Here is a 72,089-nt window from a genome sequence, read left to right as displayed (position 1 = left end):
CTCCGGGCCTTTAGTTATAAAGCTTTTACTATAACCAGAGTAGGTCTAATAAGGTCTAGAAAGCTTTAAAAGCGACTCGCGCCGCGGGCCTATATCGACTACCTTATAGGATACGGCTTAACTAATATCTACTATATCTGGGTTCCTGGCCTTAGGAGGAACGGGATTGTTCGTATATATAACTTTCTTTTTTATAACTAAGAGTATTTTAACGGTAGTCTCGAAGCCCTTAAGGACATCTTACGCTAATTAACGGAAGAAGAGCTTATAGATAATATTAACTAGATCCGGCTACGAGAGATATATTTAATTAAATAAGGCAAACCATAAGATAAAGCGGCCGATACGTTTATAATAGGATACTTCGAGCCTATTCTCTGGTTGGGCAGTAAGGTTAATAAACTTCTCCTAAGGGCTACGCCCACCGGCCTTAAGGCTCGGGGGGTAGAACCGTTTATAGCGCCTAAGAGGCCGGAACGGTAGGAGGAGCTTATAGAGCCTACGAGGCCGGAGCTGGAAAAAGACTCTTCTATGGCCGTGATTAATTACCAACGCCTTGATAGTCACTTTCTAACTCCACTAGAAACCCCTCCTTAGGCAGGGCTTATAGCGGCTGCTTTCACGGGCTATATGTCTATAGAGCAGGGGGGAGCCAAATTTCAAAGCTATAGTAGTAACCGCGTCTAGATCTCTGCGTTTAACGCAGGAAGATATGCCCTATTAGTCCGTAATTTAAATAGTAAGCCGCTAATAAAGTTAAAAATCAAAAAGGCACTTAAAAGACCCCGTAAGATATACCGTAAATAACTACTAGCCCCTCCGAGAAATTAATAAGACCTTAAAAACCACCTATACGAAATCCTATTCCTATAAGCTTAAAGGGATTACCTTAAGAGTTCCAAAGAGATAGGCTTGCGGATCACGGTGCCGAAGGATAGGGCGAAGGGGTATTAAATACGTAGCTATATATAGGTAATAACCTATAAGTTTAATAAACACGGCTTTCTCTTAAAAGAATAAGGCTAGATTAGTAGTCCATAGAGATTAATATTATTAATACTCGTTAAAAGACATATATATAGCCACGCTCGCTAACCGTTCTTTTAGATCGTTAATAGCGATCGCCGCCCGCTTTAATTTATCCTTAATATAGTACGACGTTATTAACGCGTTTATACACGCCCCTCTACTCCACAATATATATATACAATTCCTATCCGGGACCGCAGTACCGGGTTAATTATTACAACTAAAGAAAGCGTTATACAGGCTACAGGAGTCTCTATTACTATAGCAAAAATATATTATAGAAGTGCTAAAAGGAGACGGGTTTAAAATAGTGCCGTAAAAGCCCTGCTGCTTTATACGCCGCGGGCTAATCTTGTTTTTTTAAAGAGGCCCGGTATTCCGACTATACCACTTAGTTATTCCGACTATAGTTCCAATCAGACTCAATCTTCCTACTACCTTATCGAGTTATATCTTTAATCTACGTCGTTAATCTGCGTCGTTAATCTACGTCGTTAATCTATATCGTTAATCTAGAGTACCGGTATTTGTACGCCCCCTGTTCGGTATTTGCTGTCCACTTAACCCTAAATAAGAAGGTAACACGAGCGCGTGTATAAGTAAGATCTTGGCTGTAAATGTTACGTACCTATACACGTTAGAGTAGGTAGGTAATCAGAATTACGTAGTGTATAGTAAGGTTATATAACCAGGGTATTAGGATTATATAGTGTGTGATAAGGTCACGTGACTAGGGTATTAGGATTACTTAGTATATAGTAAGGTTATATAACCAGGGTATTAGGACTATATAGTGTATAATAAGGTTACGTGACCAGGGCATTAGGATTACGTGATATAATAAGGTACCTAGCGTAAGGATATTATATATTCTTAATGCCTTAGGGTTAATAAATACAGAGGCAGAAACAGTAGTGATTTAGTGGCTTAAGATATCTGGTTTTGATTATAGAGATTGAGGCTTGTCGTGAGGTACAGGTACGCAGCATATGCGGCCAAGATCTTGCTTATGCACGCGGTCGCGTAACCTTCCAAAAATGGATTGAGTGGATAATAAATAGTGAACCGGGGGCGTACAAATACCGGTACTCGTTAATCTACCTTATTAATCTACCTCGTCAATCTACGTCGTTAATTTATATAATAGGAGGCGGTGAGTTTGTTATCTTATTATAGGAATAAGATAGCCGTGGGCGTGGGCGTGGGCGTGGGCGTGGGCGTGGGCGGCGTGGGCGTAGAAGGGGAAGAGGCGTTACTATTACTGCTGCTATTAGCTTAAATCGAACTAATAAGCTTGTCTATGAATACAACGCAATTAATCCGAGCGATTAGATGAATTAACTTATTAAAGGACGTTAGAGACCGTAGCTACGAAGTACTATATTGGTATTCCGAAGTGTCTATCTATATTATATATATAAACTATACTCGGAATGACTAAGTGGTATAGTCGGAATAACGGGTCTCTTTTTAAATAGACGATATCGTGATCGGCTTTAAAGAAGACTTTAAGGAAAAGATAGAATAGGCTATCGCGAGCCTCTAAAAGCACTACGCACTATAAGGCGGGCAGCTATTATAGTGGTTCCTTAGGATTACGGTTATTCCGGACCGTCCCTTAAGGAAGCTATAGCTATTATAACGCGATTATATCGTGAAGGTAGGATATCTATTATTAACTGTATCCAACTATAAACTTATAAGTCCTAGAAAACCGGTAGAGCTACTACTATACGTAGGGAAGTCTATTACCGTTAAGAGCTATTAACGAAAGATAGGATCTGTTTTATACGCTATAGTATTTTCACGCCCCGATATCGCCTTTATAGTATCTCGACTCTATATATTTAATATAAATCCGAGGCATTAGTATTATAAAGCAGCCGACTATTTAATCTAATATCGACTAGCTATATAGATATACGCCTTAGAATTAGGTAGAGGCGACTCTATTAAGGTATTTACCGACGCGTCTTTTACGGATAACTTAATTAATCGAAAAAGTAGTTAGGTATTTATAATACGCTTATTTAGAGGCATAGTAACTTAGAGAGCTAATAAATAAGTAATGGTATAACGTTAATAATAGGGGGATAGCGTAGTAGTGGTGCGCCTAGTAACTTATCGTAAAGTCGTAGGTTCGTATCCTACGAGTACTACTATTTATAGCCGCCCTGCCTGGTATTTATAGCCCTCTCTATCCTATTTCGGAAGGTTACGCGAGCCCGCGTAGTCGTCTATATACGCTACTATCTTGGCTATAGATATCGCGTACCGGTACGTATATATTAGGAGAAGACTTTCTCTCCTAATCTTATCTCTAATATCTATAACTATAAATTCACTCCTAATAATAACCTTCTATATATAAACCTATAGCCGATACGAATATATCACGTGTACCTAGAGGTAGAAGAGAGTAGTAGAAAAGGGTAGTGGAAAAGGGTGGTAGAAAAGGGTGGTAGAAAAGGGTGGTGGAAAAGGGTAGTGGAAAAGAGTAGAAAAGAGTAGTGGAAAAGAGGGCGGAAATTTTTTTCTTATAAGGTCACGTAATTAGTCACGTAATTAATTATATAATTAGTTACGTGACTAGTTATATAACTAGTTATATAACTAGTTACGTAACTAAAAGCGAATAATATATATATCTTAATATAATATAATATAGTATATAGGTAGTTATATAACTAATTATATAACTAATTATATAACTAATTACGTGACTAATTACGTGACAAAAAAAGAAAAAAATTTCCGCCCTCTTTTCTACTACTCTTTTCTACCCTTTTCCACTACCCTTTTCTACTACCCTTTTCTACTACTCTCTAAAGGATATCGGGTATTCTAAGATACTTAGAGATAATAAAAATAATCGAAAAACAGCAGTGATTTTATAGTATAGAGTAATCGAGATAAGTTCTAGTAAATACCGGTAGTCTTAACACTATAAAAACTTTATTATAATCCGGGGTACCTACCGGTACGCGATATCTATAGCTAAGATAGTGGCGTATATAGACTATTACGCGGGCTTACGAAACCTTCCGAAATAGGATAGAGAGGGCTATAAATACTAGACAGGGCGGCTATAAATAGTGAGTACCGGTATCCCGGAGAACCCTGTCTGGTATCTGGTATAGGCCTTACTCGTTTTGGATAGGTTGCTAAGGCATATTTTCGGACACGATATTAGACTCTGGGCGTAAGGTCCCGGTATATCGTAGAGTCGCGCGAAACAGGGACGGAAGGGGTTATTCTATACCGAGATTAGATATAGTTAAGAGTAGAGTTTTTCCCGACCTTCTAGCAGATCAGATCCTTCTTCTATAGAGTTAATTAAATTAATAGAGTTAATTAAATTAATAGAGTTAATTAAATTAATAGAGTTAATTTAATTAATAGAGTTAATTAAATTAATAGATCTCCTACTAATTTTATATACGCTATTAATATAATAGGTACTTATTACCCGGTGCCTGCTACGTCCCTGGAGGTATATACTAGGTAGCCGACCACTATATTTAGCTAGGAGGATACCCGAGAGATATATACTTAAAAATGTCTATACTATATTATGACTCTATGATATACCAGGACCTTACGCCTAGAGTCTAATTTCGTGTCCGAAAATATGCCTTAGTAACCTATCCAAAACGGGTAAGGCCTATGCCAGATACCAGACCGGGTTCTCCGGGATACCGGTACTTATAAATAGTGGTACTTGTATCCTACTCTCCCTACTTCGCGCGCGATTTTTTTTTATGCACGAACTACCCGGAGCCCTTAAACCGAAACAGGGGACCCGAATAGGGGAGTACCGGTATTTATACGCCCCCTGTTCGGTATTTACTATCCACTTAACCCTAAATAAGAAGGTAACGCGAGCGCGTGTATAAGTAAGATCTTAACTATAAATATTATATACTTATACACGTTAGAGTAGGTTATTAGGATTACGTGGTGTATATAATAGTCACGTGATTAGGGTATTAGGATTATATAGTGTCTAATAAGGTTATATAACTAGGGTATCAGGATTACGTGGTATATAATAAGGTCACGTAACTAGGGTATCAGGATTATATAGTGTGTATAATAACATTATATAACTAGGGTATCAGGATTAATAATAAGGTTACGTGACTAGGGTATTAGCGTTATATACTGTATAATAAAGTCACGTGACTAGAGTATTAGGATTATATAGTGTGTATAATAAGGTACCTAGTATAAGGATATTATATATTCTTAATGTCTTAGGGTTAATAAATATAAAGGCAGAAACAGCAGTGATTTAGTGGCTTAAGATATCTGGTTTTGATTATAGAGATTAAGGCTTATCGTGAGGTACAGGTACGCAGCCTATACGGCCAAGATCTTACTTATACACGCGGTCGCGTAACCTTCTAAAAATAGATTAAGTGGATAACAAATAGTGAACCGGGGGCGTATAAATACCGGTACTCCGAATAGGGATATATTAGTTAGACTGCGACCTGACTAATAGAAGATACACGCCCTATATAATCCTTGCCTTAGGGGAGGTAGGGCTTTTACGTAATATATACGCACTAAGCGCACACACACACGCCTTTATAACCATGACCTAGAGTCTAGGGAACTCTAAGGCGCGCGCAACACACTTAACAATTCCCGGACTAATATAAACGGGCTCGCCACTTCTTCACTTTATATAGTTTATATAAATAGATTATATACTCGTTATAGGAATAGTCTCTTAAATAGACTCGTACTATAGCTTTAGGGCTATATATATATATTAAAAAAAATCGTTAATAATAGAGGCGGAGCTACTCTTACTTATATAAGGTGCGAAGGAAGGGATATTTATAAAGAGGTTACTAGAGGCGATAGGTGTGATATTCGATAATCCACGACTAAAGATACGATACGATAATAGCTAAACGATACGCCTACTAAGAGTGGAGATCGCTTAATTAAATACACGATTATAGTATATAGATATATATAATAGTTAGTTATAAGAGGCGTAATAGTATAGAAGGATTAAAGTTAGCTACGTTATAAGCGCTAATATAATCACTAATAGGCTAATAAAGGTGCTATCTAGGGAAAAGTTTATAAGCTTTAGGAAATAGGTGGGGGTGATGGATATATAGGGACGTCTCTGTATAAATAAGCTAAAGGAGATCTTACCGGAGTATTTAGAAGAGCTGGAAAAGAAGTTTAATAGAAGCTACGTGGACGTTATAGAAGGGGATATATCAATAGAAGAAGCCTATAAATAACTTTAACTAAGTAACTACCGAATAGTTATTTAGTTAGGGGGGTGTGTTATATTGGCTGGCATAAGGTAGGTTCGGAACGGGTTATTCCTGGCCCGAAAGTAGGAGTGGATCTGCCGCAGGAATAAGGGCAGGATTTTAGTACTATAATCAGAGATTTCTATAAAGTTAATTAAATTAATAGATCGATCGCTTATTTTAACGTAATTAAGTCTTACTATAAGCGGCTGGTTATAAGTTAATCGCACTAAGTAAGGCCGAATAATAATATTAGCTAGAATTAAGGAAAGGAAAGGAAAAGGTCTATAGAAAGGTATAGGATTTACTAGGTTTATACGAATCCGCGGTAAGGGTAGCGCGAGGTCTAAGCGTCGGATCTATATACTAATTAGCGGTTCCGGCCTTATACCGGAACTACACTTTTAAGGGGTTAACCCGTGATATTACCCCCCCCCCCCCCCCCGGGGATATAATAACTAAGCGCCGAATCCGTTTTTACCTGGACGCGTCGCGAGGGAGGCGTATATCCTCCTTTATATCGGGAATATTCGAGTCGCGCGGCGTTCGCGGCGACTTCGCTCCTAAGTCGCTAGCGTTCCGCGTCGCGCCGAGCGCTTACTCTTTATATTAAAAACGCCCGGTTACTCCTTCTTCTTTATTTATAAACTATTATAATAAATAGCTTTATAGGCTTTTATCGTATTCCGTAGTTTAATATTATAGTATAAGCGTAGCTTCGCTTGGTTTTTTATTTATAGTTAATTCTTCTTTTTAAGCCTATAATATCATTTTAGTAGTAAGCTCCGTCGCCTATTCTATACTAAGAGCCGTGTTATTCTTTGCTAACTCGCCCCGTAGTTACTCTATACTTATAGCCTTTTAATTAATTCTATAAATCTCGTTCTTTATAACGAAAGGAAAGTGCGTAGACTTTAGTTAAGGAAAAGATATTATAGGAAAGGCTCGATAGCTTAGTATCGTAGAGTAATCGTAGTGTATTCGTTAACTAAGCGCTGACTTTAAACCAAGACTTTAACTTAAGGGATTTAACTGACCCCTCTATGCTTGTATAGAGGAGTACCGGTATTTGTACGCCCCCTGTTCGGTATTTGCTGTCCACTTAACCCTAAATAAGAAGGTGACGCGAGCGCGTGCATAAATAAGATCTTGGCTGTAAATATTACGTACCTGTACATGTTAGAGTAGGTAATCAGGATTACGTGATATATAATAAGGTCACGTGACCACGGTATCAGGATTACGTGATGTGTATAATAAGGTCACGTGACCAGGGTATCAGGATTACGTGGTGTGTGATAAGGTCACGTGACTAGGGTATTAGGATTATATAGTATGTATAATAAGGTTACGTGACTAGGGTATTAGGATTACGTGTATAATAAGGTACCTAGCATAAGGACATTATATATTCTTAATACCTTAGGGTTAATAAATATAGAGGCAGAAATAATAGTGATTTAGTGGCTTAAGATATCTGGTTTTAATTATAGAGATTAAGGCTTATCGTGAGGTACAGGTACGTAGTATATACGGCCAAGATCTTACTTATGCACGCGGTCGCGTAACCTTCCAAAAATGGATTGAGTGGACAATGCTCGTATAGAGGAGTACCGGTATTTGTACGCCCCCTGTTCGGTATTTGCTGTCCACTTAACCCTAAATAAGAAGGTGACGCGAGCGCGTGCATAAATAAGATCTTGGCTGTAAATATTACGTACCTGTACACGTTAGAGTAGGTAATCAGGATTACGTGATATATAATAAGGTCACGTGACCACGGTATCAAGATTACGTGATATGTATAATAAGGTCACGTGACCAGGGTATCAGGATTACGTGGTGTGTGATAAGGTCACGTGACTAGGGTATTAGGATTACGTGGTGTGTGATAAAGTCACGTAACCAGGGTATTAGGATTACGTGGTGTGTAATAAGGTTATATAACCAGGGCATTAGGATTATATAGTGTATATAATAAGGTTACGTGACTAGGGTATTAGGATTATATAGTGTGTATAATAAGGTTACGTGACTAGGGTATTAGGATTACGTGTATAATAAGGTACCTAGTATAAGGATATTATATATTCTTAATACCTTAGGGTTAATGAATATAGAGGCAGAAATAGTAGTGATTTGGTGGCTTAAGATATCTGGTTTTGATTACAGAGATTAAGGCTTGTCGTGAGGTACAGGTACGTAGTATATACGGCCAAGATCTTACTTATGCACGCGGTCGCGTAACCTTCCAAAAATGGATTGAGTGGACAACAAATAGTAAACCGGGGGCGTATAAATACCGGTACTCCGTATAGAGAGATAGGTTCGGATCGGTGGTCTATGCGTGGCTATTAGTCCGACTATATACTAATAGGTCTACGATTATCTTATTACACTGCCCCCCCTCCTAATAAGTCTAGTCCTATAGACTCGTATTATCGTGATACCTTTAATTACGCGTTTATCGCGATTAATTATCTCTCTCTATTTAGTTCTATACGAGCCCTTGTTAAAAACCCGTAGGAAAAAGGAGTGGCCGCTCCTTTATTTACCTATTCGCCGGCGTTCTATCGCCGGCTATATACCTTATAATTTATCCGAATATTACTATAGAAACTCCGCGATGCTTATTATTATTGCCTATAGTTATCTGACTTTTCGCTGATATTATGCCTAGCCTTAGGTAACCGTTCGGCGATAGTATATAGCTCCGTTACGTAATTTTCCTTATAGTACTTAGTTTCCCTCCTGCAACCATTTTTTTATCGTCCACGCCGATCGTTCAGCGATAATTTTACTATCTGCCATCCATTAATCGTTATCATTCTTACGCCGTCTATTCGCTATCTTATCGTTATATCCGACATTTCTTTACAGGTAGTCATCGCTATAAGCGAGAGACCCTTTAACAAGGCTTAAGGATGGTTTGGTGCTATCGCTGGCGAGGCGCCGTGCTAGCGTTACGTTGCCCGCTTAGGCAGCTATATCGAAGTCGACTGCTTCGATACATCTAATAGCCGAGTAGGCGCTAGTTGTTATGTTACTTACGCTTATGACTAATAATAATGCACCGCCGTATATTCGACGATCTTATGGCGTTTTTTTTTTTTTTTTTTTTTATACTAAAAAAAATTATTAAATTCCGGAGTTTTTAATAGGCGTAGCTTAGCTGCTTTAGAATTATAGTAAGCGTATACTCGATAAGAATAATAATTTAACGCCGATTTACTATTAGCGTGCCTATATATATATCTCTAATACCTATAAATAGCTCCGGGTAGTTATCCTATAAGGAGATTATAAGCTTCTTATCGAGGCCATAAGTCTTTTATTAATTAGTCGGCGACTATATACTAATTATTAGCAGAATTAGTAGCTTCTTTTAGATAAGGTTACCTCCCTTTATTCGGTTATAACGCTTTAGTTCATATACTAACTCGGTCGCGTTACTGATAACGACGCTACGGTCCTCCTAGACCAGATCCGCCCCCCCCGCGAGGATAATATACGGGACGTTACTTCTTTCCGGCGCTATCTCGCCGACTTATATACTATACACCGCCGCCTATACCCCGATAAGGATAATTAAGAGAGTATTAAGGCCTTCCCGGCGCTACCTGGTCTCGCCGCTTTATTAGCGGCTATTAACGAGCCTTACCGCCTACTCCTTAGCCGTTATTTTGCTGGCCGTATAGTAACTCCTCGCTATAGTTATATACCCCGGGCTAGTCCCTCTATTAGCTAGCTTCCTGCCATTAAGCCGGCGCCTAAGTCTCCTCGCCCCCCTTATCGATATACTCCTATCTCCTCGCCCGCCATTAATAATAACGATAATAAGGAAGTGGTCCCCGGACCCTTCCGTCTTAACCGTCGTCGCCGTTTATCCGGCGCCACCTTAGGCGTAGAGACTGACTTTTATGGTTTTAACGATTAATTCCGCCTTTATCCGCTAAGCCTTTGCCGGTATTAACCGCCTATAATAGCGTTAAACTTCCTACTGCTAGTTTAGGATTTTAGGGCTAGTCGGGGCATTAACCCTGTTTATTAATTTATTATAGGTAAAGGTTATTATAGTCTATAATCGAGTTTTTATTTTATATCCAACGACCCTTCGGCGCCTTATACTATCTTATAGTCGTCCTACTTTTTATATATATATGTTTTTTATACTTCTAGTACCTCTTCCGGATCCCTAGAGCGTTCTCTAGGTGGTCCTCTTATTTCTAGGTATTATACTCTACCGGCTAACCTACCTACTTTATAAGGTAGAACGTTTTTCCTTATTCTTCTTTATAACCAATAATATCTTCTACCTCCTATTTATTTTACTCCTCGTCTAGGAGCGGGAGATCCTTCGCTGATAACTTAGCGGCTACTCGGTCTTTCTATAGTTCTAATAGAGATACCAGGAATACGTTATATATCCTCGTATACTATATAAGGAGGCGAACCCTATACGCCTACTCGCCGATCCTCTTAGTCACCTATACCCGAATATATCGTGGTGCTAGCTTCGACCCTTACCGGAATCGGAAGTTCCTTATAGACAGTCTTACGATATCGCTAACCTTATATTACTACGGCTAGTAGCGTTTATTATAGTGCTAAGCCTAGTACTCTATGGCACGCGCCTAGTATTCGCGGACCTTTCGCCGAACTTCCGCTAGCTTCTTAATACGTTCTTAAACGCCCTGTACCCGGGTATCGTCCCTGGGTCGAATACACTCTATTATACGTGGATAGTACCCGTATAACGCTTTATACGGCGAGATACTAAGTAAGGAATGCTTACTATTATTATAGGCGAACCCCGCCTTTAATAACTAAATAGGCTATTACGTTATCGCGTTACCGGCGATCGTTTATAGGTACTTAATCAGGAACTAATACGTTCCTTCCGTCTAACTATCCGTTTACGGGTAGTATATAGTGGATAGTCGCTAAGCGTTTACCCGCTTATAGCAGAACTCTATCTAAAACTAACTAATAAATAGCTTATCCCGGTCTATCACTATGCCCTTTAGGCTACCGAATCGATACTTAATTTCCCTATATAATAGCGCCGCTAGCTAGGGTGCTATTAAGTCCTTCCTTATAGGAATAAACAGGGCATACTTCGTATACCGGTTAACGACTACTAAAAAAGCGTTATACGCTTACCCGTCGGCCCCTTATTACTATAGCAGTCCTTAAAACGGTGACCCTTTTTGCCGTAGTTATAGCACTCGCCCGTAAAGGCACGCGTGCTAGGCTACGCTTATAAAGGCTCTAGGCCCGAGCCTAATGCCTTTTAACCCGTTAGGGGCGCCCCCTTCGAGTCTTTACCTGGCTCGGCGGGCGTACGCCGACTAGTCGCCGGGGTGCTTGCCTAGCTTAAGCGACTATCTAAACGCTAGAAGTTTAATAAGGTCCTCTTACGGCCGGCGTCTGACCGCTTACTGCTCGCCTTCTCGATAAGGCTTATATCCTAGAATAGCTACGCCTCTTAAGCTAGCGTCACGGCCTTATCTAGTTTAGTTCTCCGCTCTCGTATCTTACCCTTAATACGTAGGGGCAGCCGATTAAAGTAGTTATAGGTATATTCTTTATTTCCGCTCGTCTCCTGGCCTAGTAGCCTATATAGGTTGTCCTACTATTTGAATAGCTTTATCGGCATTATATCGCTAGTTATTCGTAGCTTACGAAGTTCCTTACGGTAATAATCCCGTTATATATCACGGGATAGATACTCTCGCCGAATAAACGCCGTAAAGTCGTCCTAATTCGGGTTAGCGATCTTCCTAGCGTAGTGCCTCCAGGACGTCTAGAAGGCATACTCGAGCTTTATTAAAGCCTATTCGATCTATTATAGCACTAGGGTACTAGGCCTAAACTAATTCCTAGCCTTAATCGCTACTAACTAATCGTCGATGTTTATAACCATAGATAACTCTTTAATTAGTTTATAGTTATATACCGGCGGTTTCCGTAATCGCGCCGGGGTACCGGTTATTTAGCGAGCTTCTTTATAATTACTCGGTTAATCTCGCTTTATTATTAGAGATACTACGAAAATATCGTAATTAACGCCTTTTACGTTAACGTTAAGAGGCCGGCGATGGATCGCTAATCGACCTACGAACCACTATCTTTAGGACCGAGCGTAACCGGCGTATCCGTTAACCCCTTGTTTTTATCCGACGGTCCCTATTTAGCTATTATCGTTATTAACTTTAGTACGGCGGGCGGCTGCCCGGCGTCCGCTTCGCTAGCTCCCCCCGGGGGGACGCTTATTCCTTAAGTCCTTCTTAGTGGTATCTTCGGCCTAACTACCTTAAAGGTATAGAAGTTAAAGAATTATAACGAAAGGAAAGTCCATAGACTTTAGTTAAGGAAAAGATATCATAGGAAAGGCTCGATAGCTTAGTATCGCAGAGTAATCGTAGTGTATTTATTAACTAAGCGCTGACTTTAAACTAAGACTTTAACTTAAGGGATTTAACTGATCCCTCTATGCTCGTACAGAGAGATAGGTTGGGATCGGTGGTCCGTGCGTGGCCATCGGTCCGACTGCATGCCGATGGGTCTGCGATTATCTCGTTATATTCTTTAACTATTTAATTAACTATTATAAGTTTCCTAATAAGTCCTCGCGCCGATACAGTTAGGTTATAGCTAATAGAGTGCGTCTAGATATGTATACCCCGCTATAACGCCTGCTATACCCGCGAGGGCACTATTAAAAAGCAGCCGGCTATTAGCGATATCGCCTCCCCCTCCCACTCCGCCTAGGAAGTAGCCGAAAAGTCTATCGCTATAATAGCGAGTACCGGTAAACGCCCCGGTAATAATAAGGTATACGACGGGTCTTTATACTTAGCTACGAGGGCCTTATTAATACTCCGGTAGCCGACCACGCCTAGTAAGTAATAACGCGGCCCTGCCTACCCCCCCCGCGACGCCTACGCGAGGCTTTCTATTATCCTTATACTAACCGTATTATAGGCATTAAAATAAAATTCGATTAGACGTGCTAGAACTAATCTAGGCCCGGCGCGGCCTATAATAATCCTAAATACTACGAATACGCCGTCGGCTCCTATATATACCGTCCTATAAGTTCCCTGCCATCCGTGGACTAAGTGGTTACGACTAATTCCTTGGCTCCCCGCTGCTACTATCTAATTTATTAAGCCTCTAGCTAACGCGGGTCGCGCTATACGCGATAACCCTAATAATAACGATATAAGTATCCTTTTATATTCTTTTCCTAGGTCGCTGCTAACTCTGGTCTAGCTCCGCGAGGCCTATAAACTGGCTTATAGCGACTACTACGCCTTCTTATCCGAGGTAGCCCCCGCCTCCGCGTCCGCTAATAACGGCGAGGGTCTCCGCCGCGAGGTTCGCTTATAGGGCATAGCGACGACGCGCCTCCTAGAGGGTATCCTCGCCGCCCCTTAGGGGGGTGGCAGTCCTATTACCGGTAATAGTAATAATAATAGCTAGCAGGGTTTAGGCGATAATATCGCTAAGTAAAGTCCTTTACGGAGGCACTATCTATCTCCTTAGAAACCGATAAGGGGGCTAGTAAATTCCCCCCCTTTAATTCACTTACGGCTATCGGTCGTGCTCCCCTCGTATTAGGGTTCTTTTACCTTCGCCTATTTCCATAGTATAATCTTATAGGGGCCTGTTATTTTTATTAGCGGGGCCGTATTCGGCTTCGAAAACGTTTAACGCCTTAGTATCCTTTATAGCGTTTAGTGGCTCCTAAATAGCTTCTATACATCCTACCTAGCGTACTAGTACCTCGCGTTATACACCACGACCTCCCCGTTTATTCCGTGCGTATAAGATACTTTCTACCTCCTACTCTTTATAACCATAGAGTATATCTTTAATCGGTTCGGGCTAGGGGTCGATTACGACCTGGCCGGGGAGGAGGTAACGGCTAGCTTATTTTAGGATATCTACGTAGAAACGGGGATATATTCCTAAGGGTATATCTAACTTAAGAATATAGGAGTTAATCACTTTCGTTACTTTATACTTCTAGTATAGCTAGCTTAGCTTCTTCGAAGGCCTAGGCGTGGAGTAATAAGCTATAAAGAGCTAGGCGAGGTCTCCTATTTCCAAGTGCTCTACTAGGAGTCGCCGCTTATTCGCGGTCTCCTTATCCTATAATTACTTTAAGGCTATAGCTGCTTATACAAACTCTATAGCCCCTTATAAGCGACTTAGTAGATTATAAACAGCGGCTTCCTTCGGGTATACGGGTAACGGGTCGTGGATTTCAATAGGGTCGACGTGGAACCCGTGTTCTAAAAAGAAAAGGCTTACCTAGGTTATTAAGCTTTTCCTGCTATTAAGCGATTACTGCGCGGCGGGTAATAGGCGACCCTAGTCGTCCTAGGAATAGTATACGAAGGCACGGAGGTAGGCCTAGATATCTTAGTTTAGTCTTTCGGGCCCTTTATCGGTTTATGGGTAATAAGCCGTGCTAAGTTAGTATTTAATTTTTATAAGCTTATAAAAGTATCGCTAAAACCTCTTAGTCTAGTTCGAACCTTAGTTACTAATAATTAAGAGGGGTATACCGTGGAACCTAAAATAGTAGTTTAGGAAGCGTTCCGCGTAGGCCTCCGCTTTTATTATTTCTATCGCTTTTAACGTTAGTAACTTTATTAATCGGTCCGTGATTACCTATAAGTACCGCGCCTTATCCTCGCCGGTAAGTAGTAGGTCTATTATAAAGTTTATCGTAAGGTGGCTACGGATTTATTCTGGTATAGGTAGTGGTTTTAGTAGTCTACACTTCGCGTTCCGCTATTAGTTACTCTTATTATATAGATTATACTTACGGATAAACTTCTATATATCCTTCTATATACCGGGCTAAAAGAATTATCGGGCTATTATAGCGATTATATTCTTTTTACCCGGGTAGCCGCTAATAGCAGAGTCGTGGATCGCCTATACTAAGTATCCTCTTAGCAGCGAGTTCTTTCCGGAGCTTAGGACCTAGAGACGATCCCGAAAGCTTATATATCCCGCGGGGTTAAATAAATACTCCGCGATCTATAATTATAGTCTAAGGGATAGGTTAAAGCTACGAGCTTTTATAATGATCGCGGCAAGGACCCCTTAGTACTAGGGGTCCGTCGTTATAGCTTTATCCTAAAGTCGTTAACGGTCTTTATTTACTTTGAATATACTCTTAACGGATATCCTTTATATTATCGGTTTAGGGATCGTTTTCGGGATCGCGGAGTTAGGTATTAATTAAATTACCTGCCCTTATTCCCGGTTATCTAAACTATCCTTCGGGGCGTCCTGTTTATACTAAAAGAGTATATCCGCCACGAACTTCTCGGTGCCTTATCGGTACTCTAGTATAAAGTTAAACTAGGCTAATTCGCCGGCCTAGCGATTTTGCCTTTTAGTAAGGGACCGTTTAGTTATAAAGTACTTAAGAGCCTTATAGTCCGATAATATTATAAGTTATTTATACCTAGGTAGTTCTGCTTTCTAGGCGAGTATATAGCTTATAATTATTAATATCTCCTTATCGTGGATAGGATAGTTATACTCCGCTAGGATAAGCTTACGCGAGTAATATAGGACTATATAATAATATCCTAGCTTATCTACCTAGGATAGGATACTACCTAACACGTGCCCGAGTAATCGGTTTCTAATATAGTCTTATAGTCCAGGTTCTATAACTATAAGACGGCCTTTATCTAGAAGAGTCGTTTTAGTTCCTTAAAGGCGGCGTTTTCTTCGGCCCCCCACCTAAAAAGCCGGTCCTTTTTCGTTAATACTATAAGGGGGGCCGTGATACCTATAAAGTCGTAGATAAATATCCGGTAGTATTTCGCGAATCCTAAGAAGCTTCGTACTGCTTTTACGGAGGTAGGAGCCTCCTAGTCACGGATAGCCTTTAGCTTCTTAGGGTCGTAGGATACTCCCTTATCCACTATAACGATAAAGCCTAGGTATTTTACCGTTATTACACTAAACTCGTACTTAGCCGGGTCTAGGTTAGGCCGGTATCTACGAGCCTATATAACTCTAATTAGACCTTCCCTATATAGTCCTTATGAGATCTACTGAATAAATTAGGACGTTATTAATATAGGCCGTGATAAAGTCGGTAAGAAACTTCTATAAGGTCTAGTTAATATAGCGTTAGAAGGTAGCGGGTATACCGCTTAGTCTAAAGGGGTATACTAGCTACTCGAAAAGACTAAAGCGCGTTCTAAAGGCCGTTTTACTCTCATACCCGGGGGCTATATAGATCTAATAGAAGGCGGCGATTATATTAAGCTTCGTGAACCACTTAGGGCTAGCCAGGTTATATAGGGTCTTAGTAATTAGGGGGAGGGGGTAACGATCCCGCTAAGTGATCGCGTTTAGGGCTCTACAATTATAGTAAAAGCATAGCCCGCCCCCTGGCTTCTTTATAAATAAGACTAGGGCAGTAGCCGCTAAGGTATTAGCTTATATAAATCCCTTATCTATTAGGTTATTTAGCGTCTTCCGGAGCACTAATAACTCTTCCCTTAATATACTATAAAGGGGCCCCTATAACAGGGTCGCCTTAAGTTTATCGGGACCTCGCTTTAGGGTGATTTTATAGTTAACGCCTAGTTAGTAGGGGGGTAAGTCGTTAGCCTTATTAGGCGTAAAGAGGTCGCCGAACTCTTATAGTATATTTATAGGGATATAGTCCCGAGGGTCTACTAGTTCCTTCTTATAAAGGGCCTTATTAATATCTTATATACTAATAGCCCGGATTAAGGTGTTAAACTCGTCTCTTTCTTTTCTCTTTAATCCCCTTCTTATCTATTATATTATAGCCATAAACACTAATCCCAAGACTAGCCTTACCTCGCGGATAGCTTATACATCGGCTAGTTCTTCTTCGCCTACTAGTCATAGGTTAATATTAGCGACTCTATAATATACCCTATAATTCTTCGCGTAATACGTAATATGGTTATATTCTAGCTACGGTTTTCCTAGGAATATATCCTAATCTAGTCCCTTTACTATATAGACAAAGACTTATTGTATATAGCCGTTAATCTTAAGCTTTAGCGCGGCGATCCCGGTATTAGTGACCGGCTCGGATATATCCGAGAATCCTTTTAGTAATCGTGTTTTTTTATCGACTAATAGTAACTAAAGTCTTTAGGTAAAGCGTTTATTTATAGTAGCGTAATAGTTATAACCCGTATCTATAAGAGTATATATATATATCTTTTATTTACTCGTGTTAATATTAGGGCTAAGTCGCTGCTAGCTAGGTATTTAAACGCCTCCTACTCCTGCTGTATAGCGGCTATCGGCTTTAATACCCGTTTTCGCGTAAAAGCTATTCTTTTTCCGACTCTTTATTATCTAAACTATCCGAACTTATAGCGATATTACTGTCCTTGACCTAGACCTTCGCTACGCGGGCGCCCTTAGCCTTTAAGCCCTTATCCCGGGACTTATAGCTTATACGGATATATCCCTTTTTCCTATACCCTAAACACTCCCGGTTATCGCGAGGTTAGTCTATAATCGTATCGGGTCGGACCTAATTAATCCCGCTTATCGTAACGTCTTTATCGGCGTTAGTCTCTTAGTTCCGGGATTAATGTAGTATATAAGTATTCCGGTTAGTTAGGCGTAGGCCTTCTAGCTTCTAGGCGATACCCTGGACCTTAGTAACCTAGCTTAGATAGTTATAGGGTAACTTCGCGGTAACTAAAGCGCTATATAGCTTTTGGTTTAGGGCTCCTTTAAGGAAAGTGATCTTCGTTAAGTCTACCTACTTACTTCTACCTGCTTAGGCGATCTGTTTCTTGAATTTCGGTAGGAACTACACGAAGGTTTATTCCTTACGCTATCTAAGGAAGTATAGCGCGAGGGCCGCGCGAGGCTATTCGTTCTAGTCCTTATATATACGGTCTAGGTAGGTAAGAAATAATTCTGGGTCGCGGGTACCTCCCGGCCCCCTAGTAGCGTAGAAGGCTAATACCACTTACTAAGCACTCCCTTCTAGGTATAGTGGGTAATCAAAATTGACGATTAAATTTACCCCACCAACGCGTTATAACGCGTTTTCCCTCCTTTAATACCACCACCCTTTATCTTAAAAAATCGTTAAAAATCAGAAATGCCTCTAATTACGCCGCGCGTTGAGCATAGCCCTTATAAACGGACCCTGATTGCGCAGGCGTATCGTAGTGGCCTTAGTCAAAAGGCGGTCGCGATATAATTCGATATATCGCTAGGTTCTGTTTGGGGCATCGCGCGCCGCTATGAAACATAAATATCAGCCCGATTAAAACCATGGTCTGGCCGCCCCTAGGCACTTGATGCGTACTAAAAAAGGCGTATTTTACGTACTATCGGTACTAACCCTTTTATATCACCTACGGATTTAAAGAATTAACTAGGTCTTCCTTGTTTAAAACTCACTTTATTACGATACCTTCGTTTAGAGGGCTTTAACCACTTCCGCGCCCTACGCCGCCCGACCCTAACTCTAAGGCACGCGTAAATATGGTTAGAATAGTGCCTCCGTCACGCCTCTAAGCCCCTAGAGTAGTGGAAACGGGTTATCTTTTCGGATAAAACTATAGTCACGCGCGGGGAAGGGTAGAGGCAGAAATAAGTTTTCTGCTATTCTATAAGTCAACTTCATCAACACTTTATACCTTTACTAACAAATTTATAGGGAAAGCGACTTTAATAGGATATTATCCAGCCTCGTGATAAGCCTACGCGCTATTCGTAGATATTCTAGGCCGGCTTTTCGTATAATAAACGCACCGAATTAATCGCCCTTCACGGTGACGCCTCTGCACCGCGTAGAGGCGTTACGGTAGCCGTTATTAAGCGCACGCTTAAAGAAGCGCTTCCTACGATATACGAACCAGGTAGTGTATTCGTTTAAGATAACGCTGCCGTATATAAGGCGCGCCTTATTTAAAATTAGTTGCTGCCGTGGGGTCTAGAGAATAAGGTTACTATCCTGAATTAGCCGCCGTATTCGCCTGATCTTAATCCTATCGAAAACCTGTGGAAAATACTAAAAGAGAGGATCTATTTACGGAATCCTACTCTAGTAAAGATAGGCTCTACGATAACCTTACACGAGTTATTCTGCCGGGCCGCGGTGGAGGTGTGGAACGATTTTAAAAAGGAGCTTCTATAGGCTCTAATTAAGTCTATGCCGCGGAGGGTTGAGGCTTGTATCGAGGCTGGGGGGTGGTATATAAAGTATTGAAAAGATATAACTAGATATTCCTTTTATACGGTTATTCCCCTCTATAAATCTGATTTTTCCGAAATTTTAGAAGTAGTATTCGTAAAGTTATTTGTATTCGTATTCGAAGGGTCAAAATAAGGTTTTGCTGATGACATTTGGATATGGGTCGCCCACTTATTACTTTTAATTACTCACTGTGTAAGTTAATATAGTACTATATTTCGGCTTAGTTATTAAATAAGTATTTATTTAGCTAGAGCTTACTATATATCTGCTATAACTAGGTAGTATACTCTATTCGCCTTTTACTAAAGTTCGCGGGGTATAGTAAAGGCTTAGTACGTAGCCGATATAGCTCCTACGGGACTTTGATTTAAGGCGGAGTAGAGGTCGCCGGGGTAGGAGGGTCTGCTATTAATTCTATAAGAGTGTTTATAGGGGCACCCTCTAAGAGGGGCGCGAGGTTAGGGGTAGGTTATTATAGGGCCTAGGCGTTTATAAGACCGTTTATAAATCGTTAAAGTAGCTTTTATTATTAAGCTATCTATTTCTATAAGGGACTAAGCGTTATATTAATAGCTTTAGTAATCCTTTTATCCGTTTACTTAGCTAGTTTAGCGGGGTTTATAGGACCGCCGCCGCCTAACGGCGTATTCGCATCTAACTTTATACTAATATAGCGCATAGGACTCGCTAAATTCTAGCTATATAAGCGGCTAGTTATAGGTTAATCGTATTAAGTAAGGCCGAATAATTATATCAGCTAGAATTAAGGAAAGGAAAGGAAAAGGTCTATAGAAAGGTGCAGGATTTACTAGGTTTATACGAATCCGCGGTAAGGGCAGCGCGAGGTCTAAGCGTCGGATGTACGTGCTACTTAGCGGTTCCGGCCTTATACCGGAACTACACTTTCAAGGGGTCAACCCATGACATGTACGCTGTTTGCAAGTACGCTATTTGCAATAGAGGCCACGTGGGTCCGGGTAGGAAGAGAAGAAGAGGTAAGGTTTTCTGATTAGGGAACAGAGTTATTTGCAAAATAGTAGGGGTATTCGCTCGTTTAAGACTCTGTTAATTATAACACCATAATGTTCTAGCGGTATAGGCTATTTAACGTATATATATTGCCTTTCTTTCCGAATTTATAGTAATTTAATAGCCTAATAACGTGTTTAGAGTTCCTAAATCTTTAAGGGATATAACCTTAGAAAGTTTAATATAGAGCTAATCTATACTCCTTTTATTAAGACTTGTATTATTATATTAGTAAGGTGATATGAAAATAAGACGTTGTTATTATCTTTATGGTAGGTAAAGATACTATTATTATTAATTATAGGCGATACTTTAACTCCTATATAACTTAGGATTTTAGTATAATATTAATATTATAAAGCAGGGCTTTATTTTAGCCTATATAAAGCCTTATTAAGCTTGTATATCCGGTTATTAGCTTTATTTTAGTTATTAAAACTAATCGGCTATATAGTATAGATATTCTTAATATATATTAGCGTGTATAAACGTATTCATAATTTTGAGTTATTTAAATTCATATCCGAGACGCACTCTAAGGATAAGTGTTAGTCTATAGGCTTCTAGTCTATAGGTTATATCAAAGGTTTTAAGGTAATTTATATCGAGTGCGTAATTTAAACCTGATATAACCTAATAGGCCCTATATCTTATAGGCTTTCCTTTATTATCGTAGTTAAGTTTATAGACTCACCGCCCCCCTAAGATGTGTAAGCTGGGTTTTTCTGTTATTGGGAGTGTGATTATTTTGATAATATTCAAGGTATTTCTCGTATTTAATTCTTAAATCTCAGCTTCCATAGCCTCTATCTAGTAATCGTTTTCAGAGCTTTTTAAGACTTACTTATATATAGCTGATTTAAGTATAGTATTTATAGTTAAAAGTATAGACTCTATAGTAAGCTACTAAAAACCTCCTAGTAGGGTATCTTCTAATAGATACAGTAAGGCCTTACTATTTTAATTGGTAATCTAATCTGATAACTCGGAGACTAACTAAATCTTTCTAGCTTCCCTTATTAGAAGGAGATGCAAAGACCACTTCTAGACTATCTAGAGGGTTTCGAGAATATATAATAGTCTTATTATTACTGTTTAAATATAAATTAAATAATGTTACTCGTAGTCGGTCTTTTATAGGATTCATAGTCCCGGTTAGAGCCCTATTACTATTATAAGAGGTAGCCCGTAAAGTATCTTTCTTCTGTATAGATATAGTTTTTATAAGATCGTATTAAGGCGAAGTTTTAGTCTAATAATCTGTTATTGAAATGACTAAATTAGACTGCTTATGCTATGTTAAAGATATTGGAACCTAATTTGTAATGATATATGTATATCGAACCCGGATTATCCTTTTTAAGTCTGGATTACATATTGTATAGTTATAACTATTATAGCCTATTAGAATACTACCTATATTATATAGGCCTAATCGTTTAAGGTTAGGGACCATAGTATAGTAATACGTTATAGATCCCTATACCTTAATATTTATAATATTTAGCTTATTATTATTTTCTAGCTTATAAGGCGTTTAAAGGCTATAGCTAAATTAGGCGGTCGGTTATAAATATAACCTATAGTTGTTACTAGTTCTCGTTAGAGATTAAAAGATACCTCTAAATAGTATAGTAGAGTCTTAAGTTTTATAACTATAATGCTAATTACCTTATTCATAGACCCTTAAGATTTATATATATAGCGCGGTTTATATTAATTTTAGTCCTTGAATAAGACACCTAAACGAATTATTCACGAATTCGCTTTCCTTATTAGTATCCACATCTTTTATAGTCGTTTTAGATATATTTTCAACTTATAATCTCTACTCGGTAATAGCCTTAGTAATAAGGTCCATGGATTGATTAGGTAATAATATAATCTAAATATATCTAGTTAAACAATCTTGAATTATTAAAATCTAACGTTTTCTGTTATAAGCTATAGATATAATAGGGTTATATAAGTCTATGTATATATACTCTAAGTAGATATATATATTATTAACTAAATACCTATTAGCTAAAGTCATAGATTTTATTATTATTATTATTATTCTCTTACTCCGTTATCCTAGCTATTCTAGGAGCCCTTTCTAGGCTATGCGGTCCTTCTTAGCTAACTATAGGGGGAAAACCTAAATTAGATAGAAAAGCTCCTATACTATCCTTACCGGGGTTCGTGCCGCTTCGGGGCTATGTCGGCCCTACTAGTGACTCGATACGTATCTGGATCATACCTTTAGTCTAGTGGCTAATAGGAAGGTAGTAGGCTAGGGGAATAGTTAGCCTAGGGAAAGGTGGGCCCGCCTAGGCAGGAGACCAAGAGCTAAAGAATATTTATAGGGGTATTATATTCTAGTAGTCTTATTATATTAGAGTAGCCGGCTTTATTATACCTTTCTATTTATAAGACCTTAGTAGGCGCGCCTACCTTTATTATAGGGAGGACTTATTCCGACTAGGGCATTTATTAATTCCGACTAGGGCACTATTTTTACAGCCAGCGCTAGCCGCCCTACGAACACCTTTGTTTTTTTTTTATCTAAGGATCGTCTTTTTGGCCTTAGATACGATCGCTAATCGACGGATTAATTCGACTATAAACAACTGCTTCGTATCTTCCTATAACGTAATATACGCACGCCTCTCCAGCTTTTCCTATGGCCTGTGGATTGCCTATCCGTTCCCGACCAGGATCTAGGTGGGATTAGATTGCCTCCCACGGAATTTGGGTTGAATTAACCCCGACCGCTCCCTCCACGTTGTTCACGCCTTCGACCCTGACCCCGAACGCCGGGGCGATCACGACCTTATTGTTATTGTTGTTGTTATTATTATGATATAAAGAATCGGGAGGTAAACGCGCTATTTCGATGTTATTAGGCGTTAGAGATAGATGGATGATTGTTAAGGGTAAAGAAGACGATATCGTGGTTATGTGGTAGATAGGAAATTATCTAAAAAAAAAAAAAAAAAAAAAAAAGTGATCGTGGACGGCTGGCGCCGGCTGCGAAAATGGTGCCCTAATCGGAATAAATAAATGCCCTAGTCAGAATAAGTGCTCCCTTATTATATATACTTACTATATTTAATACGCTTTTATAGCTCTAGCTAGGTTACATAAAAAAGAATTATAGCCTAATGCTTTTTCTTTTATTTTGCCTTTTATAATAATTCTTTTGCCTTTATAGTATAGTAGTGGTATACCTGGTATATGGTTAATAACCGGGTCGGTTCGAATCCGGCTAGAGGCGTATATAAAAGAGGAACCCTATTTCCTTTTTTATACTACTCGGATCCTATTCTAGGGGGCCCTTATCTGCCTCAGCATATACGTTAAGAGTTAAATAGGGGGCCTATTAGACCCACCTTCCGCCCGGCTTCGCTAGTCGTTAATAGGTGCTATAAGGGAGTTAGTCGGCTTACCGTGGAAAAATAAGAAGACGGTATCGCGCTATCCCTAAGCGTGTAAGTAAACTACGCGGCGTTTTTTCCACGATACGGAGGCTGCCTCTTACGCTATTACGTAAGCGTTCTGCGTGGGTATATAGCCCGTCTTAGCTCCACTTATAGCTATAGAATAAGGAAGCTTAGGAGCTTTAAACCCTAGGAAGCGTATATATAAGTCGCCCGTAGTAGGCCTATAGGGGTTAGCCCTAGGGCTTATAAGAAGGCGTATAAAAATAAACAGAGATAACCATGCGCGCGCCGTTAATCGAGTATATAGTCGGCTTTAAAGCCGCTACGGGTAAAAAACGTTATAGGCTTCCTAGAATAGAAGCTATAAGTTTCGAATATATATTAAGTTAATAACGGGGCCGCCGCCGTACCCGCATAAGGCAGTAATCCTAAAAAGGAGGAGGGTATAGGGGTTTTTATCTAAGTTATATACTAGTTCCCTAAGTCTTATACTGCGGTGTTTCCCCCTATACGCATTAGAGAAGGACCGTATAGTTAGAATTCTGCCTCCTAGCTACTTAAGGTAGGATAAGGATAGCGGAGTAGGAGATAATAAATAAATAAATAATAATACTTTTATATTGTTATAGGTTTTGCCTTATTAAGCCGCCCCTTTATTCCTATCTCTATTTCTATCTTAGTACTATAGTTATTAATAACAAGCACTTAGTAGCTATCTCTTTAATTAAAGTTTCTTATCTATTATCTCGGGTCTATATACAAATAATAGTATAAGCGGAGAAGGTTTAGTCTAGGGCGGGCTAATAGAATAAGTTATAGTTAGTTAAATAATAATTATAATAATAATATGGCGACTAATTATCGCCGCGTAATATAAGTAAAACCGATAAAGCTAATTAAAAAGGAATTCTAACTCCCTCTCCTACGCTATAATAGCACTAAGTAAAAGCCATAGTATAGACGCGGGGGCCGATATAATAAAAGGGTAGTAACGACTAGCTTATTACCTTAAAATTCTTTAAAAGATCGCCCCCGCCGGTAATAATAGCTACTCGACTCTTACTATAAGCGGCTGGTTATAGGTTAATCGCACTAAGTACAGCCTAATAATTATATTAGCTAGAATTAAGGAAAAAAAGAAGGAAAACATAGAAAGGGGTGCGGGATTTACTAGGTTTATACGAGTTACCTATAAGGGCGCGGCGTGGCCTAAGCGTAGGAGCTTATACGCGAATTAGCGGTTCCAGCTATAAGCCGGAAGTATATTAAATAGGGTCGACGCATAACACTTACTACCCGAATCAGAGTAAGCCCGTAGGTAACCGAACCGAGACTAATATAGGAGCTTAGCGGGCCCCTAGAATAAAAATCTAGTAAGTTAAGGCCTTAATCTAAAAGAAAAGTCTAGTAGCTAATAACAATATAATTAACTAAGTTATAAATGTAATAACGGAACTTATTAAGCTATACTACCTTAATAGCTATAATACTATAGAGGGGCAGACCCATGTTCCGGGTCAGGACGTTAGATATCACGTGACCACTACTCGGTCCTAGAGATCTGGTCTTATATGCGGCTATTCTTCGGAATAGACCCACTATATCTAGCTAGCTTTTTGTCCGATCTTTCACGATCATCACCTATCACCCATCATAATCATAATTTGCATCATCCTTCCCTTTTTGGTTATCTAGACGATCCAGAAGAGCCGACCATAGGCCCGCCTGCCTATCTAGCTATTCGTTCCCCTAATCGGACCACTGCCGACCCTTCTAGAGGCCCGGCGACCGTCTCCTCGGGACCCGTTTAGCTCTAGATACGGACCCGTGACTAGCCTGACCCTCCCTTCGGCTAGCCTATTGGTTAGTTGTTTGTTTTGGCCCTAGCGGAGCCGTTCTGCATAGTAACGGCTTCGCCTTTCTTTAATACCGTAGCGATAGGGATTATATACTTTTATACCATTATATAAAGTATAATTAAGAAGGAACTCCGAAAAAGGATAAAGCTAACCTAAGCTATAATAATTCTAAGGCTACCCGCTATAGCACCCCCTTCGGACTAAGCCCCCTAAGGTAATCCTAGCTAGATATTATAAAGAATTAATTATTAAATCACTAACTTTCTAGGATTCGAGCCAGCCAACACGCAACTCTAGTAAAAACGACGAAACCAATTAGAGAAGGAACCTAACTCCCTCCTCTACGCCGTGATAGCACCGAGTAGAAGCTATAGTGCGGACGCGGGGGTAGATATAATAAAAGGGGTGGTAGTAACCGGCCTATTCCCTAAAAATTCTTTAAACCGCCTCCACCGATAACGACTACTCCTCGACTCCTACCGCCTAAACTAAGGTAATCCTATATATAATCGAACTAAGACCAACACGGGGGCTCTACGGGCCCCTAGAACGAAAATTTAATAAGTCGAGGCGTTAATCTAAAGTCTACTAGCTAATAGGAACACGATTAATTAGGTCGTGGAGCTAGTAGAGGAGCTTATTTAGCTACGCTGCCTTAATAGCTAGAGTGCCGTAATAATACCGATTATATACCTCCACGCTACTATACGGAGTGCGATTAAGGAGGAACTCCGAAAAGGAATAAAGCCGACCTAGGCTATAATAGCCGTAGCGCTACCCGCTATAGCCCCTCTATAAGACCCGGCCCCCCCCTAAAATGATTCTAGCCCGATACTATAAAGAACTAATTATTAAATACGGAGACTAGCTAGACTAGGTACTCTAGGCCCGATCGCTAAAGGAGATTATCTAAGCTATAAATATAGCCGCTAGTCGCGATAACGCCGTAGCGGCCTAAAGACTACTTAGCGGCGATATATACCTTACCTTTACCGGAGGGGCGTAATAATAGTCTACCTTTACTAACTAATAGATTAAATAGGCCTTTAGCGCCGGAGCTAAAATAACTACCCGGACCTACTTAATACTAGTAAAAGCTATCCCCTATTCGATCCTAGGCCTATTAACCGAAACTAAGCTCCTATAATCCCTACGCACTACTAATCCTAATACGAAGATACACCGAGTAAGGACCCGGCTCCCTAAATACGGTACTAGTAAGGTAACTATACTATTTATCAAGACCTCCTTACCGGAAGGCGTAGAGAGTCTTATACAGAATAGCCTCCTACTAAAGGGCGGTAGCTACCTATATAAGTCCTATAACCCCGATATAAACCTCCTATAGTGCTTTAATTACCTTTAGTTCGGGTATAGAGTAGCCTAATACCTAGAGGCGGAGAGGCGGTGCCGCTACTACGCTAAACCCGAGTCTACCTACTAGAATAGGTTCGAGAACTGCCTAGTATCGGCCCCGAAGGCTACCTAGCGGTGCGCCGTATACGATAAGAGCCACGATGCCTTTAACGACGCCTATAAAGTTAAGAAATAGGAAGCCGCGAGAGCCTAAGAAGTATATAAGTACCGGGTAAAAGAATTCGATATTATAAAGTAGACTAAAACGGCGTACCCGCGACCCCGCCTCCGCTATCTCTTACCCTCCCCCTCCCCCTCCCCTACCCTGTTATAGGCTGCCCCTATCCCCTATAGCCCCGGCCGCCTATTAAATAGGCCCCGCGGAAACCCTCCGGCCTCTAGACCCCTAGAGCCGTTCCTTATCCCCTATAAGGCCGACCCGACCCCGATATAAAATACCTAGGAGGCTATACTAACCGGTTAAACCCCTCCCCCTCTAAATAATAAAACTCCGTATCCTAACCTAGAATATAGGAGCTAACTAGGCCTAAACTAAGCTCCCGCTACGGGCCTATACCGAGTACGATATAATAGCTCTCTAAGAGTCAGGGCTTAACCCCTTTACGAAGGGACCTAAAGCCCTAAGTAGGGCCCTATACCTCCTAATCTAGGGAGGCAGTAGAGCCCTGCTTTATATTTATAAATAATATCCCCCTAGTACGTGGATATAGCGAGCTTATCGAGACTCCTATACGGTTACTTTAGGCATAGGCGACTAAGCTATTATAATCCAGTTAATCTACTCTAAGAATTACTAATCCGCCTTTACCACTTAGTATACCCCTCTAACCTTAGACCTTATAAGAGCCCCCTCCTAGGGCCGCTATATCCTCCTTAGAGACTTTAATCTCTACTATCCCCTTTAGGCTAGTTACCCTAGATTCTATCCTAGGTCTAGCACCCTCCTAGAGCTAACTACCCGCTAAAACCTTAACCTTATTACTACCCCCCCTCCCCCCCCCCCCGGAATAACTACCTAGTATAGGCTAGGCCGGCGACTAAGTATCATCGACCTTATCTAGGCGTCCTAAGGGCTCCGTTACGGCTATAATAATATAAATAGCGAGGTTATAAGATTAAACCACCTCTCCTAAACCGCGACTATACACCTCGATATAGACCGCCCTACCGATATAGCCCCGCTATAGCCCCCCGACTACTCACGCTAGGTCTAAAAGGAGTTCGTACCCTCCCTCGCCTACTAGGCAGCCCCTAGGATCCTTATATAGCCAGGCCCCTTAATAACGCCCTCCGATATTAATAGGGCCCTTAACTAGCTAACCTAAGACCTTACTATTATTACCGACTAGGCCGCCCCGCGACGCTAAACCGGCCCCCCTAGCCGCCCACCTTACCCGTAGTGGATAGATAAGCTAATATCCCTAACCTAAGAAGCGCGCAGGCTATATAGACGATATATAGCGAGGAAATCATAGAATAGGTAGGAAGAGTATAGGTAAGCCGAGCTCCGCCGCGATAAAGCTATAGCGGTAGCGAAGAGGTAGTATTAGCGATACCTTCTTTACTCGACCTAAGCGAATAATAGGCTCCTTTAAAGGCTATAAAGATAGGCCCGAACCAGGGGATACTAACTACCCGGGCCCCTTACTATACCACCGCTATACCGCGACTAAGGTAACCTAGTAACCTCCTATAATAAGAAAGTAGATATCCTATACGCTAAGTTCTTCCCCCCCCCCCGGAGACTCGGATCCTAGACCCCTAGGATAAGAGTACCTGTCTAGGTAGGATATAGACCGGAGTATTATTATAGCGGATATCTAGGGCCGCCTCCGCCGGACTAGGCCGTGGGCCGCCCCCGGCCCGGACGGCTTCCTAGCAGGCCTCCTAAAAGCCTATAGCCTGGCCTTATACTAGATCCTAGCCACGATCCTCTTGACCTGCCTATCCCTAAGCTACTTCCCGCGCTACTACTATACTACTACTATTATAATTATTTAAAAAGAGGGCCGCCCTTAAAGCGAATATAAGATAGCTAAAGCCTAGAGGCCGATCTCCTTTTTTAACACGATTAGAAAGGTACTTAGAGGTATTATAGCGGACCGTTTTATAGCCGTAACAGAAGAATACCGATTACTCCCTGGCAGTTAAATAGGAAATAGACCTAGGCGTAGTATAGAGACGGCTATATAGCGCGCGATAGAGGCTATTAAAGCCGCCTAGGCCCTAGGCGGCGCCCCCGCGATGCTCTAGCTAGATATACACGGGGCCTTCGATACCGTCCCCTATACTAGACTTCTTAAGTCCCTTAGGCGTAAGGGATTCCTAGACTAGGCCGTCTAGCTAACTAGCAGCTTTCTTTAGGACCGGATAGTTTACCTTTATTTCGACGGTTAGGCGGTAACCCCGTGGCCCCTCCGCGCCGGTATACTATAAGGGTCCCTGGTCTCCTTAATCCTCTTTATTTTATATATTTCTATTTTATATAAAGAACTCGAATACGCTACGAGATCTATTATTATTAGCTTTGCTAACGATACGAATATTATCGCCTTTAGTAATATAAAGGCCTAAACGCTGTACCAGCTCGCCTCCGCCTAGCGGATATACGAGGCTTAGTCCTAGGTGAGTAGTCTTTAATTTAAGCCCTTAAAATGCGTGTTTATACCCTTCACGAAATCCTACTCCCCGCCCCTAACGCCTCTCCACCTTAGCACTATACCGGTACCGCCCTTAGCGGAGACTAGGTTCCTTAGGGTATAGCTAGACTAAAAACTAAATTTCTTATAATATAGGAAAGAGATCTAGAGTAAACTAACGATATAGAACTACGCCCTGACCCGGCTTATTATAGTAGCCTAGGGCTATAGCTTCGCTAACGCCCGGCGCCTTTATATCGCCGTTATCCGCCTAGCTATCTCCTACTACGCCCCTACCTTTTATAGAATCACCTATAAGCCCCGCCGCGGCCTCGCTACGGCCCTTAGCTTAGCCTAGAATAAATGCCTTAGAACTATTATAAGAGCCTATAAGGCTACGCCGATCCGGATCCTAGAAAAAGAGACGTATATCCCCCCCCTTAATTTATATTTTACCTGCCTCGTGGCTAAAAGATAACCACCCTATCTTCGCCCTTATTAACGGTAGCTATAAACTCCCGGTTATATTCGAGGACGCGTTACTAATACTTTAGGGCTATAGCCGGGACCTACTAACTATTAGGATCCCACTATTACCGCCCCGGTACTACTAAGATACTACCATAAAACCGACTTATATCCTTATAAGTTTACTAACTATTAGCATACTAGCAGTATACCGCGCCCTTTCTAGTAGTATTAGCGTATACTTCTATATCCTCTGGTTTTTTACCCCCGAGACGCTTAGTGCACCTAGGATAACTACTTATAGTTAGTAACGGCCGGTTACCGGTACTATATCGGTACCCTAAGGGCGTCCCTAGGAATACCTATAGCAGAACTCGTAAGGCTCTAGCCTTATAATAATAAGTATTATTCTTTTTCTTAGGTTATTTTTTCTTAGGCGGTATCTTAGAGGTAGTTAGCACTAATTCCGAAACCGATACACGCCCCCTACGGCACCCCTTTACTTATAGCGACGGTCTCTTCCACTATTTAATCTAACTATTATTATGATATAACTAACTATAACCTATCTTATTAGCCCGCTCTAAAACCACTAGCCTCCTGCCCGCGCTACCACTTATAAATTAATAATCTTACAACGACCCTATATCTTTATAGACCGCTAGATACGTATTGTTAGTAATTACGGTATAGAGCCGGGCACGGAGACGGGAATAGAGGGGCGGGCGGCTTATAGGTAAACCTACGATATCGTGATAAGAGGGTTGAAGGAGAAAAAACAAGAAGAAGGGCGGAGGCCCTTAAAACTTTTAATTAACCTAACTATAGTTCTAGAAGGCTGCCGAATTCGGTAGGTATATATAATAAAGGCAGGAGCGCCTACTAAACCCCCTGCCTAAAGGGAAGGTGTAAATAAAGCCGGCTAACCCGATATAGGGAGACTCCCCGGAAAACGGAACCACTATGGCCCTTTTTCGGCTCCCTGCATAGTATACCGCACCCTAGGCTAACCTAAATCCCTAGCCTGCTACTTTCCTATTAGCTACTAGACTGGAGGTGTGATCCAGATACGTATTAAGTCACTACCGGGACCCCCGAGGCCCCGACGCGGCACCAACCCTAACAAGGAGAGTACAGGGGTTTTTCTACCCGCACGGGTTTTTCCCCCCTATAACTAGCTAAGAAGGACCGTATAGCCTAAGCCGGGCTCCTAGATTAGACTAGCTAGGATAGCGGAGTAAGAGAATAATAATAATAATAATAATTATTAAATATAAAGACTAGCCGGACTAGGCACTCTAAGACTAATCGCTAAAAGAGATTATCTAAATAATAAACACGGCTACGTAACGATATTATAATACTATAAAGACTACCTAGTAGTGATATCTATTTAGCCTTTACTAGAAAGATATAGTAATAGTGCACCTTCGTTAATCTCTAGGTTGAATAAGCCTTTAGCGCCGGAACTAAAAGTATTACCCGAACCTATTTAATCTTAATAAAAGCTATCCCCCGCTTAATCCTAAGCCTACTTCCCAAAAATAAGCTCTTATAAACCCTATATACTATTATCACTAATATAAAAATATACTAAATAAGAACCCGGCTCGTTGGACACAGCATTAGCGAGCTACCGATACTACTTATCGGAACCACTTTATTAAAAGGCGTAACGAACCTTGTACGGAAGAATCTCCTTTTTAAAGAAGGTGGTTATTTATATGCCTTATAACCTAGATATAAGCCTCCTACGGTGCTTTAACTATTTTTAGTTTAGGTATAAAGCCGCTTAGTACTAGGATGTAAAAAGATAATACTACTACTATACTAAACATAAGTGTATCTATTAAAATAAGATTAAAAATCACTTAGTATTAGCCTTAAAGGCCGCCTATAAATATACTGCTTATAATCAAAACTATAAAGCCTTTACTAACACCTATCAAGTTAGAAACTCGGATTCGGATAATAGAACCGGATCGTACAGTATATACAGCTTTTTATTAATAACAGCCGGAGCCTTTAACAATAAGCTATTAGTTAATTCCGGTACTATAAGACATATTACTAATAATCACCACCTACTAAAAGACTATCGGCCCGCAGAAAAGCTTATAATATTCGATACCGGTATAGAAGAGTCGGATCCGGTTACCAGATTTGGCACTATAAGGCTATAAGTTAAAGCTCGGGATCGTTAGCCTTATACGCTAATTTTAAAGAATATAGCGTATATTAATTCTAATAGAATCGCGTATTACCGGTAAATAGGCGTTAGAAATTAAGGAACAAGGTAGGATCATTACTCTGCCTTTAAAGAATATAGGAGGTTAGTTTCCCTCTAACTAACGGCTTAATAGCATAGCTTTTTTAATAGCTTAAGAGCCCCGATTATAAAGGTCAAAGACGTTTATTTATGGTATAAGCGGCCAGGCTAGATAAGCGCCGATACCCTTAAATATATCACGACGGCCTATATAGGCGGTGCCGTCTCTAAAGGGGAGTTTCTCCTAAAAACCTAGTATAAGAGCTGCTCTACTGGTAAGGCCTAGAGGCTAGTATCACGACGGCCACCTAACCACCGGCTCATATACTCCTAATAGCGTATAGATATCGATATATTCTTTAACAATAAGTCCTTTAATAGGCTTATAAAACTAATGCTATACCACTACCTATCTATACACTTTATAGTAGGGGACTTCCTAAAGGACCTTAAGTCTGCCTTTCTATCGGCAATATCTTTAAGCTACGTATAGTAAGGCAGTACATCTATCCTATTAGAATAATCCGCCTAGATAATAAGCGAGCCTTACGGGGTAATCTTAATAACTAGGCTTATATTAAAGAGATCCTAATTAAGAGGTCGTTACCTAATACAGCCGTATAAAACGCCGGAGCGGAATACTATCGGGCTATTATATACACTATCGCCTAGGCCTTTACTATCGCCTCTGGCTTCTAATAGAATATATAACCGGAGATCGTCGCCGCCGCGATGTATCTCTATAATCTAATTTCACGGTGTAACCTTAGGTGGAAGTCGCCGAAGGGCTATATAGATAAGTGAGTTAGTAAGATACACATTAAGCGTATTAGTAGCACCTCTTTAATCGGTTACCTAAAAAGGTATAGTTACTGTGCCTATCTATTAACTGCGAACCATTAGCGTGGCCGCTAGAAGAACAAGAAGCTGGTGGAGAGGGCTTATATCGGTTATTTAATCGGATATAAGAGCACTAATATTTATTGGATTTAGGTGCTAAAGCTCGGAAGGGTTCTGTATATAAGAGATATTAGCTTCAATGAAAAGATCCTATATACAGAACGTAACGTGGACCTACCTCTTCTAATAGAGCTTTTTAAAAAGCTCAACCTAGCTAACGATACTAAAAAAAGATGCCTTAGAAACTATTAGTGTACTACCGGTTTACGATTAATCTATAGTATTATATCAGAATATAACGATAGAGTCGTTCTAGGATATCCGGAGGCCGGAATAGCTTAAAGGAATTAAGAGAGCTAGAGTAGTTAAAGCAGTTAAATAGGTTAAATAAGAAGAGGCTAAAGTAGTAGCTGTTAAAGCAACAGAAAATTCGACTCCCTTGCCTAATTCTAGGGGGGTGGATAAGTCACTATAGTGATCGTAGCCGCCTAAAACGGCAGCTATAGTGGCCTAGGCGGTTACTCCTTCTACTAATACCCGAACTTAGGGCTCCGCCATAACGCCGGCTATAATTACTACTATAATTGCCTCTAAAACCTCTTCTATAACCTCTCCTAAAACAACGCCCTCTTCTTCCTTTTCCCCTCCTATAATAACACCTCCAGCTTGATATTAATTAATGTCCAGGGTAGTTATTCTAACTGCTACTACTATAAATACTGGCTAGTTACCGCGTTTAGCTCCGATAACGTTAGCAGTAACCGCCGCTGCCTCTAACGACGATAAGTCCGATAATAATAATTACTCGGATAAAGATTCTTCTGATTCCGACGACTCTTATAATACCTTTACTCCAGCCACCGGCACTAGTACGGTAGGTTCATTATCCCCTAATTAGTTAGTTCTATGGGATAAAGTGATGGCTACTACTACGGCTGCCGCGATAGTAGCCCCGGGCCCCTCCACTACACCTACGGCAGCTACTTAATAGCTGCCTCTACCAGCTAGCCCCCCAATTTTCGGCTCTCCAGAGCCGGCTGTCCGTCTATTCTCGTCTATAGTGGGTGCCCTATCTTTAGCTGCCACCACGCCAGCAGCCACCTCTTGGCCGTAACGTAACCGCCGGCTACTATAGCGATACGCTGACTCTGCCTTCCTTTATCTCAACTGCTTCGATATGCCGAAGAAGCCACTACTATGCCGGGATATACTCGAAGAGCCCACTGATTAGAGCCAGATAATAAGGTCTTTATACAGAGCGTAGTGGGTTATAGCCGCCTCTAAGGAGGTATAGGCTCTTATCGCGATACGCATATTTAAAGTAATAAAACAATATACTACTATTCCGAGCCGTCCTTTAGACCTAATGGATGTATTTACATATAAGGTTAATATATCTGGCTATATCACTAAATTTCAGGCACGCCTCTACGTTTATAGTACTTAATAGCCCTAAAATCACCTTAACGCTCACGCCTCTACCCTGGCCGGCAGGACTTTTAAAACGCTTATAGCTATTACTGCCCACTTTAATCTAAAGACCCGCTAACTTAATACCGTTAATACGTTTACTAACTCCCGCCTTAACGAAGAGGTCTATATTAGAGACCCGCCAGGTTGGAATATTCTATAGGCTGCCTCTACTGCCAATGTTATTAACGAGGCCGAATTAGAACCGTTTTTAAGCCTCCTACGCCCTTCGAACCATGGGAATTAACCGGCTACGCCGGGCCCTGTATAGGCTACGATGATCGCCTAAGCTATAGCACTAGGAGCTCCCGTCTATTTTAGGTAAGTATAGTGTCATATAGTTAAAGAAGGACGATTACGTTTTCCGAAGTAATAAGGTACTTATATTCTTTTATATTAACGATATCGTTCTACTATACCATAAAGAGCACGTTAACACGGCTAAAGATTTAAGAAAGTAGCTACAGGAACGCTTCTAGATCTGGGATTTAGGTCCTATTAAGTGGTTCCTTAGTATTAGGGTTATAAGGGATCGTTAACGCCGAAGACTATAGTCAATACTTATTAACTATATTCACAAAAAGATAAAGTCGTTACATATCGTTACTAGCCGAAGGGTCACCACGCCGCTTGCCTTTCCGGACACGTTAGAGTCGAACGGGTAATAGCAGGTATTAGAGGGCTCTATCCATATATATCTTTAAAAGGTTGGATCGATTAATTACGCCGTCTATTAAATAAGGCCGGATATTATAAAGGCTGCTTCTAGACCAGCCGAATTCGCTACTAATCTATCCGGTTAGCATCACGAAGCCCCCAATAGGTGGCTTAAGTACCTTAACTTAATAAGGTCCCTCTGTCTATCCTTTGGGCCACGGGATTCTAATGAAAACCTAGCTAAATACGCCCTCTTTTATATACGCGACGCCGGCTTTAGAGACGATTGCAAGCCTTAGTATAGCTTCTAGGGATATATTACTATGCTTTGTAGAGGCCTTATTCACTAGAAGGCGAATAAATAAACGAGCGTTATTATAGCTAGTATAGAGGCAGAGCTCATGGCTCTAAGTGCTACTATCCGGTACTATATCGCGACGCTACGGTTAATAAAGGATCTGACGTTAACCTGTAAGGTTTACCCTATCACTATCTATTACGAGAATAATTAAACCCCGTAATAGCTAGAAAGCCCTTACCTATAGGTGATATGGAAGTTAAAGTATCTGAATATATAGGCCGTATACATCCGGCAGATCGTGTAACGCTAGCAAATCGTGCTTAATTGGATCGCTATTAACGAGATAGTTAGCGATAGGATAATAAGGGCGTTACTGCCGTCACAGCATGCTATATTTATTAAGATACTTAGAATAGAAAAGAGCCCTGCCGGCTTAGCTTAATCGGATTAATTACCACCGCTTTAACGGTGGATCGAGTTAATCACTATCGACTTGACGGTGGTTTGGTTTGGATTACGATCGCGATTAACGCGATCGTTAGATTAGCTATAATTATATAATAATTATTACTGTGTTTTGGGATTAAAATAAAGTACGAGCTGTTTAATAAGCCGCTGACTTTTGGATTGATATCTAGGCTTAAAACCCCTAGAATCTTACGTTGATTTAATGCTTTAATTCGATCAGAACTGTCAAGATTAATCCTGCGGCTCTAGGAGTGTGTGTTAGGGATTTATGCCTAAGCGCCCCGAAAATCCCGATAAGGCCGATGAGTTATATTCGAAGAGCCACGTCACACACTGCTCCGAATACGGCGGTACTTCTATTAGATATATTATAGTATTTTTGCCCCTCTTTGGCCTATATATTTGATATCGTAGACTGGTACTCTTTTATAGTCTGTAATAAACACAAGTCACACTTCGTACAGTATTAGTGTCCTGATATTATCCCTAAGGCCTAGCCTTAGGAGGCTTATTATAGCAATATTCGGTTAAAGTAGTGTGTATTAAACTTAGAACTGGGTACGCCTTGCGCTATACAGATTATCTAGTCTAGGCTACGTAGGTCACGTGAGTCTACCCTTATAGAAGCTGCCACAGAATATCAGATCCGGGTTATTATATCTGCCAGGCGCAGAGCAACTGTATCGGACCCCTGCGCCCGATACCAAAAGCAGGGAAAGGTCGGTGAGAACACAGGGAAATGTTTGTTAGGATGGATGGAAGTTATATGAGTAAGGGTACCTTAAACGGATTGTATTTGTATAGGAAAGTCCCTGTTTATAAGTACCTCCACCCGACCCTATAGGGGATAGAGTAGCTAATAGTTCCTTATAACTAACTAGTTTCTTTACGTAATTTCTACCAGGCTGCTCCTAACCTTATATAGTAGTAACTGTAACTACGGCTTTTTAGAGCTCTAGATAGCTCTACGTTTCTGCCCTCTTTTTGAGCTTAACAAAGCTCCTTTTTAAGCCTATTCAGACCTCTTTTCTTATGCTTTTTAGCTCCGATTTTAACTGCCCGCCCGCCCAAGAGCCGCCGGCGTTAAGCAGAACGATCTTTAACCTTCCTTTATAGCCTAGCGGCTCTGTTTTGAAGCCTATTACTAGCTTGTCTCTTTAACGGCCTAAGCTTCAACTACGTCTATAGCTCGCTTTTTAGCTTAAGCGTTAATCGTTAATTCGTTAACCATCTAGCCGGCTGCCCCTTCCTTTAAAGACAGCTATCCCTATTTACCTCCTTCGTTTGCGAGCTTTTTATACTAAAGTTTCTGCCCATAAGCCCCCCCTTTCCTCTAGACTCTGCCGTCCACCTTTTCCATTCTCTAACCTCTTTTTACCACGTTTTTTTTGCCTTTTTAGTCCTGCCAATACTTCTATAACATCCGAAAACGTACAGTCCCTCCCCTTAGGGGCAGGAATAACTACGCCGAATAGACCGTGTTTACCTAACGTAGGGCTAAGGCCGCCGGTCTTTTTGATTATATTTAGGCTTATAGGATCGTTAATAATAACTCGCCGACTATAGAAGACTGCTTTATTTACCCTGGTTAGACCGCTAAGTCCGCCGCTATAACCGCCGACTTAAAGAAAGCCGAAGCAAAGAAGGCCAGCGACTCTAAGGCCAAGGACTCTAACCTTAGGCTACCCGATATACAGCTATCTATAGTAAATTAGACCACTAAGTTAGCTATTCACGGGCTTAAGCTCGAGACCCGCAGGAGGGCCCGTATATTCATTCTTTCCCTTCTAACCTAGGCCCTTCAATAGGAGGTAGAAGATATCGTGTAACCTAAGGATATAATCTAGACTCTTAGGAAGTACGTACCTATAAGGGGTAAGATTCAGGCTATAACGATTAAGTAGGCCTCGGCCCTAAAGTTATAGGATTTCGGAAGTATAGCCGACTACCTCGCTAGATACGAAGACTTCCGTTGGATTCTCGCCGCCGCCGGCGATATGACCTATAGTAATAATATTATAACTGTTAATATCGTCGAGGGCCTTACCAGGGCCTATAACTATTTTAAAGACTAATAGAATTTCTACCTTGATTAGTAGGCCGGCGGTAACGTTAACCTTTGGCTCTTAACTAACCGACTTATAAAGGAGGAGGAAGCTATTAAGTAACGCCGGAGCTCCTCTAGCCGTGGTAGTTTTCGCGGTAACAGAGCCCGGAATAATAACGGCGGAAATAATAATAGCGGAAACAATAATAACAACGGCAAGGCTTAGGCGAACGCCGCCCAGGACGATCAGAATAATGATAATAGCCAGGGCCGGGACCCTTATATAACGCCGGACTGCCCTAAGCCTAACACACACGGCACTAACTAATACTAGCACCGTAATAGTAACTAAGGGAATAATAGTGGCCGTGGCCGAGACCGTGGCCGTGGTAGAAATCGATCTAATAGTAACCGCTCTTCTAAGTCTTCCTCTAACAATAATAACAGTAATAGCTCTAGCAGCAGCTCCGGCGGAAATCACGCATATAACGCCTCTATAGCAGGCACCGCTAAGGTCTCTAAGGACCTCGAAAAGCAGATAGGAAACAGAGGCATTTTTACTAGTTTTATAGCCTTAACGGTTTCTCTTAAGCAGCTTAATAAACTGTTTAATATATAGCTTCCTCGCACTCCTTTTAAAGGTATTAACGATTTATCAGAATATAATAATTTTGGTAAATTAGGCTACGAGTAGTAGGCTGTACGCGCGGAAGAGAGGAAAATCAAGCAAATAGCTATTAAATTCGTAGAATCGTAGGATTACTGCTTGTTACGCAAACGCGTAGGTTATATATTTTTAAACTGACTTCTGGGATTTCTTCCTGGATCCGGGGCTAGCAAAAGACCCTGAAAGATTGGGTGGCGACTGTTACGTTGACAGCCTACGCGACGGTTATCACGCCACGTTATTTGCTTAAGTAATAACCAAGATATCGTATTTACAATACCTAGTATATTTATATTATTATTATTATGATTATTACTTATTATGATTATTATTTATTATAAGTATAATATCGATACCCCCCTGTAAGCTAACTCTTATATAATAAGTGCAGCTTAGTTAGATTATAGTTATATAATTATGTTATAGTGCAGTAATCCTAGTGTATCTAAGACTAGAATACCTAGAGGAAAAATTTGAAAAAAACCTCTTCTTTTTAATTTAAGGGAAAATTCAAAAACCCTTGTTATTGTTATAGTATATTATCCAAAGGAAAGTTCAGAAAACTTGTAATATCTAGGAAAACCCGAAGGTAAAAAACCTAGTTATTCCCCTTATAAAGAACTAAGAATACTAAGTATTAAAACCTAGTATTTTAATTCTTTGATATTATTATAAGGCGGCAAATCATACTCAGGTAACGTATTATCCTTATAACCCAGGTTTATATAACTGCAAAGGGTATTATAAGTCTCTTTTACTAAACCTTTAGTTATTATATCACCTATATTAAATTTCGTATTTATATATACGATTTTTATTTTATTATTGTATAGCTGTTGCCTGTAGTAGTGATACTGCCTGTCGATATGCTTTACCCGTTTATAAAATTTAGGGTTTTCGGCGAGCTTTTTTACACTCTCACTATCTGTTGATATTATACTCATAAAAAGTAATAATCATAATAATCATAAGTATAATATCTAAGTCAAAATGAACAGTAGATGGTTATAGCTATATAACTAGACGTCTACTTTATAACCAGCTTAACCTATACTATAATACTATACGTATTACACGTGTATATATACTTCGCTTATGATATATATTATATATATACACTAGGTATCGTAAATACGATATCCCGGTTATTACTTAAGCTAATAACGTGGCGTGATAACCGTCGCGTAGGCTGTTGACGTAACAGTCGCCACCCAATCTTTCAGGGTCTTTTGCCAGCCCCAGATCCAGGAAGAAATCCCAGAAGTCAGTTCTTTACATATAACTACGCGTTTGCGTAACAAGCAGTAATCCTACGGATCTACGAATTCAACAGCTTTTGCTTGATATTCCTCTCTTCCGCGCGTACAGCCTACTACTCGTAGCCCAATTCATTAAAACTATCTATTAAGATAGTAGGAATCTCGAGAGTATTATTATTATTATTATTATTATTATTATTATTATTATTATTATTATTATTATTATTATGATTATTATGATTATTATGATTATTATTATTATTATTGCCTCTTGTATTAGAATCTAGACCTAGATTCTACAGTACATCTTTATATAGATTATAAAGATAGATTCCTTCTTTAGAAGCTTCTGTGAGAGCTATATATTCAGCCTCCGTTATTAATAAAGCAACGACTTTTTATTTAGTTAAGGTCTAACTAACGGGGTTATTTACTCCCACGCAGTAAATATATCCTAAAGTCAAGGTTCTATCCTCGATTATATCTGAAAAGCTGGCATCAGAATAACCGTAAATACCAAGGTCTTCTTTACTACAGTTATATAAAAGACCGATATTAGGATATGTATTTATATAAGCCCAGATTCGATTTAACGCAGTAAAGTGATCTTACGAGGGATTACTCATACAACGGGAACACTGGTTAACTGCGTAAGTTATATCTGGTCTTGAATATAAGGCTAGATATAATAAAGCCCCGATTTCCTGTTAGTATTTATTTATATTATTAGTTAATGCTTGTTCAGGATTTGGTACTAGGACCTTCTTATGTATATAAGGGGTATCAACCCTTTTTAGACTTCGTTTATTATACCTTTTAAGTATCTTATTAGTATAAGGCAACTGAATTATAGAAAGAGTCTTATTTTCTTTATTTATATTTATTATATAACCTAGAAAGGTATTTATTTCACCTAAGTCTTTAAGTATAATATCTTTAGACATCTCCTTAAAGAAATAGTCTAAAGTATCCTCAGAAGGGCTTAAAGCCACTATATCGTTAATATAGCATAAAAGAATGGCTCGTTCTTCTATTCTTTTAATTTTATTATATTTATAAAAAGTAAAAAGTCCGTTATTATATTCAGAGACCCGGCAACCTAGTTTAGTTAATATCTTAACCAGGTAATTATACCAGAGTCAGGACTTTGTTTCAACCCATATAAAGCTTTATTAAGCCTATAGAGTATTATATAATTATTATTTTTATTATTTTCTAAGCTATCTTCTCTCTCGAAGCCTGTGGGTTGTATAGCGTATATCAGGGTATCTATATCAGCATAAACGAACGCGTTTTTAACGTCGAACTGCCTGAATTTCCAGCCGCGTGATACGCCTAGTATTAAAGCTAGTTTATAGCTTTCTGGCCGGCAGGTAGTTAAAAAGGTTTCTAGATAATTAAGACCTAGAACCTGATTAAACCCCTGAATAACCCACCGAGCCTTATATTAAATAGCTTCGCCAGAGCTATTATATTTGATTCTGAAGACCCAACGACCTCCTAGTACGTGGTAGTCTTCTTTTATTTTATTATAATTATTAGGCGTATTTCTTATATTTATTAAGTCTCAGGTCTTTCTCTTTTCGAGTTCTGATATTTCTGCTACTATCGCGTCTATCCATTTATCTTTATCTGGGCAGTTTATAGCCTGTTTATAGGTAGCTGGTTCGTTAATCGAATTTATAGTTAAAAGAAATAGGGAATTTTCCTAAAACTGTAGGTTTCCGAGTATTATATTTTTTATATAATATAGTAAGTGCGTACTATTATTATAGGATATTAAATCCTTATAGTCTGGTTTTAATGGTTCTGAAGGTATTTAGACTTCTAGCCTGGTACTCTGGCTACTATTATTATTAGCCGGGCTATGGTTAATATTATTATTATTATTATTATTATTAGCTGGAACTTTATAGCCCGCTGCCCGCAGACAAAGACTCTTACGTCTATTATTATTATTATTCTCTTCTTTAGGTTGAATAGACTTAATAGAACGTTTCGAAACGCGCGAAGGAATATTTTGTGAAAATTAACCGGTATTTTTATTAAAAGTGATTCCTTTATTATACTTAACGGGCTGATAAGGCCCGCGGTTGGAAACCTGATTATTATATGCCTGAGTATTAATATAAGGAGGGAGGTTATTATTGTATTTGTTTTTAGGCGTATAGTTATTATTATAATTATCTAAAGAAGAGTAAAGAAACTGATTCTCTAAGATATAAACGTCTCGAAACCAACCAGTCTTTTTAGTTACTAGGTTATAAACCTTATAGTTATAGTTATTAAAACCTATTAAAGCACCTCGAAGTGCTCTTATATCTAGTTTCTTTATATTCGGGTCGTTATGTTTATAATAAATAATAGAACCCTAAACCCGTATATTATTAATATTAGGTTTCTGACCTTATAAAAGCTTAAAGGGACTCTTATATTTAAGAGCTGAATTAGGTGATCTGTTATATATATAAATAGCTAAGAGAACAGCTTTACCCTAAAGGTATCGAGGCAGCCCTGAGTGGAAAAGAAGAGCTCGAACCTTTTTTATTATAGTTCTTATAACTCGTTTAATAAAGCCTTAAGCTTTATAAGTGTACGGTGGCTTTATATTATGCTTTATACCTATAAAGAGGCGTTAAAAAGAGGCGTTATTAAATTCTTTTCCACCGTCTATATCTACTTCTTTAATAAAGAAGTGATATTTATTATTATTATTATTTTCTACCTAAGCTTTTTACTCTTTTATAGCTATAACTACCGTTGTTTTACACTTATCTAAGAGCAGTTATGCCTATAGGAACCGGGTGGAACGGTCTAGTATAAATAAAATCCAACGCTTTTTATTATAAGAAAGAGGTTCGATCGGTCCGTAAAGATCCATATAAACCTTTTCTAAATAGGAAAAGTCTTTGTATTTATTAACTAAATCTTTATTCGTAAGTATAATAGACTTACTCTTCTTATAAGTATTATAGCTCTGTATTTTAGTTAACTCTTCGTTAGTTATATTATATTCTTTTTAAAGAGTATTAGTATAAAGACTTTTTAAGGTAATAGGGTTAATATAACCTATCCTATTATAATATAGCGTTGTGTTTTTAGTTATAGAAGTAGTCCTTTGACGGTTATTATGGTCTCTTTGTTTATAAAGCTCTTCTTAAGGTTAAAGAGATTAAGGTTTCTTTATTATATTATTTCTTTGTTAAGGTTTAACTAACCCCTTTCTTTGTTGATTTAATTTCTTTAAACCCTGTTCTTTGAACCTCTGAAACCTCTTTATTCTAGTTAAGTCTTAAGACTGTTCTTTAGGTAAAATACCTCTTTATAATAGTTTCTTTGTGTTTTTTCTAGTATTTATTATATTTATTTTCTAAGACTTAACCCCCCTGTACGATAATGCCCGTGCTATAGCCTAGTATAGCCTGTTATAAAGCAGAGCCGTTATATAAAGAAAGAGGGGCTTTTTATTATTAAATAATAAGAGCTTTTTATTTCTAGTAAGACCGCGAGCTTTACTATTAAGACGAGAGAGACTGATGATATTCGTGCCTATTTCCGGTATATAAAGGCACTCTTTTAAAAGCAGAAGCTTTCTAGTATCCCTGAATTTTATAACGTAGTCTACTTTACCTTATATCTTTATTTCCTTTACCTGACCCTAATAAATAGTTCTCTTTTTAGAATTATAAGTAGAAAAGAGTCTTTTATTTATAATGATATACGCCGTAGCCCCGCTATCTATATAGGAATTCAGATCTAATTTAATACTGTTTTCTGCTTATATTTTATAAATATTTTCCACTAACTAGTCTATATTAAGGTTAGTATTATTTATATCTTTATTCTTATAAGAGATAATAAATACCTGATCTATATCTATTAAATCCTGTGTAAAAGGATTAGGACGGTCTGGAAGAGGAAACGGAGGAGGGGGGACGTCTTTAAAAATAACGCCGGCCTCTTCGTTTTTATTATCGTCTTCCTATTCTTTTTCCTTTTCTTTTTCCTACGGCTAATCCTGCTACTAATTCTATTAATCTATAATTATATTAACTGTAGCAGACTCGTCGTTCTCCTCCTCTAAAGACGTATCTAAGGCGTGCTGTTCCTTGGCCTTTAGTACGAGGTTTATTATACGCTTCTCTTTTTAAGAGAGACTCGTCTTTCTTCCTTTCTTTTCCTTATCCTTTCGAGAGGACTAGGATTTATTTACCCTATTCTGGGTATTTGTCCTTAATCCTGAATTATCCTTTATTACCTAGTTCTTAGGTGCTTTTTTAGGATAGAGAAAGTAGTAGTTAGTTAGCGTATAGCCAGGCTTCTTATAGTTCTTATAGAATAAACTCTTAGTCTTCTTCTAGGGTTTCTTTGTATTTTTCTATGATTTTAAACCTTATATAAGGAGGGTATTCGACGGCTAATCGACCTTTCTTAAAGTATCTATTAATTCCGCTATTAATTTATCCAGTATATAACTAGTAATATCGTGACGGATAGCTTAAGTTATTTACCCTATTATAGATTCGTACCTTTTATCGAGACTATTAAGAATCCAGGTAAAGATTACCCTATTAGAAAAGGATATACCTCTTTGATTTAAGGTAAGCAGTCTCTTTTATATTTTATATAAATACGCTTTAAGATTAGGGCATTTAGAAGGCGAGAGGTTAAAAAAAGAAGTTAGGACGATATAATCGGCCTAGAATCCCTTTGCTTTATATAAATCCTTTAGTTTTTCCTATACTTTTAAAGCTTTGTTTATTCCTTAAACCTGGGTTAAGGGACCGTCTAAAAGAGCAGAGAGTATATCTCTAGCTGCCTTTAGAGACTCCTCCTTCTATTTTATAGAAGGATTTACTGGAAGGGGCTTTATAACGTCTTTAATATATTTTCCTTTACGGGCGAAGTGAGCGTGCATTCTTATAGTCCAGTTTTAATAGTCTATGCTGCCCTGGAGCTTCCGGACGGAAATTTCTTTACTAGTCTCTTATTAAGCTATTTTCAAGTAGCAGAACGATATTTCTTTTTATTTATTTAGGTTAAAATTAACTAAGTTATTTAATAATTTATTTTTATTATTTTTATTTATTTTCCTTTATTCCTTTTTTCTTTATTATATTATCGATAAAGGATAGAAATAAAGAATACTAAGCTAAAGCTCTGATTCTAATTAGCCTAGCTTCGAAAAGTGGGTCTAAAAGTGGGTCTAAACGGTGAAGCTATTTATAGATCTCGCGGTATAAAGAAAAGCGATGCTTGTATAAGCGAATAACAGGATTTCTATAGGCGGACTTTTTACTAAAAGCTTATATACCACGTTACGATATCCTATTATCATAGGCAGCGTAGTAGGTTAAGTGGCTTAATTATGATAGCTATTAATCGTGGATATATAATAGCTCTTATATTTAATCCACGTATTCGTTATTTTTCTTCTTTTTTAAAAAGTCCCTTTATAAATAAAGGAATAGTATATCCGATTATAACAAAGAGTCTTATTCTGATCGTGTAGTTCTTCCGGAACAGGAACAAAGAGCTAGCCTCTTGGCACGACTCTTGATAACCGTATTAAGAAAAACAAAGAGCTTTAAACCGTGGTATCGGAACGAACGGTTCGATTCGATTAGCTATTTTCGGGAGATAAAGGGATTTCGTACGGTCGGAGATAAGGATCTGCGACCGGAGGAGGATAAAGGGATAGCCTAAAAAGGTAGGTGGCCTAAAAAGGCAGGGAGTCTTTTTAGTATTTCGAGTAGAATAATAGGGTAGAAAAGAGTAGATTTCCTTCTTTGCTAACCCGGGCTTATAACCTTTTAATAAATTAGGCTACGAGTAGTAGGCTGTATGCGCGGAAGAGAGGAATATTAAGTAAAAGCTGTTGAATTCGTAGAATCGTAGGATTACTGCTTGTTTTACTTATATGTAAAGAACTGACTTCTGGGATTTCTTCCTGGATCCGGAGCTGGCAAAAGACCCTGAAAGATTGGGTGGCGACTGTTACGTTAACAGCCTACGCGACGGTTATCACGCCACGTTATTAGCTTAAGTAATAACCGAGATATCGTATTTACGATACCTAGTGTATATATATAATATATATCATAAGCTAAGTATATATACACGTATAATACGTATAGTATTATAGTATAGGTTAAGCTGGTTATAAAGTAGACGAGCTATAAGTATATACTGTTTATTTTGACTTAGATTTTTCAGGGACTCTCTGGGGAGACCTTATATTTCCATAGAGAGACCTTACTCGTGATATTTTTATGGGGCTATAACAAAGCCATAAAGCCGCCTAAGTACCGCAACTCTTTTTATATACACGCCTGACTATACGTTATACTATACTAGGTAGTCTTATACCACTACTCGATATTACCTAAAGTCAGTGATTTTTTAAGGCACAAGCAGTTTAAAACTGGCCATTAAGTTATCTGGTACAGGGAAGGAAAAGGGTATAGGAATAATAGTACTTACTAGTAGTCGAAATCGTACCTAGTCACTAAAGTCTATAGCCGGGCACTATAGGAATAATCTAAAAAATATCCCTATAAATAGAAATATTAAGTATAGATATCTACTTAAGCTATATATATAAATTATATAGGATACTTACGGAGCTTCACGGCTTTATTATGGCCCTATAAAATTCCACGAAGAAGTCACATATAAGGTCTCTCTATGGAAATATAAGGTCCCTCTAAAGAGTCTCTAATTAAATTAGGGAAAGATTACCAGGCCCGTATAGTTCAATATTAAGCCCGTAAATATAGAGTATATTCTCTTACTTATAAACGGCCTATTTTTCTATAACAAAACGAGGTCTTAACGGGGCTAGGTATATATAATTACTTGGTATTAATTCCACTATCAGCGCGCCTCCTTGATTCTTTCTGGTTAAGAGTTCTTTTTAACTTATAATCGAGCAGCAGCTCTAAAGGAGATATTAAAGGCTTCTTTTCTAAGCTAGAAGCATAGAATAGATAAAACGGAATATCAAAATAATAATAATATAATATAGCTATATATACCTTAGCCCGCCGAGACCTTGTTTAACCGTAGAAAAATAGACTGCTTGCAGGTAAGCAGAGCATTAAAAAAATTACATTACAAATTACATTACATTACATTACATTACATTACATTGCATGTAATTTGTAATGTAATTTTATAATATAAGGGGGAAAATTACACTTTTCTTAATATAGTTTTTCTATATACTAAACGATATATTTTAGTTAAATTACTATATACTCTGTATTCTAGAGCGGCTAAAATATAATATATATATTTACGATTAGGTATATAGATATATATACTTTATAATGTTGATATTATACTTATAATAAGTAATAATCATAATAATCATAAGTATAATATCTTAAGTAATAATCATAATAATCATAAGTATAATTTGGGAAGCACTGCGGCGCCCGTATATTTTGATATCGAGCCCGTAAAGTAGAGTCATAACCCATCAAGTTCTCTTACCTGCAAGCAGTCTATTTGTCTACGGTTAAACGAGGTCTCGGCGGGCCAGGGTATATACAGTTACATCATATCAAGACCATTTCATCGCTCCTTACATCCATTCTATCTTCTAGGTTAGACAAGAATCCTTTAACGCCTCCTCGATATCAAAATGTACGGGCGCCGCAGTGCTTCCCTTAATTAACTCTGTGTAAATCTCTGGTCTGTGTGCTAATATCCTGCCTTTAATCCTGGGGCAGGCCCACACCTCACTTCGGGCCCGGAACAACTAATTCCGTCCTTGTTGTGGGCCAGCCTGTGCAACACAATGACCCGACCCACTTAGTAGGGGCCTGTTAAAGTTTCCCATACTCTAACCTAACGCCGTACACACTTGCTTCGAGCCTCGCCCTGGTTAAGCTGGATTTCCAAAGAGCCGGACAGATCTGCACTCGCTTTCACCATGGCCTCATTAGGAGACGACCTGCTCAAGACTGTCAACAAATTGCAAGACTTGGTCTTCAATACCATTGGCAGTGACTCTCTGGATCTCCCGCAGATTGTGAGTTTTCCCCGTGCGCCATAGTTCATTAGAGGTCGAGAAATCTCACGATCGAGGGGCAACAGGTCGTAGTTGGTTCTCAATCCGCTGGGAAGTCGTCCGTGCTCGAGAACATTGTCGGCCGTGATTTCTTGCCACGTGGAAGTGGCATTGTCACCAGGCGTCCGCTTATTTTACAGCTTATCAACGTGCCCCATGAAGAAACTGATCTGGATACTCCCAACGGCCTCTACACATCTCCCTCACAAGCTAGGCGTTCTGAATGGGCCGAATTTCATCATATTCCGAATCGCCGACTCAATGATTTTTCCGACGTCAAACGTGAGATCGATAACGAAACCTCAAGAGTGGCCGGCAATAACAAAGGAATTAACCGGCAACCCATCAACCTCAAAATTTATTCACCTCATGTGTTAAACTTGACTCTTGTTGATCTGCCTGGCCTCACTAAGGTACGGACTATCCGCATGATACCGAGTAGACTACAGGGACATTGACCTTCGCCTTCAGGTACCCATTGGCGACCAACCTACCGACATTGAGAAACAGACACGCAATCTCATCACCGAGTACATTGCTAAGCCAAACAGTATTATCCTCGCTGTCTCTCCGGCAAACGTTGATATCGTTAATTCGGAGGCCTTAAAGCTTGCAAGGCATGTCGATCCCTTGGGCAGGAGGACCATTGGTGTCCTTACCAAGATTGACCTGATGGACCATGGAACCAATGCGCTCGACATACTGTCCGGTCGCGTCTACCCGTTGAAACTTGGGTTTATTGGTGTTGTGAATCGATCGCAGCAAGACATCCAGGGTAGTAAACCAATGGAAGAGGCTCTCCGGGACGAGGCGGATTTCTTCAAGCACCACCCAGCCTACCGCAACATCGCCAGCCGTTGCGGAACTCAATACTTGTCCAAGACGCTCAACACCACCCTCATGTCTCATATTCGAGAACGCATGCCGGACATCAAGGCGCGGCTTAACACTTTGATGGGCCAGACGCAACAGGAGCTAGCAAGCTACGGGGACATGCATTTTAGTGGAAAGGAGCATCGCGGCTCGTTGATTTTGCAGTTGATGACGCGCTTCGCAACCTCCTTTATTTCGTCCATTGACGGGACATCGACCGACATATCGACAAAAGAACTTTGCGGCGGTGCCCGCATTTATTACATTTTCAACTCCGTATTTGGTAACTCACTTGAGTCTATCGATCCCACGTCAAACCTCTCGGTCTTGGATATCCGGACGGCTATTCGCAATTCTACCGGGCCTCGTCCGAGCCTGTTCGTGCCAGAGATGGCTTTTGACCTTCTTGTCAAACCTCAAATCAAACTTCTTGAAGTTCCAAGCCAGCGCTGTGTTGAACTCGTCTACGAAGAACTAATCAAAATTTGCCACACGTGCGGCTCAACTGAACTCTCTCGTTTCCCACGTCTGCAAGCGAAACTTATCGAAGTTGTATCAGATCTACTGAGGGAGAGACTAGGGCCAGCGTCCTCATATGTCGAATCGCTGATTTCTATCCAGCGCGCATACATCAACACAAATCACCCAAATTTCCTCGGTGCTGCCGCTGCCATGAGTAATGTTGTGAGCAACAAGCAGGACAGAGAGCGCAGACGCCTGGTGCAAGACGAGAGAGAGAGAAGGGATAAACGTCGCTTGAAAGAGCAGGCCACTAACGGGCCAGAGGGACCTGAAGAAGAAGACGAACTCCACCTCACAGAGAAGGGGGACCCAGCAACGATGCGAGCGCACACAGCCAATGGAGTTCATACCCTATCGCCGACAGCGAGGGACCATGCGTCATCTTCCCTTCACGCAGCGACGAACACAGCTCGCTCTATCTCGCCATCCAGATTCAATAACCAGGGGCTGGGTGGTGCCAGAGAGTCCTTCTTGAATTATTTTTTTGGGAAAGAGGGCTCGTCATCGATCAGTGTTGGATCGAGCAGTATCACAGGGCGGGATTCATCCATTGTCAGGCACACAAGCCAATTGTCGGAACCGACATTCTCACAAAGTGTCCGTCGCGGGGATGACACATTTTCGTCTCGAACGGCCTTTCAAAATTCCGCCAGGGACGACGACGAACTTGTTAGATCGCGCCCTCCGGAATTGGGAGCCCATTTCGTATGTTACCCTTCGGTCAGATAGTGCCGCCAACGAGGTGCCAATTGCTAACTGCCTCTTCCGTTTCTCGTAGGGTGTCTGTGGCGAGCCAGCTCTAACGGACCGAGAGGCGATGGAGACCGAGTTGATCCGAGCCCTCATTTCGTCCTATTTCAACATTGTTAGAGAGTCAATCGCCGACCAAGTGCCCAAGGCTGTGATGCATTTACTGGTAAACCATTGCAAGGATGTGGTGCAAAATAGACTCGTTAGCGAGCTCTACAAGGAGAGCCTCTTCGAGGAGTTGCTATACGAGGATGATAGCGTCAAGAAGCAGCGTGAGAAGTGCGAGAAGCTTCTCCAAACCTATCGCGAGGCTGCGAAGATTATTGGCGAAGTCTTGTAATTTAGTCTTATATTAACTAGAGTGTAGTGATAGTAGTAGTGTTCTTTTACGTCGTGATGTCTCTAACTAGAGCGAAGCACGACTAACCGGCAGTCCTCCTATATACTATAAGTAAACATGGTGTTTATATAATAACTAATATTATATAGGTGAGGATAATCCGACTAGGGCAATCGCATATTCCGACTAAGGTCTAGATGCCGATAGGTGCCAGGACTGACAAAAGCTATTAACGTTCCATTTAATCTATCTATCTATAACCTTAATCCCTCTATAACCTTAATTCATCTATAACCTTAATTCATCTATAACCTTAATCCATCTCTAACCTTTACCGATTTATCTTCTTTATTACTGCCGCTATCTATCTTTGTTACGCTCTATAGTGGCGGGCGTTGCGATGGCTCTCCTGCCACCCTAACCTTTTGCCCTCGGCTATAAAGATATCGAAGACCTAATCTCCTATATTAACGATTTCGCCTATGATAATAGGTATATAATTATAATCCGGCGCTAAACTAATAAGGGAAAAGATAGAACTTATCGTCGCGTAGATCTTTATTACGACTATGGCGGAGGTTAGCGTGAGTCTATGGCTATAGGGGCCCGGCTAAACGCTAGCTTAAGGAAGACTTATTACCCTTTTATTATAGAGGTTAATCTTTAAGAAGGACGCTGGTTTACTACGATTATAAACCCCGATTATAATTATAAGGTAAGTCTAGATATCGTAACGTATCTGATTTATCGTAAAAGAATATAGAACGATAAGCAGAGGCAGGAGATCCGCTAGCACTTCTAGATAAGTCTATCTTTTACCCGCGATATTATAGCCTTAATAAGGGAGAAGTATCCCGAATAGGTAAGCTAGCTATCTGCCTACCCTTACTGATTCCTAAGATTAATAGAATTTATGTTATTTATTAGCTTTAGTCTACCTAGGATATAAAGAATAAGATTACTAAGTTACGCGAAGAGTCTTTAGGCGGATATACTCCTATATAAGCCTTAATTAAAGAATTTAAGGATCGCGGGATTAAGTATTATTATCGATATCTTAACGGAAAGGTTATAGCTATCTTCTAATTGCTTTTATAATGCGAGTAGATATAGAAGCTTAATTCGGAGGTTATATTATACGATAAGACCTATAATACTAACAGCTTTAGTATACCGTTTATTAATATCTATAGTATTACGAATATCCAGAGCACCTTTAATATCGCCTTTAGCCTTATAAATTAGGAAGATTATAAGGCCTATATATGGTTCTTTTACTATCCCGACGAGTACCGTACGTTCCTTAGTATTTCTAAGCCACTCACGATTATCTCCGACTTCGACTCGAGGGTATTTAAAAACGTAGCAGGTAACGTATTTCCTGATATATAGCAGTAAATTTATATATAGTATGTTAATAAGAATATCTAAGACAAGGTAAAGACCCTCTAGAAATAGGCTGATAATACTAAGGCGAGGAATGATTATAAAGAATATATCTCCTATAAACGCGAGGCACCTTTTTGTAGCGAACTTTTAACCGGCGAAGGTCCTATTAATATTACCCGCCCTAAATAATTAGAAATAATATATAATCCACGCGGCTTTATAATGGTTTAGAAGGCCATTATATACGTAAAAACGGAAGAGGATCACGAAGAGGCTTCGCTTTTAGTACTGGAGTAATTTTTGGGGTAAGAGGCTATTATATGATTCCTGCTATCTACTTAGATACCCTAGCGCTGTTAGTTTATTACTTACTAGATATCAACGTATCGTAACTTTACGATATGTATTATATCGCGAGCTAAGTCGAGTTATAAATAGATTAAGGGCTATTTATTAAATTCTACTACTAATATTAAATTTCTAGCAGAATATATTAAATGGATAATTAAGAACGAGTAAGCTAAATACCTAAAGGATAAAGCCGATTAAGCCTCGCGCTAGATCCAGGATTATTATATAAGAAATTGGATAAGCGATACCCGGAGCCGTTATAGTAGGCACGTGTTAGGGCTCTTAATAACCTAATATCGCCTAGCTCTTAGTATCTCGAAGTAAATAACTCTAGTACTAGCTTATACGAAGCAGTTTAAAACATAGTTCGGTATACCTTACGCCCACGATATCCTATAATAGGAATAAGAATAGCCGCCGCTTACCTTTAATTACCTCAACTTCCACCCCTATTACCCCTTAGTTATGATCGTATTAATAAGGATAGGCTATGCCGTATCTTGGAACCTCTTATTATTTTGGTTAGCCGCGGACGGCCTCGCCTTACCGCCGAAGATATACTAGTTATATTAATACCTCGCGGTAATAATCTACGCCGTGGAAACGCTATATCCTGGGCGCGTAACCGATCTAAGTGGGAGCGGGAGGAAAAGCAGGTATATTATCGGAAAGAAGAGGTTGCGCGCCGTTTTAAAGAGTAATAAGAATAACAGTAATAATAATAGGGTTAGAGAGGTGGAAGTAATCGTGGCCGTGGACGAGGCCGCCCTCGAGGCTTAAGGGGAAGAGGACGTGGAAGAGGTAATAGAGGAATTCTATAAGCAGGGAATCATATATAAAACACTTCTGATAGTATAAGTGGCTGGTCTAATATAGATAGAGTAATTAAGAGGCTGTAATAAGAGTTATAGTAGTAGTAGTTAATTAATATAATAGTGAATTAATATGATATGATCGTTAGGATAAAACGCAGTTATTAAGTTGTGGCCGTATAATTAATTCAAGGATTAATTAAAGGATTAATTGGAGATAGATAAAATGGAACGTTGATAGCTTTTGTTAGTCCTGGCACCTATCGGTATCTGGACCCTAGTCGGAATATCCGATTGCCCTAGTCGGATTATCCTGACCCTATTATATAAGCCTATAGAACGATAGTAATAAAATAGGAGTATAGGAAATATAAGGAGTACAGTATAGGCAGGGAGTAAGTGGTACGAGATTTCTCCCCTCCCTCTATAGGGGAGGAGAGAAGATCTCGCCCTTTAGATAACACGGCCCATTATAATCGGATTCCCTTGGCTATAAAAGAGTAGGCTCCAAATACGATGAAGTATTAAGCGACCGTATAACCGCAACTAACCCTCTGATTTATAATAAGCCTGTTTTCCATAGTCTACTATAGTTATTTTTAGTTTATTAAATAAATCTCGGGCGTTATTTTCTTTATATAAACCACTAAGCTTATTTCCTTATTTATAAAGACTCTCTTTATAGCTTGTTTCTATTAATGAATTAAGTAATAATAAATTTATATCCCTGCCTTAATTCATTAACTATCTATAAAGCGTCGCTAACGTTAAGTAAGCGGGTATAAATAACCCTCGTATCTTAGAAGATATTAACCGCTATAATAAGATATCCAATAATGTATCTGCTAATAACTAAACTATAAAGCCCTCCTTAGCCGCCACGCCCTGTCTGCCCCCCTGTCTCCTACTCTATCGGAGTTATAAGCCATGATTCTAGGCGTTAGACTAAAGACTCCCCCTCCCTCTCCCACTCCTAGCCCTTCCGTCCGCCCCTCTAGCTCCCGCACCGCCGCCTATACCCCCCCCGGCTTATCCTCCCGAAGCCGCGTCTAGGAAATAATAGCCAGAAACGATAGCGATACGGTCTCGCGAGGCGAGGCTCTAGATAAAGTATATAATAATAGTTATAAAGATATTAAGTCTTTATAGACTAGATGCGATTTAGGGTATATTTCTACCCGCTATATTACGCGTTATTACCTTTACTAATAACGTATAATTATATAAACTAAGCACAACCGTATCCTATAAGAGAATAAATAGCTAAACCTTAACCGCCTGGCTAATTAAGAGGCCGTTAGAATAACTCTAGTGGGGTTATATATAAAGGACTATTATATACTTACTATTCCTAAAGACACTTTTAGCGGTTAGGGGGAGAGGTAGTTCCACTATGCGCATGGCGTTTTTTAGTATCTTTTCTATGGGTTTTCGCCTACAAGATACCTCTATAGTATATTAGTCACTTACCGATAAAACCTAATGACCTGAATGTGTGTATCACTTCTTGTAAACTATGCTTATTTTTATAGGGAAGAGATTTTATAGTATGCCCGTAAAGAGATTTTACTACTATACTTTAAGCCGATACCTATACCTACTACGCCTACTATACCCGCTACGCGGCGGTGCCGTCATTATAAGATCGTTAAACCTTTCCCCGAGGTCAGATTCTACTATGGTAGTAGAATATACGCCACCTATATAACCTACGGAACTATTAACTAGGTTAATCGCTAATCCGACCCTTCCCCTAAGGCTACTCGCTAAACTAACCCTGCTAATACGGATACGCCCGCTACACGACGTTACTATTATTATAAGACCATTAAATCTTTCGCCGAGTTTAGATTCTACTCTGGTAGTAATATATGTACTACCTATATAATATGCCGGACCTAAACCAACCCTGGAACCAACTAGGCTAATAGCCAGGCTAGTCGCTAAACCAGCCCTATAGCTTATATAGCACCTATAGCTAAGCGTTATACCTCCCGCCGCAGCCCCCGGCGCCGTATATAACTAACCCCGTTATCCTCTTTAGGATATTTTTATACTACCTATTAAATTTACCGCCCTATTACGGCTCTCCCGACTCGCCGTAACGATACTCCCTATAACTGGTACTATAGGTGCCGTGGGGCTAGGGCCCCCGGTTCTCCCTCTAGAAATAAGGTTAATAGCGAGAATACACGTATAGTACGGGACGGGGTGGTTTAGGCGAATCTCTAGCTATATATTCGTTAATTAGATCCGGTTAGATAAATACCCCCGAATAGCGAGGTTATACTCGAGTATTCTAACCTAGGATTATTACGGGTAGAGTATAACTATTACGCTACCCTTTACTAGATAGGCGGGCGGCTATAAATAGGTGCTCGAGTCTTTACTAGGGTTATAATCATTTATTCTATTCTTAGAAATCTACGCCCTCTAGCCCTAAGTTTAGTTCCTATTATAACCAGGGCGACGTGGGGGTTAGGCCAATCTCGTAACTACCCGCCCTTACAGAATAGCTACTACTCTCTTCCTATCCTAGATTCATGGATTTCGGTAAGCAGATTCGTTAGTATAATAATGCTTTTACCTTTACTTTTATATAATATACGGAGACGTATCCCGGGCTATTAGGCGGTCTAATAGTCTTCTAGATCCACGGCGCCCTTTATTATATTACTAGTCTACTAAGTGCTACTGGTTGCGTTCCTGTTTTTATCTAGCTATGCTTCTATAATCCCTACGTTATAGCCGATTACCGACACGCTAACGCTCTGACTTTTAACGCGATACTTGACCGGCAGATCTTAGGAGAGCTATTATATCTTCCACACACTTCTAATCCGTATACCTTAATCTATTTGAAGGCCCGCGAGTAATTTAATACCCTTAATAATCAGAGTCATATATTAGTAAATCCGCAGATAAGGTTAGTAATAAAGCAGGGTGCTAACCGTTATTAATAAAACCTGCCTGTTATAGATAATGTTACCGCTATAATTCCTGATAAGTCTAGTTAAAGGTGCTACCGGGATATCGTGCTTACTAGAGGGGCCCGGGAAATACCCTATAAGCTTTCTATCGCGTTAACTATAAGCACCCGAAGTATTTACTACTACCTACCCACTAATATATCGTCTTAGCGGGACCGGGTATTACTAGAATATACGAGTACGGGATCTATATAGTCGCGAACATTAGGTTACGGAGGTAAAGTTTCGATAGTACTACTGCTATCTATTATATCCACGGCGGTAATAGAGGTTAATACCCTTGGCGTATGGCTAACTTATTGAGTAATATTTAATAGACTTATAGACTTTATATAATTAGAAAAAGCTTAACTAGATCTAGCGTTACTAAGTATAGATATAAGCCGATATATACTATCACGGGCATAATTTATCAAAGCCAGGGATAGCCTGAATAGGAGGAGATGATAGGTCTTAATAGTTATTAAGGGGATTAGATAGGGTATAGTGTTCGGAGATAGACGGTCGAGTCGGCTCGGGGACTAGTACTATCCGGACTAACCTGGTATAGTGTGATAGAGAGGACCACCGATAGATGGATCGCGGACCTAGGAATGCTTTTAAGGGGATTCTCTAAGGTTCCCGGGGAAGAGGTCCTGGTTATCTATAAAAGGGATAGGTAAAACTAAACTCCTGACTTAGAGGTTTAGCGAATAGTTTAACTCTTGATTTAACCTATCAGTTTATATTACCTTTTTAATTATCGTATAACGTCCCTTTACTCTTTATATAAAAACCCCTTAATATATTATTTACTTAACTGTTTTAGGGGGTATAACGACCGTTAAGAGTTATAAGTATAATTTATCTTTACTAGCTAGCTAATAAGTAACTATACTTCCTTATAGGCGTTTTAATACTGCTTCCCCTTAGGAAGGAGACTATAAATCGGTTTAGAAATACACGCTATCTCCTAGAAGCGATACCACCGCGCCTCTGCCTGATAAACAGGAGACTATTACCCCGCAGGACCCTTTAGAGCTATAGCCAGATCCGCCTCTAGCACCCTAGCGTAAGCCTCCTATAGTCACTTAGCGTAAGATACCCGCGGCTCCCTTATCTAATATTATAAAGCCCTAACCCGACCCTTAGTCGAGTATACGTTATAATATTAAGGAACTAGAGAATTATCCCACGGACTAGCTAGTCCCCGAAAAGCTAGATTTTCTTTTAAGCCACTATAAGGCACGCAGGGAACGTAAGCATAAGTTAAAGCGTCTAGAAGCTATTCGTCGTAGTAAGGATCTAGACGTTACCCTGCCCCCTTATAAACCCTCGGCGAATTATTATTCTCCCTAAGGAGGTCACGGTAATCTATTTAAGGTAAACCTCCCGAACCTAAAATAAGATAATAAGTTATACGATTAGTTTAGAACCTTTATAGAAAAGATTAAGTAACGCTTTTACCTTAATCCCGCTAGCTTTATAATAGAGGCGAAGAAGGTTTACTTTACCGCTAGCTACCTTAAGAGAAATATAAAGTCCTGCTGGTATGCCTATTATAGGAGGACCTATAGTTGTTTAATAAAGGCGATATAGGCTAAGCTAAAGACCTTTTTGACCGAGTAACTAGTTAATGGCGAGACCCGCGAGTTATTGGTTACGGAATAGATCTTTTCGGGACGGACCTCTTAGTAACCCGGTTAGACCTACGATTAATTTCTTAATAAATTAGATTCCTTATTTAATAAGGTGTTTATTCCCCTTTCTGATAAATAGTATAAATAGTTTATTATATCTAAACTAAATAAACCTCTACGTAATTAAATTATTACTAGAATTTTACCTAAGACCGTCTATAAGCTAAACGTTATAGCTTACTAAGCTAAGGTTATATTATTATATAAGAGTAAACCGTTTAATTAGGATCGTGGCTATTACTTATATATACCCTGTGATTAGGGTTATAAAAGGAAGCGTGGGATTAGTAGTAAACCCTTATTATCCTAAGCTAGCGGCTTTTACGAAGACTCGCCTACGCCCCCTACTACTATAACTGCGGCTATTACTATTACTCCTGCCTAATAGCGGGATAACCCTAGCAGAACCTCGGAATTCTTAGGCCCTCGGAAATATTATAAATACGGAGAGGAGGGCTATATTCGACCTTTTTGCCCTTATCTACGGAATAGGCCGGCCGGCTAAAGTTTTACCTTAGCTACTAACCCTAATTAGGAGGCTATAGCCCTTAGTTAACCCACTTTAGGTTAGGTATAGGCCCTACCCTAAGCCCTATAGGGTTAGGCCTAGGATAACGTGCTATTAGAGTTATTCCGCCCCCCCTAGTCTAGTAAGGGTAAAGCTTAATATATAACTAAATAGTGGATAGAACCGTTGAGTTATAATTCTAGATAGTATTACCGACTTCGATATTATTAATAAATATATAGTGCTCCCTAGTAAGGTAATTACCGGACCTCCTAAGGAAGTTAGGTAGTTAAATAGGGAATATATAACCTAGGTACTTAAATTAATCTTATCCATAGTTCGGATTACCGATAGTTAGAATCGTATACGGATATAGTGTATAGAGTTATATATTATAGACTTAGGTAAAGATAGGTTAGAGGTTATTCTTAGGATCCCTTAGTTAACTAATTATAACCTAATACTTAATTAGGTAAAGAAGAGTTAGACGTTTCGGATTTAGAAGGAGGAGTTAAAGTTTATGGGTTTATAGAAGGAGTTAAAGAGGGCTATAAATAAGGCAATAGTGACTATTAGGATTATTAAGGCCTAAGTGGCGCGGGTTAGCTATATATAAGCTTATATCTCGGAGGATATAAGTATACCTGCTCCCCTACCTAAACCACTACCCGAACCCCCGGAGGACCCTTTACCCGCGAGTTAAGAAGAGTTATTAGTAGCCGTGCCGGAGTAGTAGTACGAGTTCCTAGATATATCTAATATAAAGGAGGCCGGTAAGCTGCCTAGTTATTATTAGTAGGACTATAGGATTAGGTTAGAGGAAGGGAAGACGCCCCCGTTCAGGCCGATTTATCTGTTAGCGGAGGAGGAGTTAATAGCTTTACGCGAGTACCTTTAGGGCGCCCTTACTAAAGGTTAGATTTATTATTCTATTAGCCTTATAGGTGCTCCTATTCTTTTTATACTAAAAGAGGGTAGGAAGTTAAGACTATATATAGATTATCGGGGGTTAAATAAGGTTACTCGTAAAGACCGCACGCTGCTCCTATTAATATACGAGATTATAGACCGGCTTTTATTATCGGAGGTCTTTACTAAGCTAGACCTTAAGGACGCCTATTATTAACTTTATATATAACCCGGCGATAAGTAGAAAATAGCTTTTAAGACTTATTATAGTTATTTTAAGTATATAGTTATACACTTTAGGCTTACTAATACCCTAGCTAGTGTTTAATAGTATATTAATCAGGTCTTAAATAGGTTAGTCGATACGATTTATATAGTTAATCTAGACGATATCTTAATTTATAATAAGGACCTTAAGGTTTATTAATTATGTATTAAGGAGGTTTTAGGGAGGTTAAGGGAGTAGTCGTTATACGCGAATCCCGAGAAGTATATATTCGAGACTTAAGAGGTGGAGTTCCTAGGGTTTATTATTAGAGTAAATAGGGTTCGTATAGATTAGTCTAGGGTTAAGGCTATCCGTGATTAGTAAAAACTAAACTTAGTAAAGACTATCTAAATCTTCCTAGGCTTTAATAGGTTCTATCGGCGTTTTATTAAGAATTATTTAAAGATTATAGCGCCGCTCTTCGACTCAACGAAGAAGAGTAGAGTAAAGGGGGTGTTTATATTATCCGCGAGGGAGAAAGAGGCTTTTAATAAGTTATACTAGAGGTTTTAGGAGGCTCCGGTTTTATAGTATTTCGATCCTAAATTACCTATTCGACTAAAGCCGGATATATTAGGGTTTACTTTAAGGGCGGTGATTAGTTAGTGTATAGATCGGGTATAGTACCCTATCGGGTTTTTTTAAGAAAGCTTAAAGGAGCGGAGTTAAACTATTTAACTCTAAACACGGACTTAATAGCTATTATCGAGGTATTCCGTTATTAGAGGCACTACCTAGCCTATGGCTAGACCCTAGTAGAAGTTCTAATAGACTACCTTAATTATCGGTACCTAATAGATAAGCTAAAGATTAAGCTATAGTATACGCGATAGCTAAAGGAGCTATCGGTATTCGACTTTAAGATTAATTATTAACTAGGGGCTTAGAATATAGCTAATAGTCTATTACGGGAGCTATAGTATACTTCTAGTTAGGCAGACCTAGACGCGGAGCGTTAGAAGCCTATTAAGAAGTTTGCCTATAAATTCGTTTTAAGGGTCGTAAAGAAAGCGGGCGGAGCACCTAGGGTTTCCGAGAACTTATTACTAAGTTTAAAGGAAAAGATGGCCGATACCTAAAAGGATAATCCCTTTTATATTTCTTTATCTAGGGAGGACCGGTTATTCGACCCGTGGTTAAGGGATAAAGAGGGCCTAATTCTTTTTAAAGGTCGCCTTTATATCCCGGATATATAGGGGTTAGGGAAGAAGAGCCTATAGGCCTTATACGATAAACCCACCGCTAGATATTATAGTCCCGGTAAAACGATTAAGAGGATTTTAGACTTATTCTATTTAGGGTGTATATCCTAGGATATAAAGAAGTTTATGCCTACGTATAGGGTTTATTAAAGGACTAAAGGGAGGTAGTATAAGCCTTATAGCCTATTAGCTAGTCTTTTAGTTCCGTTTTCTCTATCCTAAGAGATCTTAATCGACTTCTTTACGGGTCTCCCTCCTATTAATTAAGGCAAAAAGAAGAAGGATACGATCCTTATAGTGGTTTACCGTTATATAAAGTATTCCCTTTGTATCCCTTATAATAGTATACTAACTATCGTAGGTTTAGCCGATATCCTATAATTAAGGGTCTTTAGCGTTTACGGGTTACCGGATTATATTATTTCGGATCGGGGTTCTTTATTTATGAGTAAGTTTTAGAGGACCCTATATAGTCTTTTAGGCGTCTATTATAGGATATTTACTGTATTCTATTCCTAGACCGATAGTGAGACTAAAGCCCCGTTCGATAATTTAATCCTGTTATTAAGATTTTAACAAGAACTTTATGCAAGTGACTTCGTAGCCAAGGCGCTAAAACGGCGCCGGTCTTTTTCCACGATATACCGTTTTATGCCTTGAATGACTTTGTATATATCTGTGATGCGGGGCATAGACTAGTGGATATAAAAGCTTCTATTTTGGCTACCTTTTTCCTGTATAGGATATTGTGGCAACTACTACGTACATCAAAATATAAAGTCCACAAGTCCTATTCTATTAAAGCTATCATAGAGGGTCTTAGAAAAATACCTACCCTACCTCTATAATAGGTTTTAATATCATAATCAGGACTATAATATCGTGTATACAACGTATATGTACGTTATAGAGTCAGCCTCGCCGTCGTCCATTATAAGGCTAATATTATAGTGGATCCGATCTTATTGAAAAACAGCTTGTTCGTATCTTTTTTGCGCGAACAAGAATTACCATACAAAAAGCAGATTATCAATAAGAAATCTGAATAACTTAAACCCCCTGCTAGCGAGGTACTTCCATTATAAGGGGGTGACAGGGGTATATCAGGAAAATATGGAAATATGCAATTTATGCTGTATTATGCAGGAAAAGTGCATTCCTTAGTCATTGGATTAGCATTTTTAGATTATGCATTGTATTAAAATCTTAATAACAGGATTAAATTATCGAACGGGGCCTAGGCGTTAGGATTAGAGTCTCGAATATTACCTTTATAGTTATTACTCGCGGGAGTAGACCGACTAGGTGGATAAGCTATCCCTTATATAGTTTAGTTATAATACCGGGTAGTGCTTAGTAATTAAGTAGATACCCTTTATAGCGTTAATAGGCTATAACCCTTATAGCCCTAATAACGTTCGGTTACCTAAGTCGTTAAACGTTAGGGCGGTATCCGCTAAATAACGGGTAAAGCACCTAATCGCTAATCGTTAAGTAATAAAAACTTTTATTCGGAAGGCTTAAGAGTCTTATAAGAGGTTCTATAATACCGGGCGGACGTAATAGCGGTTTAAGGTAAGGGACTATATCCTAGTCTCCTCGAAAAACATTAAATCAAAGCGGCATAGTAAGAAACTCTCGGATAAATACCTCGGGCTATACCGTATTATCGTAGTTATCGGCCATTATAGTCTCACCTATAAGCTAGACCTCCTATAGTCGATAAGGATTTATAATATTTTCCCGATCTTTTTATTAGAGCCCTAGCGGTCGCGCGATAATTAGGCTCCCGAGCCTATAAAGGTGGATATAGAGCTATAGAAGTCGGGAGAGTATAAGGTAAAGGAGATTTTAACTTATCGGTTTAATAGGAAGAGGAGGCAGTATTTAGTTAAGTGGGCGGATTATAGGCACGAGGATAACACCTAGGAACCAAGGCGTTATATCCCGGAGGAACGTCTTTAGGACTATTATAATCGGTAAGAGAAGAGGGCTTAGAAAGTACAGAAATTATTATAACCCTATAGGGCCCGTTGTTATTATTATTAATCTATTATACTAAGACCCCGGCGGGTCTTATTATTATCTTTATCTTCACTTATTTATTATATTATATCCTAAACGCTACAAAGTAAATAAAAAAAGATAGTGGTTATACTGTGTATATATAGTGCCCGCCCATATTACATTATTAGATGCATTGTTTACTATATGCCTATAGACTATTAAAATATTCCTTATTATTACTATTATCGTCGTTACCCTCTATACTATTACCGACTTTTAGTAGATCCCAGATTTAACAAAGAACCTTTATCCATTTACGGGCCTCCCGTGCCTAGATATTATAGGAGGGAATTCGAGCCTCTATAACCGTGTTATCGCGGCGACGCTTATATCCCGCTTTATTAAAGTCGCGGGAATTATAATACTGGTTACTAGCATATACGCGGCCTAGCTCCCCCTAGAGCTTATAGGCAGCATGCTAGTAGAAAGGAGTTAGCATGAGTATGCGAACGGAATAGGGGAGGGATGACTTATAAGTTTTTCATCGGTAAAACCACCGTATCTTACTATATCCACGAGCGCCTTTTATATAGTGACGGCGGTATAAGTACTATAAAGATTTATCTAGGAATAGGTTAATATCCTGGGGCGGTCTATATTGGGCGGGGAGTATACCTATACCTCTCTATACTTCTTATTATGCTGGTCCTCTTAGTAGTAGTCATACTTAAACGACTACTAGCCCGAGTTAAGATATAAGCGAAAGATAATAGGACCCTAGCTATCTAAGATAATATCTGGAAATCCTAAGTAATACCGCTAATAGGGAGGATCACGGAGATCGCCCTGTATAATCACTTCCTAAACCGGGTAAAGGCCTAAGGGAGTGCCGTTATTGGAAGGCGTAGTGTTATTATCGCCCCTATTAGCCCCCGGACCTTTATTAGTAATATTATTATTACTAAAGATATTATTATATAGGGAGCTTTTACCTTTACTAGGAACAAAGTTATTATCCTCCCTCTTATCGCTACTAATAAGGAGGATACCGTCGGCGCTACCCGATATAGTTATATCCCCCTCGTAGTTAATAATACTATCGTTAATATCGTCGTTATCGTTATTATCGTAGTCTACTAGCGCTAGAGTCGGAGTCCTTTAGTTACCGGTAGACTAGTCACCGGGCAAACTATTATCCGACCTAATTATTAGGAAGAAACAGGCAAGGACCCTACTAACCTAGGGGTTAGGAATTATAAAGGACTCCTTATTAGGGAGGGCTAGACCCCTTACTTCAGTAGGAGCCTAAGCGACCCCGTACTAGGTACAGCTAACGCCTTTATTTTAACGGGTATCTTAGATACTATACTAGGCATAGCGCACCCTTTATTATTTAGGCGCGCTTTAATAGGAGTTATAAGTGACTCCGTACTAGGCGCGGCCGGCCCCTTTATTTTAGTAGGCGCCTTAGACGCTATACCGGGTATAGTTAACCTATTATTAGTGCTACCTTTCTTAGTGGTCTTTTTAATAATGCTATCCTTAATAATAGAGGACCTCTTAGTGGCGGTATTAAGGCTACCGCCGGCCTTTTTGCTATTCTACTTAGGAGCGACGGGCTTCTTAGCTAAAGAGTTACTAGCCGACTTAAGCTAGCGAGCTAACTCATTAGCCATGCGTAATTAACGCTTTTGCGGAGCTATACTAGAACGCGGGGGTTAACTAAGCTTAGGGAGCTATATATAACGATTACTTATATTATTATTCTATACGGAATTGAGGTATATTATCGATAAGGATTATTATTGCTTATATAAGAGATAATTATAATAAGCTACTCTAGGTATTAGATTAATAGAAGTAATAAGTAGCCAGGAACCTTACGTAACGCGATAAAAAGATCCCTAGAGAACTCGATACGAACCACTACTATAAGGCCTTACGAGTAGCTGAAATACGGTAATAAGGATAGACTTATAGATAAAGCTTTAAGAAGAGGCTATTAGGATAATTACTTAAATAGGTAAAGAGAAAAGGAAAATAATAATAAGCTAGGAGGACTAGCTAGAATATATTCTATATTAGTTACCGGACCTTAAGTAGAGCCTATATAGTTCTTCCTGCTTACTCTATAATCTGGGTATGCCTGCTATATTAGGAGCGTATCTATGGTTTATTATTAGACGATAATAAAGCGTCGCGTGTACTCCTTTAAGTCTATGGGCTTTATGTTTAGCTAGGCGATACGATTATTTATAGATTATTTATAAAGCCTTTAATAATAGTTTAAAGGCGGAGCACTAAAGGATTTATAAAGCTCTATTCAAGTTTTATCTACGAAGCTTTATTTAGGCTTTATTATAATAGAGTTTAAAGAAGGTTAATCTTTATATTTATATTTAGCTCTAGCTTTAGTAAGTTATTTATAAAAGGCCCTAAGGTAGAATGGCTATAACCTGGATATAAATAGCGGCTTATAAGCTAAATGCCTAGTATAGGCTAACTTAAGCTATTCGTAGTCTGGTGCCGTCCTGGGCCGAGTCGTCTTTTTCGGAAGCTATATCCGGAGAATATAGGTTAGACGGCAGAGGGTCCTTATAAGGGCACCCGGTTAACTATATTGTAAGCGTTTGGATAAAGTCTACAAGCTTAACTAGAAGCCGTAGATTAAAGAAGGAGAGAGTGAAAGGCGCTTGAGTAATAGAAGGCTGAGTGAATTTAATAGAGTAATATTCTATAGTACTGATAGTAGAATACAGTAATAATCCAAAAGAAGAGTACGAAAAGGAGTGAAGGACGAAGGAGAGGAAGCAGATATATATAGACAAGCAGCATATAAAGGGACTAGTCTTATAACAGTAATACTAGGCTTTTCTTATTATGCAGTAGACTAGGTTATTACGTAGTAGACTCTTTATTGTATAATATATTACGCAGTAGACTTATTATTGCATAATATATTATGCAGTAGATTCTTTTATTGCGTAATGGACTTTTGTCTCTGCTTGTATCTTGTATCTCTGTATTACTAACCACCTATATTAATAATAAGGTATTGAGATAGGTAGATTAGTATAAAAATATGTATCTTTCTGCTTCTAATTCCGCTGCCTATAACTATAAAGTAGTTATTAATAGCAGATATTAACAGTAGTTAGTCGGCGTGTGACTAGGCATTTTATAGTTCTTATAGAATAAACCCTTAGTCTTATTCTAGGGCTTTTTACTATTATTCTTCTGTGATTTCGAACCTTATATAAGAAGGGTATTTAACAGGTAATCGACCTTTCTTAAAGCGTCTATTAATTCCGCTACTAATATATTTAGTATATAACTAGTGATATCGTGACGGAGGGCTTAAGTTATTTGCCTTGTTATAGATTTGTACCTCTTATCGAGACTATTAAGAATCCAGGTAAAGACCACCTTATTAGCAAAGAATATACCTCTTTGATTTAAGGTAAGCAGCCTCTTTTATATTTTATATAAATACGCTTCGAGATTAGGGAATTCTAAAGGCGAGAGGTTAAAAAAGGAAGTTAGGACGATATAGTCGGCCTGGAATCTTTTTGCTTTATATAAATTCTTTAGTGTTAAGTAGGTAATCGCGAAGAGTAAAGAGATAATCAGGATAAAGGCACCTAGTAGTTAGGACGTGATTATACTTAAGTTAAAAGGTAGGGCGTGCTAAAGGGTTAAATCACTCACTAGCCTTCTAATTATAAGGGCGGCTATTTATCCTTTCTTATACACGTACTGGCTAGCTCTAGTCTAGCATAAGAGTCTATTCTACCCGATCGGAGTCTATTCTGCCCGATTAATTACTATCTATTAGCTTATAGCGATAACTCGACTTATACGCTAGTGCCGACTATGTTATAGCTAGCGTTAAGTTAGGTCCCGGACCGGATACTCTGTAGTCGTCTATAATCCGCCCCGGTCTGGAACCTTATCGTGACTTATCATTATCCGGTATTTAGGTACCGGAGGTCCGGCACCTAATAGGGCGCCCCGTCTTTATAGTTTCCGTCCCGGAAACCTTAATACTAATCTAATATTCCCGTGTCTTTCGTTAACCCGATATACCTTTATATTCTCTTTACCCCCGATCCGCCTAATAACTTTATCGTGACTTTAGCCTAATCTGCCCGTTATATTCTACTCTCTAATTACCTATTCCGGAATATCGTCCTTTATAGTAACCCTATTTTAGTTATAATATAATCCTTTACTAACTGCTTTATTATTGCGAATACCTTTAGTAAGGTTAGCCTACGACTACCTTTATTATAATACCAGGGTGGTTATTCCTTCCAATTATAGTATTACCTTTATTATTCCTTCTATTTAAGTAAAACAAGAGACTAGCCCTACCTAACCTTATAGATATCCTATCCTATTTTTCCTACGATCCTATTCTTATTATTTTCCCCTCTTCACCCTATTCTAATTAACTTTATTAGATTAGATACCTAGTATTATAAGTGATCCCGCGCTGCTCCGTGATAGAGTCGGAACTAGCCGATAATAGCTTTATATAATTTCGTTCTCTTTATTAATCTGCGTCGCGTTTTATTACTAACCCCGATCTCTTTTCTAGCCTCGTTCTCTTATTATAGCTATCTTTATTTCGAGTTATTATAAGTTCCCCTTACCGTTTAATATACAGTTAGAATATAAGCTAACCCCCATCGTAGTGTTATCTATTTACTATGGCTGCTAAGAGTAATAAGAAACGCGCCGCTATTAGCGGTAATAGCGTAGCTAGGACTCCTAGTAAACGTTAAAAGAAGTCCGCCGCTACTAACGCCCTGGCCGCTAATAACGCTACCTCTAGTATAGCTAAGCTCGTTAATATAAGCGAGGGTAAGGCTTTATAAGCGCCGTGCCTACGGTACGCCGGCTATCTAGCCGATTTAGACTTAAAGGACGTGGGCACTATCTCGTATAAGTTATACCGTTATATTGCTAGTGCGTATTCTATTATTAGCCTATATTTAACTCCTTATTTATATACCTTTATAGAGAAATTAGCGAAAGACCACTATTACTAGGTTAATGGTAATCGTTTATACCTTAATATAGGCTTATACTCCCTCCGCTATAGACCGCTCTATGGTCTATTTAATACTAACCGTTGACTAGTTATCTATAGCGTGTAAGGCTGCCGTTAAAGTCTTATAGGATATTTTAAAGGCCGCTAAGGTACGGCCCGGCGGGTTTAATAAAGCCTGTGTTATAAGTACGTCTTATCCCGCGTCTAATTATATACTAATAGCTATAATAGGAAGCTACGCCTTAAGCTTAGTAAATCTTAAAAGTTAGTATCGGTAAGTATAAGGCCGAGACTACCCGTGGGTCTAGTAAGGGCGTACGGGCTAAGTAGCGCGATAATAAGGAAATTACCGCCGCTAAGCAGGATACGTTAAAGCGGTCTACTGCCTTATTAGAGGAGATATCGACCTCCCTAAAGGTCTAAAAAGAAATCCCGGATTTACTAAAGCAGTTCCTAGGGGGTTAGGGCGGTATTACCGCTATAGGATCGGTTACTGGTCTTATTGTAAATAGTAATACTAGGGTAGTGCTCCCTAACCCAGGTACTAGTAACGGCGTTCGTAGCACGCCCACCCTATAACCGTTATCTACACAGGAAAAGGGTAAGGCTAAAAAGAAGGCCGTTCCTATTTTAGTTAAGGATAATACTTTAACTAATAGCGATAACGAAGATAAGGGTAAAGATACCCCCTCGCCTACTACTCCGACTCCTCCTCCGCCTCCTCCTGCCGCTAATACTCCTATACAGGAACTCGACGATAACCTATAGCTAAGCCTCGCCGGCCTCGCCGCCGACTAGTCCTCTTTTTTTCTTTTTTTTCTTTTTTTAAAAAGGGAATTTTATTCTTTTTCTTTTTTCTTTTTAATAAAAAATCCTTTTATGGCACTCCGTGTATTCTTACTCTATTATTATATCGTCCTGATCCAGTCCCCGCTATACTATAGTCGTTACTAGAATATATATAAAATATCCATTAATTAGTTCCGCTAGTATATTCCTTCCAGGTTCCTAGGTATTATCTTTATAGCCCTAACCTACCCACTTCATAAGATATTTCTATTGTTTACCCTAATAGCGGTAGGCTATAATAGCTTCTACAGCGTATTCGTTATCTTCTTGTAGTTTAACCGTGACCTCCTACGGTTCGGGTAGTAATCTATCGCGAGATCTTTATAGCTTAAGCAAAGAAATAGGAAACACGTTATATATCTTTATGCTAGCGGGCAGCTCTAATGTATAGGCTAGTCCGTGAGTGCCTACTACCCCTATAATCTTATAGGATCTAATATACTCATCGCTTAACTTACCGGACGGCTAGTGTTACTTTAGGTTCTTTATAAAGAGCAGGACATAGTCACCTATCTTAAACCATTAGGCTATACGTCCCTGATTATAATAACGTTTATATATAGCCTAAGCCCTTTAAATTCGTTTAGCCAAGGTTTTATAATCGGCTATAAGTTAGGCGGCGCGCGGGTCCGCCTCTACAAAGCGAACTTCGCTAGCTCGGTATAACTTTACTTTATCGGGGCCCCTCGGGTTATATTAGGGGTTTTCGTGTAAAGAGTAAAGAGACGTTGTAAGACAATTAAAAGGGCAATATAAACTAATGGGTTGAATTAAGAGTTAAATTATTCGCTGAATCTCTAAGTCAGGTGTTTAACTTTATCTAGCCCTTTTATAGATAACCAGAGCCTCTTCCCCGGGAACCTTATGGAATCCCCTGGAAAGTATCCTTAGGACCACGATCTATCCGCCGGTGGTCCTCCCTATCATACTATATCAGGTCGGCCCGGATAGTACTAGTCCTCAAGCTGACTCGACTATCTATCTCCGAATACCACGCCCTATCTAATCCCCTTCGTGACTATTAAGATATATTATTTCCCCCTATTTAGGCTATCCCTAACTTTAATAAATTATACCCGTAATATTACGCCCCCTCCTCCGGTGCTTATATCCCTAGGAGTAATATAGTTAACCGGGTACCCTTATAAGGACCCTCTCCCGTCTAACCTATATCCTCCGGATATAGCTCCGGAAAAGACGACTCGGCCCGAGACGGTACCCGACCACGAATAGCCTAAGTTAGCCTATACTAGGCTTCTACCTTATAAGCCACTATTCGTATCCAGGTTATAGCTATCCTATTATAGGACCTTTTATAAATAACTTATTAAAGCCAGAGCTAAATATAAATATAAAGACTAACTTCCCCTTAAACCTCTAAACTATCGTGATGAAGTCTAAATAAAGCTTCGTAGATCCTTTAACGCGCTACTTTTAAGTTATTATTAAAGACCTCGTAAATAACCCATGAATAATCGGGTCGCCTAGTTAAATATAAAGCTTATAGACTTAAAGGAGTGTATGCGACGCTTTATTATTATCTAAATAATAAACTATAGGTGCGCTCTTAATACGGTAGGTATACCTAGATTATAACAAAGGCAGGAGTAATTACATAGGCTCTACTCGGGGTCTGGTAACTATCATAGAATATATCCTAGCTAGTTCTCTTAGCTTATTATTATTTTCTTCTTTTCTCTTTTTTACCTATTTAAGTAATTATTATAATAGCGTTTTCCTAAAGCTTTATCTATAAGTCTTTCCTTATCGTTATATTATAGTAACTTATAAGGTCTTATCTTAGTAGTTCGTCTTAAGTTGTCTAAGGGTCTTCCTACCGTGTTACGCGAGGTACCCGGTAGTCCCTTAGTTCTAGTAGTTCTAATACTCGAGTAGCTTATTATAAGTATCCGTTATTCGGTTAATACTAACTCTTAAAAATAATATACCTTAATTGCGTATAGAATAATAATATAACTGACTATCGTGTATAGCTCCCTAAGCTTAGCTAACCCCTACGTTCTAGTATAGCTCCTTAGAAACGTTAATTACGTGTAGTTAATAAGTTAGCTCGCTAGCTTAAGTCGGCTAATAATTCCCCGGTTAAAAAGACCGTTACTCCTTTAAAGAATAGTAAAAAGGCCGGCGGTGGCCTTACTACCGCCACTAATAAGCCCTCCATTATTAAGGATAGCGCTATTAAAAAGACTACTAAGAAGGGTGGCATTAATAACGGGTTAACTATACCTAGTACGGCGTCTAAGGCGCCTACTAAAATAAAGGGGCCGGCCACGCCTAGTATAGAGTTAATCGCGACTCCTACTAAAGCGTGCCTAAATAATAAAGGGTCCGCTATACCCGGTATAATATCTAAAATACCCGTTAAAATAAAGGGGCTAGCCGTACCTAGTATAGAGTCGTTTATAACTCCTATTAAAGCGAGGGGCTTAGCCCTCCCTAATAAGGAGACCTTTATAGTTCCTAACCCCTAGGTTAGTAAGGTCCTTGCCCGTTTCTTCCCGGTAATTAGGTCGGATAATAGTTTACCCGGTAGCTAGTCCGCCGGTAACCAGAGGACTCCGACTCTAGCTCTAATAGACTATAATAGCAATAATAATAAGATCGATAATAGTATTATCGACTATAATAGGGATATAACTATATTAGGTAGCGCCAATAGTATCCTCCTTATTAGCAGCGATAAAAGCAAGGATAATAACTTTATCCTTAGTGGAGGTAACAGCTCCCTAGGTAATAATATCTTCAGTAATAATAACGTTACCGATAAAAGCCCGGGAGGTAATAAGGGTAATAGCGACGCTACGCCTTTTAATAACGGCACTCCCTCGGGCCTTTACCCGGTTTAGGAGGTGATTATAGGGGGCGACCTCGGTAATCCCCTTTATTAACGGTACTGCTCGGGTTTTCTTATATTATCCTAAATAGCTAAGGTCCTATTATCTTTCGCTTATATTATAACTTAGGCCGGTAATCGCTTAAGAGCTACTACTACTAAGAGGACTAAAACAGTCAGAAATATAAAGAGGTATAGTTATACTCCTTACCCGCTATAGACCGCCCCGGTATACTAATGTATTCCTAG

The 72,089-nt window shown here is 39.4% G+C and overlaps 2 protein-coding genes across 2 annotated transcripts; both read left to right on the top strand.

Moving 5' to 3' along the window:
* Nucleotides 1-48,095: 48,095 nt before the first annotated feature.
* Nucleotides 48,096-51,151, top strand: ACRALDRAFT_1062810 (uncharacterized protein). Its single transcript, XM_071016674.1, has 4 exons — nt 48,096-48,442; nt 48,508-48,894; nt 48,953-50,581; nt 50,655-51,151. The coding sequence occupies exons 1-4, from the start codon at nt 48,344-48,346 to the stop codon at nt 50,964-50,966; spliced, it is 2,427 nt and encodes an 808-aa protein (XP_070876207.1). The 5' UTR covers nt 48,096-48,343; the 3' UTR covers nt 50,967-51,151.
* A 2,037-nt stretch (nt 51,152-53,188) lies between these two features.
* On the top strand, nt 53,189-53,527 carry ACRALDRAFT_1030865 (uncharacterized protein; the record flags this gene model as incomplete). The annotated part of the gene is made up of 2 exons (XM_071014902.1): nt 53,189-53,362; nt 53,438-53,527. Coding segments are annotated over 2 exons (264 nt in total), but the record flags the coding sequence as incomplete, so codon positions are not given.
* Nucleotides 53,528-72,089: the final 18,562 nt, after the last annotated feature.

This window comes from Sodiomyces alcalophilus (assembly GCF_042370955.1).
Source record: "Sodiomyces alcalophilus JCM 7366 unplaced genomic scaffold ACRALscaffold_3, whole genome shotgun sequence".
NCBI lineage: Eukaryota > Fungi > Ascomycota > Sordariomycetes > Glomerellales > Plectosphaerellaceae > Sodiomyces > Sodiomyces alcalophilus.
Note: the sequence above shows the minus strand (reverse complement) of the source record. Positions and strands in the feature narration are given on the sequence as shown.

Coding starts and splice junctions, on each gene's coding strand:
- ACRALDRAFT_1062810 (XM_071016674.1), top strand. CDS start 48,344: ATGGCCTCATTAGGAGACGACCTGCTCAAGACTGTCAACAAATTGCAA. Junction 48,443..48,507: donor CTCTGGATCTCCCGCAGATT/GTGAGTTTTCCC, acceptor GAGGGGCAACAG/GTCGTAGTTGGTTCTCAATC. Junction 48,895..48,952: donor ATCTGCCTGGCCTCACTAAG/GTACGGACTATC, acceptor CTTCGCCTTCAG/GTACCCATTGGCGACCAACC.